We start from the raw sequence: 72,089 nt of genomic DNA, 5'->3' as shown, positions 1-72,089 counted from the left end.
AATACATGATGTATATTTTAAAGATGTCTCAGAAATTATTCTTTCTTTAAGTTTTACCAATGCAGCTAAATATTTAAAATAAAAATGTTTATTTCTTATTATAATAAGACTCTGACTGAATTTTTAATGTTTGACTGCTGATAGATTTCACATCACACAACTCCCCTTGCCCCCTCTACCCCATATGTGCACAAGCTGATAAAACAGCCCAGGTACTTCCTCATTTGGTGCCAGCAGGAAGTTTGAACACTTCAAGCATTGGCCGTGTGCACTGGCACCCTCAACCCAGCCCCATTCTAATCGCAGTAAAAGCTAAGATCGACTCATTTCCCTGCTCCTTAGCCATTTTGGATCTGCTTGGGAGCCTGCACTGCTGTCCCAGAAAGCCTCATTATATGAGTAATAAACCTTTTCAGAACCTCTTGATGTGTGCTATCAATCTTAATACCCAAGCTAAATTTTTGATTGGTACATTTGGGCCTGTGGGGATAACTACAGTATTTATTTATGAGTAAAAGCTTTTATAAATCTATAAATGTTCTTAAACTAATTTAATTAGTCTGTAACTCATTTTGATGTATTTATATTAACTATTCATATACACACACAGTGGTCATTTAGTCTTAAAGTGTAGCTTTTAGTTTAAAAATAAGAATTTTTAATTAAAATGACACGAATATTGTAAAGTTAAAATTACATTATAATATTAAAGAACAATAATAAAAGTAATTTAGAGAAAGAACAATAATAAAAGTAATTTAGAGTGATACAACAGCCATGAAACATATTGATTTATACAGACTTCATCAAACATAAAATTTCAAAATAGTAATTAAGGAAAAACAAATGGTCTGGAATTAAAGTGATATAAATGTATAAGATCAGATAATAAACTGAGAAAATTCTGCAAAGAGCCTCCTTTAAAATGCCTGTTAGCTAAATGGGCTGAGCTAAATGATCTCTGAGATTGCCTTAGTTACACATTCTATGATTCTAGGGGAAAAATTGCTCTGAATTTGGTAACTTGCCTTCATTCATTCCACTTTTCCCTGGAGATATTATATACTGACATTTACATATATATCCAAGATAAGTACTGAGCATACACAGATGAATAAAATATTATTCTTGACCTCAGTGGAAACTATACAATGTTCTTGTTGTACAGGTTGGTGAATTCTTTTGTATAATCCTCGTAGCAGCGGTAGCAGCACACAAATGCATAGTAAAGAGATATTTCAGGGCTTCCCTGGTGGCACAGTGGTTAAGAATCCACCTGCCAATGCAGGGGACACGGGTTCAAGCCCTGGTCTGGAAGATCCCACATGCCGCAGAGCAACTAAGCCCATGCACCACAACTACTAAGCCTGCGGTCTAGAGCCCATGAACCACAACTACTGAAGCCCGCGTGCCACAACTATTGAAGCCTGTGCACCTAGAGCCCATGCTCTGCAACAAGAGAAGCCACTGCAATGAGAAGCCTGCATACTGCAATGAAGAGTAGCCCCCGCTCGCCGCAACTAGAGAAAGCCCGCGTGCAGCAACAAAGACCCAACGCAACCAAAAATAAATAAATTAAATAAATAAATTTTAAAAAGAAATTTCAAAGCACTGGAGGCCAGGTCAGTGGCCCCAGATTCCCATGTATAGCAGTATACTGCCTTTCCTTAACTCTTTTCCCTTTTTCCCACCATTCCATAAGCTAAAGTGGTGCCATCTTGTACTTTAATGTGCATATGAACCACCTAGGAATTTTGTTAAAATGTAGATACTGATTCAGTAAGCCAGGAGTGGGACCTGCAATTCTATATTCCTAATATGCTCCCAGGTTATGTTGATGCTTCTGATTCAATGCAAAAAAGCATTCTTAGAGAGAAAACTCTCCTTTCAAATGCAGTTTTACAAGAAACTATAATACATGAACTGGATACATGACAATAATTGTTTCTCAGGCAATTTAAATTTCTATAGATTGGCAGAAATGTTTCCTTCTATTTCGACCCTCCATTTTTATGTTGATGATTACAAAAATACATCTTTATCCAGAATCTTCTCTGAGAAGCTGACTCAGATCTAATATCCTAAATTTCAAAAGGTTCAAAATGAAGTTTTTGATTCTTCACATCTTCCAATTTGTTCCCAGATCCTGCCAACTCTTTTTTGTTTTTTAATCTCAGTAAATGTTACCATAAATCCTATTTTCCCCAATCCAAAGTTCTTGAAGAATGTTGATTTCTTCCTTTACGTTTTTCATTATTTTCAGTTTATTTCCAATTTTTGTTTATTCTATCTTCATACATCTTGAATCTAAACTCTTCTCTCCATTTTTGTTGCTTCATTTTAATCAAGCCATTGTTCTTTCCTGCCTAGACTGCTGGGTTGACCTTTTATCTAATCTTTCTGCTTCCACTCTTGCCTCCTAAAACTCATTCCCTACACACAGGCAAAAGTGGTCATCTATAAAGACTTCCCCTAGTTCTCAAAATACAATTCAAAATCACTACTTTAACCTACAACTTATTCCATGATCTGCCCTATGTCTATTTGTATATCATCTAATATAAACTCTCCTCCTTGATTTACTACATTAAGTAGTATGAGTTCTCAATTCCTCAGACACTCCAAATATGCAAAATGGCCCATCATTCCATCTTTCCGATGCTCACTGTATAAAATACAACTGAGGAACATCCCACTCCACCAACCAGATGCATCATCTTCTGGGGCAATGGCCATAGAATTTACTTGGGCAGGCATTACTTTGGGAACTGGAAAGCATGTGTGAATGGTGGACCAGTCTCTGTTTACAAATGAGTTAATTGAATAAATACTCTTATTAGGTCTCCACAGGCATCTCATTTACTTGGGACTTTAGTTACAGCACCTTGAGAAGTGTTTTCCAGTTACGTTGGAGCCACATACCATCTGCTTCAAGATTACCTAGGGTACATGTTAAAATGCATTTTTGTGGGGGGGGGGGTGAAGTAGAAAAGTATAGCTTTATTGCTTTTCCATACAAAGAGGGCCACAGCAGGCTAGTGCCCTTAAAATTGTGTGTCCCAACCCGGAGGTAAAATTCATTTTCTTGAGGCCAGACTGCAGAAATTACTATTAAGTAGGTTGGGTTGTAGCCCTGGGAACTGCATTTTAACAAATTTTCCAGGAGTTTAGGTGCACTAAAGTGTTTGGATCCCTACTTAAGAGAAAATCATTTTTCCAGGTATAATCTTGGCTTGAGGTTGTAAATGTATTGCATAGAAGTTTATAGGGCTTTTACCCCCAAAGCCAACAAAAGTTGCACTTACTATACTGTCATCTGGGACAGATCATATAGATGTGTCATCCATGTCTTCTGTCATTTTAAATAGTAGATCCTATAGAAACACTCACAGTCCAGAACTCAGAGTAAATATCTGTTTGTTTGTTATTGTGTCTTTTGATACAATATGTTTTTCCCCTTTGCTAGAAGAATAGAAGAACAGGAAAATCTCTCAGCCTGTCATAGGAAACTAGAGGCTTGGGGAATCATAAGGCTCCTAAATTTAGAAGGAACTGTGAAATCATAATGAGGTGGCACTTGTTGAGTGCTTACTTCTATGCATTAACTTATTCCTCCATCAGCCCCTTGACAGAATCACTCTTATTATGCCCATTTTATACATGAAAAAACTGATACAAAAAAAAGGTTAAGAAAATTTTCCAAACTTGTATAGTTATAACTGGTGGATGCTGAGAATTCAGTTTAATGTTTTAACCTCTACACTTTTTTTTTTTGTAGAAGAGAGTTTATTGATTTCTAGCTTATATTTCATAGTCATGTGATAAAAACTTCAAGGGATATAGTATATATAGGATTTTTCTTTACTTTTGATTCCTTTTTAAATTTATTTTTTATTGAAGTATAGTTGAATTACAGTGTTGTGTTAATTACTGCTCTACAACAAAGTGATTCAGTTATATATATATATATATATATATATATATATATATATACACACACATATATATGTTCTTAACCTCTACACATTTTTTTTGGATCTTCTGTTATCTCAGGGGTCATTTTATGAAACACAGCATACTCTTGAGATTGCCCTGCTGTAGAAAAGGTCAACTTTATCAGCATATTTTCTGTAAACTACTTAACAGGAAATTTTCACCCACAGATCAGATACTTTCTGTAGAATAGGCAACTTGCCGATTTGAAATGATGTTAACGGTTTTTATTTGTTTTCCAAGTCTTGTCGATCTACAAAATAGAGGACTTGATAATGTTAAAAATCTGAATCTGTTAGACTTAAAGCTGGGAGAGATTTTGGTTCTAAACATGGTGGTCTGTATTCACAGAAGCCACACTAAGAAGCACTCATGAGACTTGCCAAAGGCCAAATCTGATATGTGAATTAGTTGGGAATTTGTCTCAAATACGATCATGCTTTGGATCGAGACAAACTATGAGCCAGAAGGCAAAAACTGGATCAGAAATTACATATATCAGAGCCAAGGCCTAAAGCAGAGTGTTTAAAAAATGTCAGTGGTTTGCAGAAAAGAGGAAGTGTGAGAACTGATATGAAACAGGCAGGAAAAAGGGTAAGGTGTGAATAAGTATTAGATATGTTTATAATAGGTCTTTGAAACAATGGATGCTGGAATTTACTCATGTTCTTTGGCTCTCCTACTAAGCTGGAATTGGGAATTAAAGAGAGAGTCTCCTATTAAAAACCGTAGACTTTTAGTCCTCTATTCGTACAAAAATTAAGTTAAAATACTCAATATAAATTAAACTCTAAACATTACAAAACATTTGAATTAGCAATATATAAAGAGTAATTTACTGGACTCTAAGTCTTTAGATCAACTAAATCTAACTGGCATAATTATCTTTTCACAGATATATTTAGATTGCTTATTTGGATCAGAGTTAAAAATGATTAAGCGAAGGAAAGAGCAATTAATTTCATGAGTCCAGATTTTAGGTTTTTTGAAGCTGCACTGAGAATATTTAAGGATTACACTTTTAAACTAGTGTATTGTGACAAACTAGAATTTAAATCAGAGAATAAAATTAACTATCCTAATTGTCTGGCATTATTCTAGATTATCTTACATGAAAAAATATTGAAATGCTTTCCTTAACTTTAAATTCAGTCACACACAGAGGTTTTGATGATGATAACAATGATGATAATTGCAACTGAAGGGATAAATAAAAAATAAAGATGAAACAGGTGAGTACTAGACTTTTATCTTTCTGCAAAAGAAAAGTTTGCCACATTCATTCCAAAACTGAATGCCTTAATGAATAAATCTAATATATACTTTACCCCAGTACTTTAATGAACCTCTTGACCTCAATGGTGAGTGACACTTAGGACTATATCAGATCTCTGTGTTGAATGACTAAAACATTTCTGAAGGAACATTCTGTCATACAATACAATGGCAGCACTTGCTTTTTCTTTTTTTGTTCCTTCGAAAAGAACAATTTAAAAAGTGATCATATATAGAGCTTTAATCAAAAATACTACATAGACTAAGGTAATCATGACATGTCCCATTGTGCTGGATGTTTTCTCTTTGCTCCTCCATTTTCTTCTGCTTTGTTCTGTGCCTTGAGATACTGACTAGAATGAATGAATTGTATTGGCTTGCTTTCTTGCCCTCTGGCTTTTGGTTGCGTTACACCAATGGGACCCATTGTAGTAAATTACAGTAAACTGGAAGGTGGCAGAAGAATGAGGCTGAAGTACTGTCCTCCAGTATCGCTTTCTGCTGGGTTGCTTTGGCTTGGCTATATCATTCTACAAAGATCGGAAATCTTGTTAGGTCGTGCTGTCCAAGCAGCTTTTTTTTATAGCTTCTTAAGACTGCTGTCTTCTCTTATGCCTTCAGGCTTAGGTATAGTAACTCTTCCCAGATTTTTTTTGTTGTTTTCCCTAAATCCTATAAGTAGTATCTTTACTAACATGTCATAAATCATCCATTCTTAATATCACATATATTTTAATGAACTGGATAAATAGGAGCTGAAGAGAAAATTAGTGAACTGCAATATAGATCTGAAGGAGCTACATAGAATACTGTATGGTCTGCAAATATTAAAAGAGAAATACATGAAACAGAGGTTAAATGTCATAGTACATCTAAAGAGAATGTTAACACATATCCAGTTGAGTTCCAGAAGAATAAAATAAAAAGTTGAGAGGCTGTAATTAAATAAATATTAGCTATGGACTTTATATAATTGAATAAAAACACAGAAATCCCAAACAAAACAAGTTACACAAAATACAGACATAAACACATTATCATAAAATTGAAGAACAGCAAGTGCAAGATAAAGATCCTAGAGGAAAAAAAGCCAGAGAGCAAATAGAGATTACCTTCAAAGTCTGACAGTAGCAATAGCAACAATGAAAGGCAGAATAAAATGGTATGATCACTTCAGAGGCCAAATACATACCAACCAATATATTCAAAGAAATTTTCTCTCAAGAACAAGAGATAAGTAAAGACAATTTCAGACAAAATAAGCATACAGCTTACTTCCAATAGATTGTTACTAAAGGAACTTACAAGGATATAATTTCAGGAGAAGGGAATTATTCTGTAGGGAAGATCTGAAATATAATAGGCATTTGTATGATGAAGATAAATCTAAAACAAGTCACTTGGACTGTAAAAACTGATGACAGTAATACCATGTAATTTTAAGGATTAAGAAAAAGAACTATATTACTGATATCATTATTGTGAGGTTTAAATGAGGTAGGGTTTGCAAAAGTTCATGTTATATTTTTACCTACAAAATATTTTAAAAGGGTATTAGTCCCATAATCAGATTCCCTTCATGATAAGTATGTTTGTTTGGTTCCCATATGTTTTATTTTTAGCTTGTCTTATAATTTATCTTCAACTTTATTTTTGGTAATGTATTCATTTTCTTTTTTGGTTTTCTCTGTGAGATATTTTAGTCCTGGATTTGAACCAATAGAGTAGTTTGAGGGCATAAATCTTGATTTCTTATGTTTGGGTGCATTCAAAATGAAACTTATAATCTAATTATGTCATATCATTTTAAAAATTTAAAAATTCATCAAGAAAAGAAAATTTGATTACTTACAGAGCTTTTTAAAAACTGTGACTTGGGGCACAAGCCCAGCCAGAGAATTTTTAGCTTGTTTTTTTTCCCCTAAATTTGTGCTTGAACACCTTTAAATGGGGGTAGGCATTCACTCCTCAGTTCACCATCATGTGCAGAACCTCCTTTGCTTTATCTCAGTCCATTTCATGTCATTTCACACATTTGTTTTACTTGCCTAATACTTAAATGCATTTGGGTTCTTGACTGGTGACTTACAAGATGGCAGCTATCTGAAAAATATGTATTCCAACTTAAGAAATGTTGGAAATTCTATAAATGTGCTTTCCCTTTTCTAAGAAAGTCTAAAGTGTAATATTAATGCCAAAGCTTGTTGAAAGCATAGATTTGCTGATTTTTGATGTGTAATCATGGGGTAATTATTTAATCCCTCCCAGAATCTTCTTAGCAACTGTAAAATAGTATAATAATAATTGCCCTATCCATTTCAACCAGCATACTATATAGATTTCTGTTACCAATGTTTTTTCCCTTAAAAGGAAATATAGGGGTTTCATATGTACATAAGAAGATTAGAAGTCACCACTCACTCCTAACAAGTAACAGGCTGAACAAACTAAAATATCAACAACTTTTCTTAGATCCATCAGAAAAATGAGGTCACAGTGCAAACCAATGCACCAAAATTAAAGAGACAGACAGGCAAATACAGAGAATCACAACTTACCAGAACAGAAACCCACAAGCAGAAATCTCTGTGGGAACCAGTGCCGTGATAGAAAAACCTGAACTGTAACTAATGAATTGCTGGGGGCTCAGTGTAGACAAGTGTGACAGTAAAAATCTCCAGGGGAACCCAGTTGTAGGGAAGCCCCTATGTTTTTGTGAGTTTTACTCTCAGGAGCTCTATCAGATTCTTACAGTGTGTACCCGAGGGAAAAAAATAGCCCTCTGGCAAGAGGAGAGGACAAGGAACCATTTTGAAATATGCCAGATCATTCTGTTCTTCTTAACAAGGCCTGCCCTCTGGAGAAAAGTATTTTACCAGAACCTAACCTGTTGGGAAAAGACTTTGAGGGATACTAAATAAGAGGTATATATGCACCATAAGTGGAATAGTTAAATATCTGAAAGTTTTAGAATAAATATATCTTTAAAATATAAAACATCTCTTCATAGGAACTATCTAAAAAACTAGTTCATATTCACATCCAGACACTCCTGTTTTCCCTTTTCTAAAACTGAGTAATATCACTGAGATCTTAAGAAATATATTTCTTACTTAATAAATTTAATAGCTATTGAAATAATCAGCTTACTCTCAAATAGAATATGTCTTGAATTTAAATGATCTTTTCTTCTCGATTTCCCCACTCCTGTTAATAAAGCAGTTAGTATCCCCGTATTACAGACCGGAAAACTTTTTATCATCCTTAAGCCACTCTGTTTCTGCAAACAAATTTTCACAAATATTTCTCAGAATTTCTAATTCATTTTCATTACCACTGATTAGCCCTGGGGTTATTACCATTAATGGTGTCCTGAACATCTTTGAACATCTTTTGTTTCTGTATATTAATTCTGTTCAGATTCAGGAGGACTTGAAATATTAAAGCTTACTTGTTATCAGTGATCACTAAGGTATAGAGCAACCCAGACTGAGGGCTGTGCTTGGTTGAGATGGAGGTGGGTATGTGAATCCCAGCCCCAGAGGCAAGTCCCTGAGAAGCAGCTGGCTCGTCCAGGCCTAAAGTCCAGTGGAGAACTACTGCCCAACTCAAATTCCCCAAATGGTCACTATGACAATTTTAAATCAGGTAGACAGCAAAGAGTGGGAACAAATCCAAACTCTTAGGAACCAGGCTAGTGGTAGAAATGGTTTTTAAAAATGTGTACATATAGGGCAGAAAACTAAACAAGGCACTGGTAACGTGTAAAAACCATTTTCTTGAGGAAGGTAACTGTCAGTGTTCTTTCTTGATCAAATATACTTTTTGTGATTGTATTTTCAAAGATTCCTATAACAAAATACAGTTCTGTTTGCAACTTGTATGGAACATAGCTAAATAATGTCATCATTGAATAAGGAAAACAAGTCTAAGAATAAGGACCACGAGATTACACAGATTTGCAAAAGGAAATTCTGTTTCAGATTCTCATGGGAAGGTTTCTGTTGTCAGCTGGAGTTCCTTTGGGAAGAACTTAATTATAAGAGTGACAGAGCACAAATATTTGCTTAGATAAATAGATAATGTCTATCAGAAACAAAGGATCTCTCTGTAACGGAAGTTAGAATAATAACTTGGCTATATACATCTCATCTATTAAAATACAAATTCAGCAATTAACCTTGGTTTGATTGTGAACACTCAGATTTTCAGACAACAATGAATGAATGACAGTTGTAAGACCTGCTATATGGTAAGTGCTATGCTATATATTATAGGACTATAATTTGTTTGTAAAATTGATTTCTGTCACATTTTTGGTTTTGTTACATAGTACTAAAAAGCTGATAAAAAAATCAGCTTCAACAAATGTTAAGAAGAAGAATCATTTAGATTTGAGAAAAAATATCTTAAAGCCAAGAGACAGTAGGGTGGAGTAGAAAGAACACTGGGATTATGTATCAAAGAAACTGTAGCTTACATTCTAACTTCTACTTACTAAGAGTGTTTCTCTGAGTTGCATACTTAAAATCCCCTCTGAGACTCAGCATGCATGCCTATAAACGGGGAAGAATACGATCTATAATGCCTATTTAAGGGGTCGTTAAAATAAGCAGAAGTATTTTACTTAATATGTTTTTTAGAATTTCCAAAATATCTTGGGCACTTTGGTTTAAGAAACCATCTAAAAAACCAAATGTAGAAAAGTCTATGTGAACATCTTTCTCTCTTCTCCAGAGATCAAAGTGGGTGCTTTTTCAAAAAATCTTTCATACATCAATTTGAAATCCCTGTCCGGAAAAAAAACAAAAATCTTAACTCTGAACTGAAAATTTATTGATAAGACAAACTGCATGTTCTACCAGCTCTGTGTCTTCTCTCACTAGCATTAGACTTGTACAGCCAACTCACTACTGCACAGCCCCGAGGGTACCTTCAACTTAACATGTCTAAAAATGAAAGCGTCTGTTCCTTCAAACTGCTTCTCATAGTGAAATTAAACAACAAAAACCTGTTAATGACACTACTCTCAACCTAATCATTTAAATCAGAATTTGCCACTCATCTAAGGTTTACTGCCTTTCTCATACTACCTCTCCAGATTTTCTTATTTTTATTGGCTACGTATTTCTCAAAACAAGTTTCCTCTGATCTCATTGCTGCTCTAACTCAGAACCTTTGAAAATATAAGATAGCTTTTTAAGAGGTGTTCCTGCTTCTACTTCTTCAGCTTCTTTTACCTCCTTTATTGCACTATCTCCAAACCGTATTTTATATTACTTTATAGAGTAGAGTATAAATAATAGATAATAATAATAAATAATACATAATAATAAATAAATAATAAAGCATTTCTCTCCTACTTAAAAATTCTTGATAACTCTTTATGCCTACAGGATAATGTCTTTAGTATGGTGTATAAGGCCACTCTGATTTCTCCTTGTCTTTTAAATGAGCCTCAGCTCCCACCGTTTTCACTCATTCTTTGCTCTCAAGTAATGCAGAGGTTTTTCAGTGTCCAGTATCTCTCATCTGCTTCCTCCTTTCCTGACTGTGCTCAAGCTTTTCTCTGTCTATAATACCTTCTCTACTAGTTTCCTATGGCTTCTGTAAGCAATTACTACAAATGTTGTGACATAAAACCACATACATGTATCCTCTCACAGCTACTTAGGTCAGAAGTCCAGAATCAGTTTCACTGGGTTGGAATCAAGGTGTCCACCGGGTCCTGCTCCCTCAGTCACTAAGGGAGAGTCCATTCCTTGCTTCTTCCAGTTTTTGGTGTCTTCCAGCCTTCCTTGGCTTGTGGCTGCATTACTTCAATTTCTGCTTCTGTGGTCCCATTATCTTCTCCAGTCAAATATCCCTCTGCCTCCTTCTTATAAAGATACTTGTGATTGCATTTAGTGCTCACCCTGATAATCTAGGATAATCTCCGCATCTCAAGATTCTTAACTTAATCACAGTTGCAGGTAACTTTTCTTATATAACTTAACATTTACAGGTTCCAGAAATTAATTAGGACCTGATATCTTTGAGGGCTATTATTCAGCCTATTATACTATCCCTTTAGAATTTAGCTAGGTTTCTTTTATCTGTGCACCCATGGCACCCTATGTTTACTTCAATTTATAATTGATATACAAATATTAAATCTTCCTCAAGGCCAGAGGATGATTTTATTTATCTTCCTTTCTTACTCTCTGTGCCCTAGCAAGGTATCTGCCACATAGTAAGCAATTAATGCATATTTCTTGAACTTTTGAAATGAAGTCAACTCTGCTCTTTTATTTTCAAAATGGATGACTTACCCAGATGGAAGGCACAAGAAGGATAGCACATGCTTTTCTCGCTGTCTGGAGCACCTCATAGCCAGTGTGGCTTGCTTTCTGACCCTAGCTAATAAAATAATGCAAATAAAAATACTTCATTTTTCAAATGCTGGTTTATGAATTCATTTTCTTAGGATAAAAATTCCAAGACATAACTGGCCAATGGAATTATATAGAGCACTCTGACGCAGATTACCACATTAAACAATAGTTATGTACCTACGTGCTTATCTATTAATGTGAAATGTGATCTTGTCACCATTAATACTTACATCTGTAAATAAAATGCGATAAAAGTATGCTTTGTTCAGGAGTAGCATCAAATAAAGTGTTAGGGCATGTGACACATATGCCCTAAGATGATCCCCAGTGATTTAAACCCTTGTATAATCCTCTACCCTTCTAACCACTAGAATACAACAAAAGTGATGGAATATCCATCTAATAATTACGTTACAAGATATATATATATATATATATATATATATATATATATATATATATATATATAAGATCCACTGCTACACACACACAAGATCAATCTGTCTATCTATCTATCTATCTATCTATCTATCTATCTTTGTATTGCTAGCATGCCCTAGAGAGATGGCCCTCCACTGCTGGCTTTGCAGAAGTAAGCTGCCACGTTGTTCATGGGCATATGGACAAGACCATGTGGCAAGGAACTGCAGGTAGCCTCCAAAAGCTGAGAGAGGCCACTGGATGACAACCAGAAAAAAACAAGAGGAGCTAGAGTCCTATAGCCACAAGAAGAGTGGAAATGGCTCTTTCACCAGTAGGGCTTCAGAGAAGCTCACAGCCCCAGCTGACACGTGGGTTGCAGCCTGATGAGACCCTGAATCAGAATATTCAGTTGCCTGGACTTCTGACCTATAGAAACTGTGAAATAATAAGTATGTGTTGTTTTGTCGTTAAGTTGGTGGTAATTAGTTTGCAGCAAAAGCAATCTAATGCAGAACATAGCTTTCTTTGTAATATAGCATTGGCAGAAATGTAAGAAAGCCATTTCAGAACCTTTGAGTAGTAGAAATCATAGAAGAAAATGCTTGATATAAAGCAAACGTGAAAAAAATTCAATTACATTTACTCCTAAAAAATTAACCATGACTTTATGAATATAAAGAGAGGGCACTCTAATGGGCTCGGCTCAACTTCTGAGAAAGAGCCAAGGAGATGGGTAAAAGAAAAAAGCCAAATGTAAACATGTATCATAAACCTGTTAGAATAACATCATTAAGGCTAAAGCATAGGTGATCGGAATTTTGCAAAAAATATCGGAGAGGGAAGAGTCTGCTTCACGTAAGAACAAAGGAGCAGGGAAAGGGGAGATTTGTGGTGGGTGGCAGGGTGTTATATTGGAAAGACTGCAGGCTTTGTGCTAACCTGGCTTCAATACTTACTCCTTGTGTCACCCTGAGCAAATTACAACTCAAAGTATACTATTAGAATAAAATTTCTTCTTGGAAGTTTTATTAGTCAGAGTATTCTAGAGGAACAGAGACAATAGGGTCTCATATAGATAGATGATAGATAGATAGATAGATAGATATGCGTGTGTGTGTATACACACACGTATACATATATTAGGTTGGCCGAAAAGTTTGTTCGGGTTTTTCCGTAAGATGTTATGGCAACACAGCAATCTTAATTCTGAAAATTTAATTTTAATTTTGGAATATTTATTTCTAAAGGGTAATGAAAGGAGTCGAGAAAATATGAGCGACATTTTTCTCACATCTGCCTTGCTCAGCTTTTTAAACTCATTATTTCTGCAGAATGTGCACTCAATCAGGCTTCCTGTTGCAGCAGCTGTGTTACAGAAGGAAGACTGTTTTTGAAGACCATGCTTTTGTATCTACTGGCCAACTTCAAGTGATTAAGAAAGAGCTAACTAAAATTTTAGCCTACTTACGACTTTTGAGGAGAACTAAAGTAGCTTCAAAGATTTCTCGTGTCTGTGGAAAGATGACATAAATTTGTAGAGGAGACAAAGAGGGTGACTAGCTGAGTCGTAATTACTGTTAGCTATCATGTTTTAACTATTATAAACGTAGCGGGAAACTAAAACCTTATGAAACAATAAACACCTCAAGAATAATTTAAAAGAGTAAAATAAATACTGAATCATTACCTTCAAAAGATAATTGCAATTATAAGTATACATGCTGAGAAAAATTAGCAAAGCCATTCAATTATTTAGTCTCACATATGCTTTGAAAACCCTTGAAAATTGGTGAAGTATTCATCATTTTTCTTTTACCAAGAAAGCCCATGTAATTTAGTTAATTACTAACATTACATATTGAATAAAACATTTCTTTAGAATTTGATACCCTAGTGAAAGATTATCTTTCAAAGCTTGTTGTAAAAGTGATTTAGAATAATAAAGGCATGAGTGTCATAGGTCAATTCTATTAATGATGTCAACTGAGTTTTTAAATTGGTTGGGGATGATATAAACATCTTTACCTTGTTCAGTTGCAATTTACACACACACACACTTATCATAGAGAAAAAAATCATATTTTATAAATATATTAATACATAAATGTTTATTGTAACATAGAACAATACTAGTTCATAAAGGTGAATTTTATTACGATGAGGATTATGTCCAGTTACAAATTCTACTACAAAAGTTATCAAACTTTATCTTTTTCTGTAAATTGAATTTAATGTATAAAGTATTTTATTACAATACTAGCAAACAAGAAAGCACTCTTCTTCATAGTAACTACTTTTCATATTAATGGAAGTTTTGTATTGTAGCCACTATTGCAATATCTTCATCATTTGGTTATTAGAGTAAATGTCTGGATTTGAACAATTTCTTTGGAAGAGGTTTTGGAGGATTTGTGATTGCAGAGAAATTGCTTCTGATCTCTGGCTGGGAATGTTACCTGTGCTATTCGTGCCATGATGAATTGCAAAAAGTGCTTTGAGAACAGAAAAAACAGGGCTTAGCAATCAAATGTTGTTGTTTTTTCTGTAAAATTTTCCCTTTAGATTCCTTACCTAACCCCAATATAATGTGCAAATGTTCGGACACCTCAATGCAGTTTAAATCTGTTAGCTGTTTGAAAACATGTGCTTTGTGAGATTAGAATAGCATTTTCTTCTTCTCAAAAAAATCCACTACTCTTCCATGATGAATTTCCATATTAGCACATAAAAGTATCCAGAAGTAATTCCATCTTAAAAACACTTGCTTCTGCTAGAACTTTAATTGCCTCAGTAACTTGCATTATAATTAGAGGTGAGATGAGTACCTCCATTCTGATTAAAAATGATCCATTTGTATGTAGATACTTATTGTGCTATTAATAAATCGACATATGCACTCACTTTGGTAAATAATCCCATGGGACTAACATAACTGACACTTGAAGTTCAATTATGAAAAGTCACTGGATTATTTTTTTCTATATGTATTTTTCCTTTGTCTTTGGATTCATTTTTTGCCTAGGAAGACTTTACCCTCCTCGAGATTATTTGGAAGATTCCCATATATATGTCAATTTGACCCTTTTCTAGTTTTTCATGCTAAGGTTTTTAATATTCATAATTCATTTTTCTGCATGTGAGGTACAAATATAACTTATCATTCAGTGACTTTTTCTGATAGTATCAATGCAATTTAATGATAGCACATATTAAAAACTTTATAATAAAATTAATTTCTATGTACTTAATTTCTATACTCAAATAGCTATTCTATTAATGAGCATATCAATCCAGTTCTAATAAAGTAGCATTTAATTATTTCTTGGTATGATTTGGCTCATAAAAGGTATTTTCTTACTATTTTACCTTAAAATTTCTCAATTATTCTTACATATTTTCTTTTCCAAAACAGGCTGTCCACATTCAATTAAACAATCTTTGTTGGGATTTTAATTGTCATTACATTTTGCTTGCAGATTAATTTGGCAGTAATTACAACATTGAGTCTTTCTAGTCATGTTTGTCCACATATTCAAGGCTTGTTTTATAATCTTCAGTAAAGGATTAGAGAATTTATCATATAAATGTTATACATTCCCTTTTAGTTTTATTCTTCTTTGCATCCTTTTTCCCCCTCTTCTTTCTTTGTGAAAAGGACTGTATTTCTATCATATTAGAAGTTATTAATGATACTTACTTCATGAAGTTTCTCAGAGGATTAAATGTTGTATACCTGGAAATCATTTTTAAAAATTGCCTGTTATAATACTGTGTTAAACACGTGTTAGCTGCTAGATTTACTGTTTGGAATTATTGCTTTTGTTATGGTATCTTATCTGGCCACCTTACTGAATGGTTTTAATGCATGCTAATAATGCAGATAATGTAGCTATAGAAAACTATCATTTGTAGATAATAATCATTTTGTCTCCTCTTTTTCATATGTGCTATTTCCTCATTGTGTTGGATAGGACTACCAATTCCATGCTAAAAAGTAACAGACAATATCCTCTTTTTGGAGGAAAATTAGGAGCAATAAATCTATAGACATTTTTTTGATATTTGGATTTCTAAAAATTATAACCTTAATCACGTTAAGAAATCCCCTATTTTTAGATTACAAAAGTTTTTTTTTTTTTAAGTAGCTGTTAAATTTCATGAAATGCTTTTGGGAGCATATGAGACATATAGTTTTTCTCCTTTATCTTGGCAATGTATTAAAATAGGCCACCAAGTGTCCTAATGTTCAACGAATTTGACATTTTTTGAATAAGTTCTTGTAGCTCATGATGCTTGGCTCTTTAAATACGTTTCTGGATTTGATTTGCTCATATTCTTAGGACCTGGGCTCTATATTCATAAATGACATTGGTTATTTCTTTGTTCTCTGTGTGTGTGTGTATACCATTTATGTCTGGTTTAGGTTTATGATAGACACAGAAAATAAGTTGGGAAGTATTTCATCTTTTCAAGATCTGGAACAGGGTAATGGAACAAAGATATTCTTTCTCCTTAGGTATTTGTTTGAATCACTCCACTCTTGTGAATCTGAAGCTTTTGATGGAAATTATGCATCTACTCTAACAGAAACTATAGGGAAATGAGATTAGCTGAGAAGGGCTGGTTAATCTGACCTCAGAGAAACAAAACTAAACAGATAAAACTATAACATTCATGAATACCGATACATAACTAGTTGGGCTTTTTTTTAGTGTCACATGTCCATCTCCTATGACCAGAATCTATGAATACTTTGTTTATTGATATGTTTTTAGCAGTGAAGATTAGTGCCAAGCCCATGGTAGACATTCAATAAATTTTTGTTCATTCAGTAAATGAATAAAGTAATAAATGATTTTGCTTTGGTTGTGAATGGATGTTTCTTTAGGGAGATGTGTGAAAATTCTAGGTAGTATAATAATGTGTCTATTAGAATACTAACGTTTTAGCACCCTTTACATGAGGTCAAAAGAATATATATATTGGCACTCTGTTTCTTAGAAAATTATGTGCATAACTATATTCTCTTTGTTCAGGTTTATAACTTCACTCTATTCTAGCCCCAGGCTTCTTTCTTAACTAGATTTACTTTGGGATACCAATGGACATAGGGAGGAAGAGGCTATGATGAAAGAATGAAGGTGTCTTGATGACAACCCTTCATATGTTGTTTTCAATGTCATGCATGTCATGAAATGAAGTTCTTCCTTCCTACCAGTAGATATACTAAACTTCCTAAAGACATCAATCAGAAGTTTCTTAGGAAGATAAGAATAGGATTTCTCCAAAAAGAAGAAAAACATTTAATTCCATAGTGTACTAAATCAATTGTTAAACTTCCTTAAAAAAAAAACCACTCTGTTACTTTAATACAGTGGCATGGATTAAAGAGAAAACATAGCTTATTTAAAATTTTTTTATAATGTGTAATAAAAGGGTAAACTCTAAGTTATTCAGATGTTACCTTGTTGATCCCACAAACTGATATACTCTCTCTTGCCTTTTTTTCTTTACAGAGTCTGTTTCTTCTTTTAGAACAGACACAACTCCCCAGTCACTTTTTCCTTCCTCTTTTCCTTCCCCAATCACTTTTTCCTTCCTCTCTCTGTAGGTCCCGATCATGTTTCAAACTTTACCTACTTTTTGAAGACCTTTCTACCTACTGATCTGCTTTCTCCAGCTCTTGATCAGAGCCCCATTTTAGCAATGATAATATTCGTTGTAATTCTGTTTCCATTTTTCTCTTGGTAGACTGTAGACTCCATCAGGTCAGATAATTCATTATTTAATTGTTGACCTATCTAATTAAACCAAATATAGCTTTAACAGAGAGTGGCAATTAATCAATATTTGTTAAATAAATGCATTTTTAAGAAGCATGTATTTCTGTGATAGACCCAACCTGGAAATGAAACTTCTTTACCTGGGTCTTAAAATGTAGTCCACAAAAGTTGAATTCTTCTATTTTTTTGTTGTACTCTTTTCTCAACTTTCAAATGTATACATATACAAATGGGGAGAAAGAAAGGGAAGAAAATAATTTGGGGCCTTGGAGTAGCAGGGACAATTGATGAAAAGAAGTATAAAAGAGTGATAATTGTGCATATCAAATTTGCCTTTTTATTTCATAGCAGGAGTGAATTATGTCAGAACACCCCTTCCAAATGTTCTTTTCTTTTTAAAAAAGTACTATGTAAGGAAACATGACATGTTCCTGTTTAGTGCTATTTAAACAACATGAGGCTGATTACTTTATGGTTTTTTTCCAGAAATCTTACTGTTGTCTATTGGTATAACACTTTTTTAAAAAGAAAGAGAAAAGTTACTTTTTAAGGAAGACATTGGAAAAGTGAAACTCTGGGGTTCCCATATTTCTCCTTGAGAGCCTCAAATGACACAAAAACATGGGCTGGATATTCACGTGCATTGCTGTCAACCCTGAGCTAATCCATCCAAGAGAGCCATCCTCTCCCTTCTTTCATTTCTTTTCATGATTGAATTAACTTATTCTCCCTTGTCTTTCACAGGAGAAACCCAAGAAGATGTAGCCTCAGGTATTAATAGAAAAAGCAAAACTGATCCACTCAAAAGAAATTTACAGGAATGTTTACCCATCCCCTAAAAACTTTCTTAATGAAGAGAGATCATCTTTCTAGGTTCTAGGAGAAGGTAGATTCCAGGTACATGAAAGTAGAAGATGAGCTACACTTCTGTTAAACTCTTAACTATTGGCTTAGTAAACCTTTGTGTCTAAATAGTAAGCCCACTGTTTTTTTATGAGACATGTTCAAAACTACTCTAGGAAAATATTTTTAAAGTTATTATTGGATGGTAGGAGTATGGGGTGGAGTTGGCCTTAGGGAAGTGAGAGCAGCAATAATAAAAAGGATTTTGGAAAACACATGCTTGGCTCAAGTCAGTATATCTCCAGAAATCAGGACGGACCAAGAAGGAGCAGAAAAGCAAGATGAATGATGTGAAACTTGCTGTCTTGGGTGGTGAAGGAATGGGCAAATCTGGTAAGTGGTGTTGTTTTCTGTGGCATAGTGTAGAGTACATAAAGAGTGAGAAATATATTGACATGATATGTATTACATTATAACATATTATATGTATATAAACTTGATATAACTATATATTATTTTTAAGTAGGAGTTTTCGCTTTATAAGCAAGTAATGCAATTACCTGTATATAAAATTTATATACAGGTTGTGGAATATAACTGTTTGCAGTATTAATTTGTATCTTGTTCTACTGATGTTTGAAATTCATTGGACTAACAGGAAATCCCTCCCATCACTATCCCACCTACTTCTCACTCCAGCACACCTGCCTCCACACCTACCAGTGGCCAAACAATGCCCTTGAAAAGATTCTGCTGCCCTGAGACTAAGGGTGGAGAGAGATGCGTGGAGACCTATGAATTATTTTTTAAATGCCATTTTTTCACATTATCAAAGTGAGAAAAACTTTGGAGGGGCATGGCTTTTTAAATGCCCAGAAATGAGCAAGAGGTGCCCAGACCAGACCTTGGAAGCTATGTTTTTGTTTTCTTTTGTTTTGTATTTGGTCACATTATGATGGTACTAAGCATGCCACCAATAGAACCACCGTAGGCTAATGAATCTTAACAACGGGCCAGACCCAGCAGCTGCAATAAGATAAACCAACACTAGAGGTCGTTCCTCTGTTTTCTGGAGAAATTCTAAAACAGATGCCAGGGCACCTTGATATAATCTTAGGATCATTTCACTAACTCTACTATAAATTTCTGTTATTTTGATCAGAATTAGCATGACATATGGGAAATGCCACAGTGGGGAATTAATAAGTGGGGAATTTTGCCAGAGGTTTGAATATATTTTTGGCTCAGCAATTAATCTATATAATGCTACTAATATCTTACCTGACTGAAGGTGTGGTGGGGAAAGGTTTTGTGGGTTTTTTTTAATAAGAACAAAGATTTTAAGAAATATGAGAATGGGGAGAAAGGGAAATTATTTTTTTGTTCAATAATACTTATTTAGAGTAAGAAGAAATTATGATTGGAAGTGTTTTCATGAGAAATAAACAACAAAAATCTTTAGCATTCATTTATGATATAGCATTATTAGAGTATTTTAGAAAATAACTTTAAAGTATTTCATTGTTTCCTATGTGTAGCCCACATAGTATTTCAATCCATATGCCATTGTAAATGTTTTAGGGCAAGCACTTGAAAACTGATTATAGAAAGAAGAAATATATAGGAAGAGAAATTCTTATTGTTTCATATCTCAGGTCAACAACCTCAGTCAAAAAAGGTAACACACAAACTAGGAGTCAGGCATGAGAAAATGTTCTAAAACTATAAAACAAAACATAAATAAAAGAACACCCACAAAAAGCAGTAACAGCAACAACAAAATAAAAACATCATCTTAATCTTTATAAGATATATCAATAGATATATAGATATATCAATAGATAAATAAGCAAATGAAGTGTACACATTTCTGGCTGTTACATCTCTATTAAAAATATAAGACCTAGAGACATTCTTAAAGACAACCAAATGAGCAAAAGTTCACCACCAAATGAGGGTTAATTAGCAAAAAAATGGCCCCATTTGTAAATGAGGGCTAGAAGGGGAAAATAATAAAATTTTAAAAAGTTAAGAGCTGGTGACCCCTGCTGGCAGGTTTTGAGTTTTGAGAGTGGGTATTTTAAAATGTCTTGGAAGGAAAGTATATGGTTCACAGTAGTAAGCTCATAAAGTTTAGAATAAACTGTCTGAAGACATTTTAAGATTTAACGAAACACTAACAAATTTCATTAAATGTAGCCTAGAAGGATTTTAAAATTCATCCCTAACCTCCTGAAGTCGGCTTTCCCAAACGTCCGCTACATTTTGCTAACCACAGGTTACAGAGTATTTACCAGAATGGGTCATGATTTTGTGTCAGTATGCAGTTTTGGAGAGAGGTAGGTCTTGTATTAAAGCACTGGAGGGGCAGTTACAGAAACGAAGTCCTTCGTTCATTCAACAAATATTTATTGAATACCTGTCATGTGGCAGGTACTCTTCTAGGTAGAGAGGCTATAGTAATGAAAAAATATCCGAGCCTTCATAAGATTTACATTCTGGAGGGAAGGGTCAGCTAATTAAAAATGCATTTATATATCTATATCTGTACATATATATATCTATATATAGATCTATCTATCTATCTATCTATATAAAATGTCTTATGATGATAAATGTTATGAAGGAAAAGAAAGCATAGGGGAGTGGTGTGTAGTCATTTAAAATAGGGTAGTCAGGGTAGACCTGGCTGAGATGGAGACATTTGAACAGACCTGCAGGTGATAAAAACTGAGCCATGAAGATATTTGGGCAGTTACATTCCAGGTAGAAGAAACAGTTGCCGAAGTTCGGAGGAAAGAACTTTCTGAAAAATGTGAGGAATGGTATGGAGGACTGTGTAGCTTCAGTGGAGGAATGTGGGAGACAATAGCCAAAGAGGTCTACTGAGATCATAGGGGTCATGGGAGACTAGATAACTAGGGAAATTCTCAGGCATTTTAAAAGCTTAGGTTTATCTAAGTGAGATGGAGAGCCATTGGAGAGATTTGATCAGGCAAGTGACATGATCTGGCTACAAATTGGCTTTTGCTCCTGGATTGAGAATAAACTGAGAGCAAGAAGGGAGTTAGGGGAGGGATAAAGCAAAGAGCTGAGTTAGGAGGTTTTCTAATAATACAGGCAAAAGTAATGATGGCTTGGACCAGAGTGTGAGCAAAGGAGGTGATGAGAGGCAGACAAATTCAAAATATTCTTTGAAGATAGTGTAAAAATGAATTTTTAATAGGATAAACATAGGATGTAAGAGAAAGAAAGAATCAGGGATGCCCTTGAGGCTTTTAACCTGCGAGACTAGTTATGGATATGTCATTTAATGAAATGGAAACTTGTGGGATATGCAGTCTTTGCGGGGAGATCAGAGGTTCCACTTTAAGCATGTTAAGGTTGAGATGTCTATCAGGTATCTATTTGGAGGCTCCCAGTGGTGGTAGATGTCTAGAGTCCAGGGAAGAGGTCCAGATTACAGAAATGGGTTTATCAGCAATAATTGTTACATAAAGACTCTGACTGGATGAGATTAGCAAGGGAGTAAGTGTAGATAGAGAAGAAATCCATAAACTAGAATCACAGTTGGAGTGAGAGAAGATATTGTGGGACAGATAAAAAAGCTTAATACAAAGCAATATGGAATAAAGAAAAAACCCAGGAGTGTATGTTGCCTTGAAAGCCATGTGAAAAAAACATTTTGAGGAGGTAGGTGTGATCAACTATACTAATACTACTGACAAGGCAGGTAAGATCAAGAACTTTTCACTGAGTCTAAAACCATAACCCTGATAAAAACAGTTTTAGTCAAGTAATTGGAGTTAAAGCCTGATTGTAATAATTTGAAGGTCATGGAAGGAGAGGATTTGGACACAGGGAGTACAGATATTTACCAAAAGGCCAGCAGAGAAATAGAGCAATAGTTGGGATCCAAAGGGTTGTTAAGTTAGGAGAAATTCAGTTGCTAGTAATGATATAATAAAGAGGAAAATTTTATGATGCAGAAGAAAGAGGTAGAATTGTTGGAGCCATGTCTTTCAGCAGGTCAGAGGAAATAGTAACTAGTTCATAGTGAATGGACTGGCCTTAGATAGAAACACAGATAATTCATCCGTAGTAATAGAATGGAAGATAAGTACATAGGCAGAAAAACATGTAGGTGAATAGATACAGTGGTAAAGTTCATTTGTAAGAAATATACATTAGCAAATATATGGTTTTTTGACCACTAGCAATAAAGAAAAGCTACTGTAGTACTCAACTAAAATATGACTGGTTGACTTTGCAGGACTGTGGTCCAAATATAAGGTCATTTTTTTTTTTTTTTTTTTCGGTACGCGGGCCTCTCACTGCTGTGGCCTCTCCCGTTGCGGAGCACAGGCTCCGGACGCACAGGCCCAGCGGCCATGGCTCACGGGCTCAGCCGCTCCGCGGCATGTGGGATCTTCCCGGACCGGAGCACGAACCTGCGTCCCCTGCATCGGCAGGTGGACTCTCAACCACTGCGCCACCAGGGAAGCCCTATAAGACCATTTTTTAAACTCTGGAGGATTTCCATACTGACAATGAGTATATGCATATTTTTCAGAATCTATCTATAAAAAGCATTTGTATTTGGAAGGGAAACAATTGAATCTAGAAATATACGACTCTTGTTCTCAGGTAAGTAAAACAAAATATGTTTTCAATTATGATTTGAAGAAGATATCCCTCAAATCTTTTTAGCTAAACCTTATCAATACTGGGTTTTTTTTACTGATTTAAATCTAGTACCAAAAATCAATACATATTCCATTTACTAATAAGGATAGAAAATACCATCTCTTTTCAAACATATATGTGGATATTGATTTTAAATGGAATTATTAGGGCTTATCAAATTTTCAGAAAAAGAGTTTTTTTAGAAAAAAGGTATCAAATGAGATGGATATAACTTTATTATAGCTCTTTATTTTTTAAAATTTAATCACTTTTGTTTAAAGAAAGAGGATGATAAAAAAGAAACAGAGACTACATTTTAGAAAATATCAGTATTTGGCTTGCTGAATTCTCTTCCAGGTGAAATGGGTCTCCATTAATTAACTGTCTAATGGATAAAATACAGGGATCAGATCCCACCACTTTCAATGTGCTTGGTTTATTTTCAGCCACAGAAAGCAAAATTTTCCCTCACAAGTGAGCTGCATTGGGCAGATGGGTTTATTATTTTGTATGACATCAGTGACAGGTCTTCGTTTGCTTTTGCAAAAGCACTAATCTACAGAATTCGGGAGCCACAGACTAGTCATTGTAAAAGGTGAGGTATTTTTCTTTCCTCTCTCCTTTCTTTTTAGTAAATCATCATAGAGCTGTAAGCATCATTAGGAATAGTTTAATACAGGCTTCCAATTACAAAATTTAACAGCCCTGAACGATCCACCTTCCATTCCACAGGAGTTACACATGTAGTAAAAGGAATAAGATGAGAATACTTTATATCCTGGCTGACATAAACAGTTACTTGCCCCGAGTAAATGGCTATTTTACAAGACAGCTTCTATTGTTAACATGACATTCACTTGCAAAATAATGGTCCTCTGTACACAGATAGTTCCCTTTCCACCTTTCTTTTTCATTCCCACAAAAAATGTGAAGGATACTAAATAAATCCAGATTTATTACACTTGGCATCCAATTCCTAGTCATTGAGCTGTTCAATCAGTCAAAGCAAAATAGACTGAATAATCAAACTGTTACAGATTCTAAGTATGAGAGTACCTTTTTCTCCATTTCACCTCCTAAAACAAAGAGCTGATCAACGACTCCCGATTGCTAATGTCTTGACACAAGTGACTATGAAGGAAAAACATAACTGTGCCTTAAACTAATTTTGCATTAGTAGTTATAAATTTAAACCTATGAATTTCCCATTTTAGTTTTCCCTTTTTTTATTGTTTTAGCCTTTCCATTTAAAATATTTATTTTTGTTTAACCTGCTGGTATAAGGGATTCTTTGTGCTCGTAACCAGATTTGCCCTTAAAATCTAAAATAGCATTCTAATCTGGGAAGCAAAAAAGCACAATATTATACCTGAAAATTGGTACCTGTGCTTTTTATATCTATTTTAAATGCCTACTATCAAGAAACCATCAGATAATAATTGATAAGTTATATTTCCCTACAGTCATTTGATCTAAATTCTTGTTTATATCTGATTGACCTTGGGTAAACCCTTTAATCTCTAGACCTCCTTTTTCTGACTATAAAACTGATAGAAACACGGTAGGGGAAAAGAATGTGATTTTACTAAGGTACCTCATAGCTCTGATTTCCTATAATATTATTGATTTTGAGGGACCTCCATTGTTTCAAGTGTTAAATGCCTTATATTTAAGCACCATAACTTAGGTAAGGGAAAGTAATTAAAACTACTTTCTATTCTTACAAATCAAAAGAATCACTCACGAATAGGCAAAAAAAGTATATTTAAAAAATCCCTATATTTGACATTTTTCAGGCAAACTTTTTAATATATTGACCAAATAAATTTTGAGTTTTTCCAGTTCTCAATCTCTAGGTAAACTAGAGTCTCTAATTTGTAGATAAAAAGCAAAATTATGGCATTGTTTTATAAAATTACATCTGATATTTGTGATTCACCCTTCAAAATATTTCATTTATTCTTCCCCATTAATTCTTCACAATAATTTTCTGAACTCTATAGAAAAAGATACTCTTAGTGACTTCAAAATCCAACACATACAGTGCTTTTTCCCTTACAGCTCACACTGTCATGTGAATGAAACCAGCCTGAAGACTGTTTTCATTTTCCCATTTCTTCCCTATAGGCGATATCTTGGCAGAGTTCCATGCCATTTAAGACCTAGTAGCCTTACTGTATTCTTCAAATGGAACTCTGCTTTAGGAATGTTACACTGTAACCGAGGAGATTATATTGATATTTGCCAAAGACATTACCTTACCAAAGTGATGTATTTCTTCAATAAACAGAAAAATTGTACAAGGTCATGAGACTGTAAAATTTTCTTTAAAGTATGCTGTAATGAATATTAACAAACAGCAACAAGTATTGAATTAGTAAAGAGGCATTAGTTAGTCCTTCTTTTTCAGTTGATAAGGAAATGAAAGATAATACTTAGTAAGCACATTTTATTGCCTGGCACTGGGCTAGATTTTTATACACATCTTCATTTAACCTCTGTGAGCATTCTGTGTGACGAGGACTATTTTACCTTTTTTTTTTTTTTTTACATATAAGGGAATTGAAAGTGGAAAATGTTACTATCATGTCTTGTTAGTAATCAGAGCCGTAATTCCAGGAATAGGTTTGTACCACTTCAAATGTTATGCTTTAAGAGCCTTGTTGCTTCTGTGTCATTTACTACATTTTATCTAAATTAATTTTTGTAAGTAAATGAGATACACACACACATGACCACAAATAACACACATACACACACAGTATTCTTTTTTTTTGGTCCATAATTCTTTTTGATATAAACCTACTTAATAAAAAAAAAAAGAGTTGTTAAAACAGTCTTGCCAAAGAATTGTGTATCCGTGTTTCAGAGCTGTGGAATCAGCTGTGCTTTTGGTGGGTAACAAGCAAGATCTCTGTCATGTGCGAGAGGTTGGCTGGGAAGAAGGGCAAAAACTGGCATTGGATAACCGGTGCCAATTCTGTGAACTGTCTGCAGCAGAGCAATCTCTGGAGGTGGAAATGATGTTTATCAGAATTATCAAGGGCATCCTGACAAACTTCAAACTCAAAGAAAAGAGAAGACCCAGTGGATCTAAATCCATGGCCAAACTGATCAATAATGTATTTGGAAAGAGAAGGAAATCTGTTTAATTGACATGTGATCCTAAGGGATTTATTATATCAGAGAGTTTCAAACTTTTGTATGGTAATTAAATTTACCCTTTGTATGCAATTAAAAAATTCTCTTAGAGATATGAAATAATTGGCCATGAACCACAACTGTGTTTTCAAATATATAGTTTGACTTCTTAGTTGTTTGTATCTTGTACATTTTGCTTCACACTTAACCTTTTCTTTATTACACAGAATAATATGAGTATAACCTATTGGTGGATTACTATATAATTTTATTAAATTACCATTCTACAGGGCTCAATTTACCTTTATTTTATATATATATCATTTTAATGAAATATATAGTTATACATATAGTTAATATATTATAGGGCTTAACTTATCAATTTGTGAAATTCATGATCTATTTAATTGAAATGGATGGATTTATTTTTGAAAGTGTCTTTATAATAAACCAGTGAATTATTTGATATTACATAAATTTTACTTACAACTAAGGCCTTAAGAAGTTAAATTCCTTACCCGTAAGTGCATAGTTTACAGTTGGTCTGATGATGAAAAGTCTGCCTTTCCTTGTTGTATGCTAAGCTAACAAGGGCAATTATCATAGAGAAATTAACTTGTACAACTAAGATACATTTTAGATTAAAAAATTAGGGTTTTTTTTAAGTTCATTTATAAATCAATACATCATAGGAAAAGAAAAAAGTAAAAACTCTTTGGTAAATATATAACCTTGAAGGCCTTATTGTCCTGAAAGAAATATTGTATTAGATACAAACATTTTGGGCCTTCTCAGATTACATTGGGTACAGTTTCCTTCATAGTCAACTGTCCACCTCCTGGACTGCAGCATCCCTTCTGCTGTCCCTGATGAGCTTGTCACCTGCTGCGTTTCAAGTTGCAACCCTAGGCCTAACTTCAACCAAATCGCTGATAAGTAAGGTTAGATTTTGGAGAAGTTAACCTGGACATACATGCAATGCTGCGTGCACACTTGGTTAACATGTGTAAGCACTAACTAGGGGACCATGTAGAAGATCTTGAGTAGAGGGTGGTAGACTGGAGTCAGGGAGGGTGACACAGACTATTCGTCTGGGCAGGAGAGAATTAAGTCATCGACATGGTTTTGCTCATTGTGAGTCACGATCCAACATTTAGCTTTTTTGATCTGTGGAAATCTAACCTGGATGATGCACTAGAGTAAAAAGAGTGGAAGTAAGGGAACTTTGTGTGGTAGTATACAAAATAGTCCAGATGTTCATGAAGATGGGGGGGGGTTAGAGTTGCTATGGTAGATTGGACCCAAGAACCTACCATCTGACTGTGTTCTCTGGGACGATTCAGAAGAACTTCCTTTACTAAGGAAGTGAGGAAAGCCGTGGTGAGGAGGCAAAGACAACTTAGACAAGCTTCCTAGTGACTGTGCTCCATGGGTCAGAGTTGACAGTCGGGATGCTTCCACTGAACTGCGCTCCTCAATATTAAGACAGATGATAGACTCCTGGGACAGCAGAATCTGGATGCCAGCATTTAACCTGGTGCCTGTTTAACCTCGTAACCTGTTTACCCATTCACTCAGCCCCCAGAGAAATAGTGCCATATCCAGGATAGAGATTCCATTTCTGATGCTGGTTGGTTGGAAACTTAGAAGCTATATTGAGACAAAGTCCATATTGTGGGCTCAAGCATTGCTCCCATCCCTGCCCCCAAGGCCACTGTTATCATGGGTCCATTACATATAAGCACAAAGGTAGTCAAGAAAAAAGGCAGGTTATCTGTAGGGCAGTTCATCTTGTCCATTTGGTTGTAAAGTGACTTCTCATTGGTGGATGCTTTCTGGTTGGCATTAAAGTGATACATAAAGATCTGTAAATATGATGCCCTCTCTGAGAGATCCATTCACATGCTTATTCTCCAGTCCTTCTTGGCACTGTTCTTCCAGTCTTACCTCTTTACAGATACCTCTGGCCAACTGGTGAAACCACTGATCACAGCCTAGGACTCTCTGCCACATTATACCTTTCTTGAGTTATGAGGTACACAGCAAAGTGTACTTCTTGAAGCTTTGGCAAATGGGATAATTTCCTTTTACCGATGAGCTTCATGATTACCTCTGGGTGGAACTGTAATGAGGCCCAGTCTTCTTTTGCCTGGCACTAACATATCAAGCTTAAGTGAGGAGTGCTTCTTATCAACTAGGAATATTCAGATTAGATTGCTTTGTAAATGAGAAATAAACTTTTATTGTGTAGTTATTCTAGTAAATTCAGTTATATACTTTTTTGATCAACTATTTATAGCGATTTTATTAATCTTTTACGATATTAATCTTGACTATGTAAGTATATGTACATATATATCAGCTTAAGCATTTATACTTTAATCTTTTTTTGGTTTTATTTTGTTCTTATTATTTGTCTGAATAATCTTAGAGATTTGGTCTTCATTCTTTAAAATTCTCTTCCTAGTTAAAGAAAGATTCTTCTGGGATGATTTTGTATTAAAAATAACATATTTATCCATGTTATATGGAAGAACTCTACTGTCAAAATGGTATGAAAATTATTTCATAGCTTAATCTATGATTTAATCTTAATCTCAATCATAGCTTAATCTTAATTTCATAGCATATGTATCTGTGATGAGTCAGAGTTCAAAATTTCTCTGGTAAGCATACTACTCATATTTGTATATATTAAATTTCTTTCCTTTATTATACCCTGATTTTTTAGCAAGATGATCTGATATGACACATCTTGTTGTAAGGAGTCTATGGAACAAAGGAATAAGAACGAGCATTCTCACCAAAAAGAAAAAAAAGATAACTATGTGAGGTGATAGATGTGTTAGTTAACTTAATTGTGGTAATCATTTCACACTCTATACAGATAAGAAATCATTATGTTGTACACTTTAAATAAATTGAAAATTTATTTGTCAATTATACCTCATTAAAGCTGAAAAAATTGTTTTACATTAAAAAAAGAATTTATATCTTAAAAATAGTTTCTGTGAGGCAACCTTAGAAATGAACCACTGATTATTTTTCATAGTGATATTTAAAAGTTCTGGGTTAATTTCCCCTTTTATAATGTGACAGTTATAAAACATGTCCACATATTTTTTGATACTTCTCCAATTAAAATGTTGAGTCGGATTCCCCTCCCCTTGATTATGGATCATCCATGTTGACTCTCTTTTAACACATGGGATGAGGTGGAAGTAATGGGAAGGACTTATGAGACCAGGTTGGAAAGAGCTCGAGCACCAATCTCTTCCTGGGACTCTGCATTGTTCAGAATCAGCATGGATCAACCTGGCTGCCCTGAAGACACTAGGCCAGAGATACCACATGGGGTTAGTGACCAAACAACCAACAAACAGACAAACTAATCTTCAGGTGATTTCAGCCTCTAAACTAGGACTACCCTAGCCAATGCCAAGTAGAGCAGGGATGAGTTATCCCCACTTGCAGAATTGTGAGCCCAGTGTACATCCTTGTTTTGTTAGGGTTAGGTTGTTATATGGCAGTAGATAACCAGAACCGATAACTCATTAAAACCCCCAGTAACTCAGCCAATATGAAATGTTTGGCTTTCTTATTGGGCAAAAACAGGGTGAAAAATGGATCTTCCAGATTCAAAAGAATTGACTACAACATAAAGTTCTCCCCGTATCAGTTTTCTTGGGAATATGATTCACATGTAAAGCAACTTGCAAAAACCTAGAAATAATAAATTTCAGTTTTCCAAAATGAGAGAAACCACATCTACTTACAGTAGAGAAACAAATACATCAACATAAGGCCATAGAATGTTGTAGGTTGAAGGTAGCAAGTGTGCCTAAATCTCAAAGATAGTTAAGCTGTAGCACTAGACTGGGAATTGCCTATGCTGCTCTAGTAAAAAAAGATGCTGTCATTCACTTTGGATGAGCTTCAGTGAGATAACACATGATGAGGGGCAACAGCTGAGGAAGGGAATGTCAAAGGGGAGGGGCCTTTAAAATGGTTTTGATTTAATACAAGGCATGCACTATTAATAAAGAAGTTGAATGATACCTATATGTTTTATAGGCTTATAAATTGGCTGTAGTAAAATATTTTACATCTTAGATCACTAGGTATTGTTTCAGCTTATTATGGGAGATATCTATCTAGAGTTGACTGAATTGTATTAATCTGAACCTAGTTTAATGATGCCTTAACATTTTTATGGGGGAATTTAATGTTTGCAATATCCATGTTCCTTCTTTGAAAGTGTGACTTATAGGTTTTTCATTTTCCTTAAATTATGAAATCCTTCAGCTAATAAAGGAAAATGATTATAGTTTGCAAAAAAGGCAAAGTCATTTAACAATCCATATAACTGTCTGTTGTAGGACTTTGCATAATAATTGTAATTTAGCTATTAGGGATTCTAAAGGCAGTTATCAGTCATACTCTACGCTTCTGGGGGAATCAGGCAAAGCCCAAATTATTTAAAGTATTTTAAATTCCCAAGGGGAAAAAAAAAAGACACTATAAACTGGGAATATACTTCTTAGTGACAACATATTATTTCAAAGCAAAGAAGAAGTTCATCATAATATTCAAATGTATAAACCACCAAACATTATTTTTGTTTATTTTGGATAGAGATATAATTTGTTTATTTTTAATAATGGAACTATTAGTTCCTGTAAGGAGGGAATTAGCAGATGAAAAGTATCAGTTGCAATGTGAAATTTGACCAACATTTTAGTGATCCTGGAACAGCTAAGACATAAAGAATTAGGAAAAAACAGAAAATTGAAGAAGAGTAAGATACAGAATTATTTGCCCCATTATGTGGAAGTATGACCATGCGTTACCTCTGTAGTTTTTAGACCATTTTATAAGACTGACTATTTAACAACTCAGTTTTAGTTGTTTAGTCAACTCGGTTTTGAAAATGAGTATTAAACAACTAGATACGTGAAAACATTTCAAAACACATATTAAATTAACCTGATACTTTTTCCAGATATAAATTTACTTTCAAGGTAAGAAACTATTTAGGTTTGCAAAATTTGGGGTTATTTCTACACACAAACATATTTGGGGTTAAAATTTTGGTGTTGAGTTGGGGACAGAAAGTTTAATTCATTCAAACAATAGTTGTAAAAAAATAACCGGTTGGTTGACATTTATCAGAAGATTTTGAAGCCTTAGGTAAAAGAAGTCTATATTTTACTCATATTGTTCTCCACAACAGGAGAGGTTTTGAGCAAAACCTGCTCAAAAATAGTTTAAAAATTATGAAATTTGGTCATTCTCAATTAATATTTATTGTTGTCTTAATAACATCTTCTTGAAGATAAACATATTTGTTGGTAGACTTAAAACTGATACACACATATGGTATAGTGTATATAGATATACTGTATATCTATACTATATATCTATGTCTCTATATCTCTCTAATGATGTCCTTTTATTAAATATATTTAAACAAACTGAATTCATCTATAAGAAAGATATAAAACAACACAGCTTTAATGATTTTATTTCACCTTTACATAGCCACCAGAAAGGGATCATCTATTACAGAACTTTGATATTGGACACATATTGGCATATATTATTTAATCATGGGGGTTTAAATGAGATATTGACTAGGTAAGAGGACTGAATCTGCCATTTCACAATTTTCTGTTAAAATTCAATTTTTTAAGTTGAATAATGACATTTTATAATAACATTGAAGTTTCATATAACAGAAGTCATATAACAGAAATTCAGTGTTTCACTAACTGAATTGAGAATAGAAATCAGAGATAAAATCATAGCTATCTTTGTGCTACCTTCTGGAATAAAAATGCAGTTTGCCTATATTACCCTTTTCTTAAGTCCTCGCTTCACATACGCTCTGCACAACCAGAAAAGAGACCAGCTGTCCCCTCCCTCCATGAGAGTGATTTTCTGAACCATACACCTTATCTCTTATTACTCAGGACCCACTACCAACGTCTGTCTTTCTCTAAACATGCACAGCTTGAGGAATAAGAAGAGCAATAGTGGCAAACTTTCTTAATCTGTATTGTACTCATGGATAAAGGCAAACACAGATGAGGTAGAGATTTGGTTGTTGGAAATGTTGGGGAAGGGTCTCAAAAGAGCTGTGATTTAGAATTATTCATGGATAGCATTTGTTAAAGATAGACAAAAACAAAACAATTTGTGTCATGTTATTCATTACATATCTGTTCTTCCTTGTAATGAGAAGATGGCAAGTTTGGGAACCCTCTCCACCTCCACAAAGCACAGCCAAACTCAGTCAATTCTGATTATGCATAGAAATTATGCTGAGATGGCACAACACCCAGACTTCAAGTATGAGATTTGAGAAAGCTACCCTATCCCTTTCGAAAATAATGGTTGAGAGGGTGATGAAGATAAGGATAAAAATGGAAGCACCATATGTTGGCAAACCAGACCACAAAACATCCTTCCTTTTATAAGGATCAAGAAACATAGAACAGTTAAATGCCCCCCCACCATACGTACACATTAATAATAATGGATTTTTGAAAATATTACTCAAGACAAGAACATAGAAATATTAATCTGAAATGGGAAAGTATATACCCTAAAATAATTTTTTAAATGAAGAATAAATAGAAAGTCTAGAACAGACTTTAAAATATGCATTTTAGGCAATGAAGAGTTGCATTGGCATTACAGAAAATCAGTTAAGTGACACTGATGTAAAACAAGAGGAGATTTTTAAGAATCCTAATAAGGATAAAGGAGTGAATATATTAAAACATATCATAATACAATATAAATAAATATTATAGGCCTGAAGATTAGAATCTAGCTTAAAATAATTATAATAAACTCAGAAATCTATAGTAGAAACAACAGTCCCTGCCTTCGTAATGCAAGGAGATAGGTAAAATTGTAAGTCTCAAATAGGATTCAGCGTGTTTCAGGTAAAGAAAAAAAAAATTACATAGTCTGGTCTCCCAGAAAGAAAAAGCAGGTAAATGGAAAATTTTAATACGGCTTAAGTTTCTTTGCAACTACATAAGTTAGTTAAAAAAAGTGAAAAGTCTAAAGAGTTTTGAGGGGAACTTTTGCAAAATTCTAGTTATAAAGACAAAAATTCTGGTTGAAATATGAAGACAAAATTTCAAATATGCAAGTGCTCTGAAAAATATACTCAATTAGTATTACTGGAAGATTATCAAAGTTTGAATTCCAATAAACAGAGAATAATTAAAATTAAGAGTTTAAGAACTAGAAGGCTATAGTATAAAAAATTGTGATAAGACTGATTATATGCATAGAATGATATATGTGATGTTATTTATCATCAGTGACCCTATACTGACAAGTCTTGACATCTAGGCTATGGTTAATCCGAAAAACAGACTAGTTCAGGAACACTTTGTTAAAACAGAGAAAATTTTAAACAATAACATTGTCTAAAAATGTGGTTAAAATAATTGTGGTATGTGAACTGTATAATCACTTACTGAGTACATGCTAGGTACATAGCACAGTGCTAGATGGTTTAAATATATTTTATATAAATATATAAAGGTGCCCTGCAAAGAAGATATTGTTATCTCATTTTGCCTAACTTAGTTATATCATTTTCACACCTCAACACAGACAAAAAGATTAATCTAGTCAAAGGCTAGCTATTGGCTGAGCTGGGATTCAGAAAGGAATGTAGCTGGGTCTCTATACTGTTTTCTCTACCGCACCACACTCCCTCAATACCACTGAAAAACAGACACACATTTAAAATCATATCTACAAATGTTTTTTAATTTGGGGGGTGATGCCTATGTTTTGATAGTAAATATGAAAGCCAGATACAAAAGTATAGGTAAGTATAATTTCATTCATGTACAAACGTATCTTTGAAAAATAATTGCCATAGAATATGCCAAATGATTATTAGCCCTTGGATAATTTTCTATCTGTGATTCCAAATTTTCTGTAAATAAACATTGATTAATTTTGTAATCAAAGGACAACTAAATATTACTCATATTTACAAATATTGAAAGAGTCTATTGGGCTGATTTGCACAGTAAAATTTTTATATGGATCCTAAAACTCTCCTCAGTTTATTACTAATATCTACAGATTTTTATTTGTCAATCTAAATCTAATCCCAAATCTTATTAATCACATTTATTAATTTTCTATTTTAAAGATGGATTACCTCTCACTAATTTCCTACAAGACCAGGTGTTATAATTTAGAAAACAAAATATATACACTTTTGCATTTTTGATTAAGACAATTTACATACAATAAAATGCACATATTTTATGTGCACAGTTCAGTGAATTTTAACATATGTATTCACCTGTGTAACTGCTGTCAAATCATGATGCAGAACATTTCCATCATTCTGGAAACTGCCCTTGTGCTCCTTTCCAAGCAATCTGGAAATCCGTTTGCCGTATTTTCACAAATATAAATATACCTTTATAGACAATAGAAAGTACATGCAATCTTTAGGCAATGAACAGACCGATATTACATTACTTCAAGCTCCAAAAAAGTGGAGTTCTTGCGATTCATTTTCACTACCATGTACCCCAGGTCTTACCACAGTGTCTGGCATATAATTGGAGCCCATAACATGCTTATTGAAAAAGATGTTTGAGTGCATAATATATAGCAGGCACTGCGCTATTTTTTTTAATGGTTAGTTTTATTATAATATTATTTGGTGATAGAAATACATGCTATTAATAAGAAGAAAGTGCTTAAAATAATATAAAAGTATAAAGAACAAAAATGCTGAGAGTTCTCTTATACCATTCTCAAATGATCACTCCCAGAGTAGTCAATATTATTAGTTTGGTGTATTTCTTTCATTCTTATCTTTGCACTTACAAACATAAAACACGTATATTCTTTTAAAAAACAAATAAAACAATTAATGTTTATCAATAATCTCTTATGGGTCAGGCTTTGTTCTAAGCTTTGGAGATACAGCAGCAAACAAAATATATTAAATGCCGTACCTTCATAAAGCCTATAGTTTAATGGGAAGAGACAATGATAAAGAAAGTATGTAAATGATACAGGATGTTAAATAATGTTGAGTGCACAAGGACTGCAGAGGAAAACTAGGCAGCCAAGAAGGACACACATGTCTCAGGAGTGGGCGAAAGCAGGGTGGCTATTTTAAATGGGAGTTAGGTATGGACTTCTTGAGAAGATCTTTTGAGCAAAACATGAAGGTGGTCGGGAGTAAAGCATTCAAAAAAAAAAAGCAGTTTTTTTTTTTTTAGAGTCCAAAGCCCTGTGGCTTATTGGGGGCCAGGGCCAAGTGGGCTGTGGTGGGCAGGGGAGCTACATGTCACCTTTCTCAGAGATGGCAGCCGTGAGGATGAATGAGGGATGCAGGACCCCCCGCTCTCCTCTGCACACAGACGCTGACCAGGCCGCCCTGGGCCAGGGACTTCACCATCTCAGCTGAGCCCACCACCATTGTTTGGTTTTCAATGACCAGGGTCCACCTTGTGCTTTGGTGGATTGCAGTTCTGCACAGGTCATAGGTGGGCCTACTGGGTGAACTTGGAGCCACGCTCGGTGCAGTTGAACTTCCTCACTCCCTTGTGCTGTCTGACGTGCCCACACAGCTGGGACATCACTTTAAAGGTCTTCCCACAGATCCGGCAGAAGTGGGACCCTCCTGGTGGCACCCTCCTGGTGGCGGCCAGTCATGTAATAGGGCAGAGTGGGCACACAGCCATTAGCGAGTAACCATCATTGCTCAACAATCAGCATGGGGGTCAGATGTCCTGCTCAGGCAACAGTGGTCTTGGTGCATTGAATGTGGCTGGAGGTGGATTCTGGCTTTCTCCCCAGGGCCTGGCCTCCGGGCCGGCAGGTGAGCTTGGGCTGTGTCCCGCAGAGCTCCAGAGCCCTCACCAGGGCCTCCCGCTGGCCTTGAAGTAGCAGCGAACCTCTCCCCCATCCCTATCTCTGCGACCTAAGGGCGGCAGCCGTCTCCATGGGCCGCAGTCCACGGAGGCCTCAGCAACTGGAGTATACGGATGCTGCCATTAAGGTAACAGCTTCCGCCAGCTTCAGTCTCTCTGTTCAAGTTGCAAAACTTGGTCCAGCTTAGATCAGTTGTCTACCCCTAGGGGCTGGCCAGAGGTCAGGGTTAAGTTGCAAGGACTTTGCACATCATTATTTCAGGTCTGCCTCTGTGTTGGGGCTATTCTCAAAGAAGGGCAATTGCTGTGAGCTGGGAATTCACCTGATGGGTATTTGCTACAACCTGTATTCCTATTGATCCTATACAAATGATTCTCTCCACTTTAAATGAAAAGCCTGAGGGCCGGCTGGGTCTTGGCACCTGGCTCCCTCGGTGATGACAGCTGGGCAGGGTCTGGGCACCTGGCTCTGAGGCGCCGTCAGCTGAGATCTGCCTCTTCAGCCTGGGTACTGGTGGGAGGAGCCAGACTGGGTGCTGGATGAGTGCTCCCTGGCAGGGCGGCCAGCCTGCACAGGCCGCTCCCCTCCCACTTAATCAGGGCCTGGACCTCAGAGGGCGAAAGTTGAGCCTTGGGACCTTGCCCTTTCTTTTCAGAACAGAGAGTAACATTTGTTTTGGTGGAGGTTTACAGGAACATCATGACCTGACGGTGACCTGACCTCAAGAACAAAGGCTCTGACACCAAGAAGTGTGCACCAACTAGCCACGCCCCTCCCTCACCTTTCCTATAAAAGGGCTTTGCTGAAAGCTTTCGGGGAGTTCGGGGTTTTTAAGGCATGAGCCACCCTTCTCCTGCATAACCCTGCAATAAACCTTTCTATGTTCCAAACTCCGACGTTCTGGTGGTGTTTGGCCTCACTGTGCATCAGGCACAGGGCCTCGCGTTTGGTAACAGTCCCGTGCTTCACAGCAGGGGCCTTTCTGGGTGCTGAACTCACAGCTGCAGGCCTCTCACTGGTGTGGTGAGGTTGTGCTTCTCCAGGCCAGCTTGGGTGCAGAAGGTGTAGCCACAGCGGTGGCACTGGAAGGGCTTCTGGCCCGCGTGCCTGCTCAGGTGCAGGTTGAGACCTGCCTTCTGGGTAAAGGCGTGGCTGCAGAACTTGCAGACACATGCCCTCTAATTCCTGTGTTTGGCCTTGGTGTGTATCTGCAGGCCATTCTTGCTGCACACAGCAGAACTCCTTGCACGCAAACAGCTCCCTGCAGTGCTTAAAAGCCTGGTGCAGCTGCAGTTCCCTTTGGGACAAAAAGAACTTGGCCCGGGTGGGACAGGTATGGAGCTTGGGAGCTCCATGCAGCTTGGTCCCTTTGCTCTGCATGAACTTCTTCTTCATGAGCTGCTGCGAGCAGGCACAACACTTGAAGGGCATCTCCCCCATGTGGGATGCCAAGTGTACTGGCAACTCCATCCTCCAGCAGAAGGTCTCCAGGCACTTCCCGCACGTGAAGACTTGTTAGGATTGGTTCAGACAACTCTGGGCTTCATGCTTCAAGATATTCTCCTTTGGAAGATTTGGGGCGCTAGAAAGTTTTCCAAATTTGGGGCGCTAGAAAGTTTTCTCCCCAGTGTGTTTCCTGCTGTGCACTTTTTGATATTTGCTGAGGAACTTTTTGGAAGAAAAAAGAGGGTAAGAGTCTTTCTTTCACCTGCTGTTTAAGTGCCTTGAAGTCAAAATACTCAGTATGCCAAAGTGGCATATTTTAGGGTGATCTATTCTGATTTTCTTCAAACGGATATAGCTATCTTCTAGGATTATAGGGTTCTGTGCTTATTTTTGTGGTACAGAATGGAGTGGGGAAACAATACTTAGAATGAAGTATTTCAAGCCTATCCAGAAAAAAAAAAAAAATCCTCTATGTACATGAGAACTGACCAGAAAGTCAGGTTAGGATAGCAGTCAGGGAGGAGACAATGTATACTGTATGGTATAGAATACTTGGCCCCAAAGAAATTCACAAAGTGTATAGGGGATCTGGTTAGAATGAAACAGATAAATTTGTCTAATATATTGTTTCTAGCTCAGAATCTTGTATGTTTACTGTTGTCTGACAAATATCTCACTATGCAAATTCCTAATCCTTTACCTAATTTTAGGATAAAAGGTGTGTGTGCATACATCTGGAATTATGAAGACAGATTGAGTGAATGCACTTTGTAAAAGCAGGCTCCATCTGACTCACATACGGATGAGAAACCATCTTAGCAGTATGTGCTGGTGGATATGTCTCTGGAATTTTTAATCCTCTTATTTTATTATCATGCTGGTTTATGTTTTAAATGTATTAAAATGGTTTGTGTTTTTATTTCTAAACATCTAATGTAAAAGTCATAACACACACTGCTCCTTTAAAACACAATTAGAAAAACATTTCTGGGATTATCATTCAATTTATTACATTCAGTGATATTTTGTTACTTGTACCATAGGACGCTAATAGGCCTCATGAACTGTATCTAGAATACAAGTTGTACTGCTAGCATATTCCAACCTCTAAGTGCCTTTCATGTCAGCATGAGAGATACAATCAGGCATTTGAAAGCTCCGGCCTATTTATAAAGATACCATCAAAACCTGCCTGATGCAGCTGACTTATGAATCAATTATCTGAACTACACCAAGTGATATATCTATTCTGAAATTTAGAGTCATATATTTGAAGTTAAACTACAAACAGATAAACTATTCAACAGCCTATCATGATTCTTATCTCTATGTCTATATCTGTCAAATGCTGGGAGAAAAAAAGGCAAAATCTTACTGATTTTACTGGGAAGAGTTTTAAAAAATAAATCACACAGATACCAGTTCTCTCTCTCTCTTTCTCTCTTGCTCTATCTCCCTCTCTCTCTCTAACACACACACACACACACACACACACACACACACACACACACACACACACACACACACACACCTAGCTATCAAATTACTTATGACCCGAGGGAAAATTTAAATAAAATCAAGAGCATGCAAGGGATGACTCTCATTGTAAAAGGGGAAAAATAACAATAAATAATATTAATTCTCTTAAATGTTATGTCTTAAATGAAATGGCTGAGTATTTCAGTAAATAGAAATGCCACCATTAGGACAAAAGGTACAAAGCCACTGGGTGCAGAGAGACAACAGTTATGTTTCATCCCAGATATTGTTGAAAATAAGCCAAACCTAAGACAGATGCGTGTACTTTTGTTTTGTTTTTAGGTGATACCTCACAAGATGTATTCTATTTCAGGATCTACTCTTCATTTCTAAATATTAATGATCTCAGTTTTACTGCTTTGCCTGGTAGAGTTCAGATTTCAGGAACGTTTTATTCATGCTGACCAAAGTCATGAGAGACACGTGCACTAAGATGACAAAGTATTAATGTAAAATGAGGAAATGTAGTAACTTTCAACTACACAATGTGTTATCTTCTCAATAGGAAAACGTGTATAAGAGACCAAATTAATATCAGAAGTCTGCTTTTCTCCAAAGAATTAAAATAAAAGAAGCTCAACATTTTACTGCTTCCTTGAAAAAGTGACTTTTGAGGTGAGTAAAAAAAAAAAAAAAAATAAGAGGCAGTTAGGCAAAAAATGCTGAAAAAGGCCTTTGGAGTATAATACAATACAAGCCAAAGTTTCTGAAGTTGTGTTCCCTCGTCAGAATCTCTTGGCGTTGGGTGGGGTGGGGACAGCCTAAGGAGGTGCAGGAGGTAAAGTTAATTTAAAATGCAAAGTTCTGAGCCCCACCCTGGGTTTACTAAATGAAAATCTGTGGGTATATGATAAAAATCAGTCTGAATATACTTTTTAGTAATTCTTGGCACACTCAAGCTTGTAAACCTTTTTGTCAAAGAAGAATGCAAGAAAAAATCTGGCATGATAAGCAGGAGACAGATCAGGAATGGGTTAGGCATGGTGATTAGGGGTTTGGGATTTACGCTGAAACTAACGGGTACCCATGGGGCAAGGGAGTAATGTGCACACATTTGTGCTTTAAAAATATGATTCTACCTGCAACATAAAGAAAGGCAATGTGAAGGAAAGAATGGAATCAGGGAAACCAGAGTTAGGAGGTGGTTGCCATGATCTAACCATGAGGTGGTAGTGACTTGCACTAATAACAGTTAACAATAGTAAAAGTCAAAGCTAACATTTGCTGAACAATTATGCACCAGGAGAAGCGCTTTACAAGAATTTCTCACCTATATTTTAAAAGTACCCTATGAGGTACATGGGAACTATTATTATCCTTATACAAACAAAACAGAAAACCTGAACTCAGGGTAATTAAGTACTTTATATAATTAGTAAATGGTAAGACAAGGATTCAGATCCACATCTCTCTGGCTCAGCTACCATATTCTTAACAGCTATGTTATTCTGTCTAACAAATGAAGCAGCAGAATAGGGAGCTACATAGAAGGTAGAGTTGATAGGATTGATGGTTGCTTATAGGACAAAAGAGATAGAGAGGATGGAGATGATGCCTGGGATTTGAGGTGGGTTATGATGCTTTACACTGGCACAAATGAATATAATAGGAGTGGGTTAGAGAGGAAAGAGAATACATTCATTTTTACATATTGGGTTTACGGCGCCTCTGGAACATCCATGTAGCATGTCCAGTAGGAGATGAGTATAACATTTTTGAGTTCAGGATATAAGTGTGTGTGTTACAGTTTGAAGAGTCAGATGTGCATAGGAGAAATTCAGAGTCATAAATGGACATTAATGTCTGGAGACTTGAATATAGGGAGAAGAAAAGCAGGCCTAGTACAGAAACCTTGAGAGGAATAACAGGCAGAGGAGGAAATAACTAAGACTATTAACACATTATTTTTCAAAAGAGGTCACTCAAGAGTGAAAGAGACACTAGTAATAATTGCAGTAATAAGAGGTGATGGGCATAAATGGGTTCTGATCCAGACCAGCCAGGACATATGACCACCCTTCCCTAAGGAGGCTGAGAGATGAGAATTTTAAAAGGCAGGAAGAAAACCGGCTGAGAGTGTTAACCTGGAACCTGGAGGGTCTATAATATTATTGTAATACTTATATGGCATAAACATATTTATTTTCATGAAGCCTACAATTTTAATCATGGTTCCAGTCCTCACAATGAGTACAAACAGGTAGGAAAAATCATTTAAAGATCACTTGTCTAGTCTGGTTTTCCCAAGTATCTTCTGCATCCAAATTTGTATTCCATATAAGGATAAAATTTATAAATGGATTTGAATGGTCATTTCAGTGGAAATTTCATCTTTTTTTCTTCAGTATTTTTCATTTGCTATGAAAACTTACCATAACTTATATTGCTTCTTGAAAGACTCTATAATATCTTCATTTTTAGAGAAACACTGAGAAATCATAATGAAGATTAGGCAGCCCCCTTTATCTCATGCTGCCCAGAAATGATCTCTTAAGTATACATCTCTGGGAAGACGTCTGTATATGACGAATCTAATCTGTGGTTATTTATTTTTGTGAACATTTTTTTTTTCGGAGAGTGACATTTTTATGATAATAATTTCAACTTGTGCCTTAAGCCTTATTTCAGTTTGGTAACCTGATATGAACTTGCTGATATTATTTTCTTAAAATTAATGAGGAGAATATTCTCAGGATCAATTGTGTCTCTTATTAGAAGAGTAATCGCAGTGCCTAGTAATGCCACTCAATTTCCTGTTCTTCCATAAACATTTCCAGCATATTCTAGCCAAATAGGTTCCTTTTTCTTTTTTCATTCCCTGTAGTATTAGTGGCTAATTCTTTCCTTCATACCACTTGGGCTATTTTATAACTGTCTCTTAACACATAAAATATTTTTAGTTCATTATGCTGTTTCTAAGTGGATATATTCAGATTTTTATAAATATATGTGTGGAAAAAATTAATCTTTGATAGATGTATTTTTGTCCATTAATAATACTATGAAGCCATAATGGTGTAGGACATTTACATGCATGGTCTAAGAATATAATAAGTATGCAAAAATCATTTATTGAAGGGAATGAAATTTCAGAATTATTCAAGTAGGGAATTGTATTTTGTATAAAGTAGATGCAGAAAATTTAAACGTTGGCACTGATAACCTAGTCCCTGTGATAGAAAATGCCCTTCTTGTAGAAGGGCTTGATATTAAAATGTCCCACTCTATTCTCTGCATTTATTAATGTTTTTGGGGGGATTTTCAAAATGCACTGGATCATTTTGGATAATTGAGTATCCCTTAGTAAAGAGATAGATAAATTGACTATTATTTACAGAAGCATTGAAGTTGCCATGTAAATATACTTTAGTTATTGAAACATCTCACAATGTAACTGTAAAACATTCTTCTAATTTAAGGTTTATTATATCCTTAGAAATAATGAAAAATATAACAAAAGACACTATAATAGATCTGCCTTTGTACAGGATCTGATCAGAAAGTGTTCTTTCTCACACACTATATGTATTAAAAACAAAATATAAAAGTCAAGAGCTGCAAAAAAAATTCAGTTAATGATGAGTAGGAATGTCATAAAAAATTAAATATTTTATTTGTGGTAAGAAATAAATAAAACCAGTGAACTTCCAGAGCATATTTCTTTAATTTTTAGGTGATAAATGTCATGTCTTCAATACTTAATGTTGTCTCATAAATCAAAAGAAAATAAAAACAACAGAAATGCCATTTAAAATGAGTAAGGGTCACAAAGAAGAAAATACAAATAGCCAATGAATAGATCAAAAATCATTCAAGTTCCTCTTAACCAGAGAACTTAAAATACAAAACTGAAAATATTGTTTGGCCTATCATATTGACAAATGTTAAGATGAAGATAATGTTCAATGCCAAAACAAGTACAGTGAGGTTGGCATTTCCATACCCTGCTGGTAGCATACACATTGATTCAACTTCACATAATCTATTTGTCATTATGTATCAAGAGCCTACATACTAAAAATCTGATTTTCTTCATCTTTGTGTGTGACAATGCATAGATTTAGCATTTTATTAAAAAATAAAATCAAATTAAAATCACAAAATAACATTTTAAATAACTCTATTATTCACTTTTTTCTGGCATAATTGTTACTTTATTACTAAATTTAGAGAGGAGTAGGACAAGAAAATATATGTATGTTCCTTTTTTTTTTTTATTTTGGCCAGTTCCACAAAAGTTATACACCCTATGATTTTATATAAATTTTCAAATTTAGAATAGTCAAAACCATACCAAAATTAGTAGGTTGCTTTGAATTTCTATAATTTTTTTAAAAAGTTTCAATTATTTCAGTTACATTTTTATGTGAAAAGGAGAAATAAATTCTGATTTCCTTGTACCATTATGCATAGTTATATTCCATTTGATTACAAAAAGTAAATGTATGCAAATTGTTTTTGAAGTTTAAATGATATGTTTTGGAGTGGTTATATACAATACTTAAGATATAGTTAAGACCCTAAAGAAAGTTCCTCCCTCCCTCCCTCCCTCCCTTCTTTCCTTCCTTCTTTCTATTTAAAAATTTTTTTAAAACAACAGGCATTGTTTTCCAAACCCAATATTGACTTGGGTCAGAATTATTAGCTGCACTTTAATCATTGTTTCTAATTTTTTTCTTTTAATCGATCACATTTACTTCAAAGCCTAGTCCAAGTTGACTTTTGGTAAGAGTTCTTACCCCCCACCACCACCACCAGTTTATTATTTCATTGGTTATTTTAAGGATTAAATGTACAACTTGGAAGTTTAAAATTTCTCGTGAACTTGGAGGGGAAGGTAGAAATAATACATAGGGAAATTATACCCCCTTTAATACAATTCCTTCAAGACATACAGAGACACATACACCTCAGTCCTGTGAAATAATATTTGTGTCTTTCTGTCATGAAATACTATTTCAGGAATCATTTTAAAAATTATTTTCATTTAATGGGAAAAATAAGAAATTTTAAAGTTTTCACTAATTATCTAATTAATACATATTACTGATTTTATAGATCCTGTGTCTTTAGCATAATATTGTTTGTCATTTCAGTTTTATACATTAAAAAATTCCACAAAGTAAATTATAGTTATATTTTATCTGATTTTAACCATCTATATGACAATATTTTTTTTCACATAATCATCTTAAATTTCATTACCTTATTTTATGAGTGTAACACTTATTTAATCAATGCTCTATAGATACACTTTATGTTTTTTCAATTTTGTTATAATAAATAATGCTGTCATCTGTATTATCATGCCTGTATTTTTCCATAGAATCATTATATAAATAAGATAACAATCTAGAATAGGAAAATGTCAAATGCTATGCATTGTTTTAAGACTTTTGATACATATTGCCAAATTACTTTCTTGGAAAGTCTTCAGACTTACACCATCTCCAGCACTGTATGGTAGCACATTTGCTTATCCATTCTTTCTTTGGTTTCTCAGCATCTCATGCATTTAGTTCCCAGGGGATTTTTCTTATTGTAAAGCACATTTTCTATGTTTGAAAATATTCAATTCTGTTATGGAAGAAAGGAAAGTGAATGGAACAATTTATGTGGTAAGCAGAGGTAAATTAGTAAACTGTGATGCATTTTAGAAAGACAAAGTAGGTCATATATGTGTGAATACAGAAAGGGATGGAAGAGTGCAGAGATACCTACCTAATATTCACGAGGTACCTGGGACATTAGGTATTCCATTACATACGAAATATATATGAGACATTTAGTATTCCTTTAGTCTTTTTTTTTTTTTTTTTTTTTGCGGTACTTGGGCCTCTCACCATTGTGGCCTCTCCCGTTGTGGCCCACAGGCTCCGGACGCGCAGGCTCAGCGGCCATGGCTCACGGGCCCAGCCGCTCCGCGGCATGCGGGATCCTCCCGGACCAGGGCACAAACCCGTGTCGCCTGCATCGGCAGGCGGACTCTCAACCACTGCGCCACCAGGGAAGCCCTCCTTTAGTCTTAATTCAGCCAAAGTTTGATGACTCCCATCATGGCCCCACGAATCCTGCACTCAAGAAACACTCAAACCTCACTTTTTATCCTTGCGTCCAAACCATCAGTGGGGAAGGCTTATATAGCAGAGAGACATATGAATATAAAATCCCCCGGAATCAGGAAGTGTCCTTTCAATTTAATTGCATGATATCCTAAGCCCATTAACTCACCCATCTCTTTCACTTTGCTTTGTGCTGTGTGCTTTAAATTGACTAAAGGAATTCAATTTTCCATGATATTTTCCTTTTCCTGATCTCTGTGAAACTTGTCTGGTAGGGTGCTTGGAAGCTACCTTTGTGTGAAGGTAATTTCCCACATGACACTTTCTTACTTTTGCAGCTATACATTTAAATTTTTTAAAAATACATTTTAAGGAGGGTAGGGGGGAGAAAAGAAAAGAGAGAGGGAGGGAAAATGGGAGAGAGAGAGAAGAAGGTAAGTATTTCCAAGAAGCAGGGTACTAGATTCTAATTTTATCACTAATATATGATATTGTGGACAAGTCACTCACTGTTTTTATTGTGGTTAAATCATGCATAACATATGATCTATCTTTTAACAAACTTTTAAGTGTATAGTGCAGTGTTGTTAACTCTACACACAATGTTGTACAGCTGATCTCTAGAAAGTTTTCATCTTGGAAAAGCCACTCACTTTTATAAGTGTTTTTCCTATATCTTGGGGGAGTTCTGAGTTTTTAGGAGTGAACTGATGAGAGTACGTTTTTTTTTTTTGCGGTACGTGGACCTCTCACTGTTGTGGCCTCTCCCGTTGCGGAGCACAGGCTCCGGACGCACAGGCTCAGCAGCCATGGCTCACGGGCCCAGCCGCTACACGGCATGTGGGATCCTCCCAGACCGGGGCACAAGCCCGTGTCCCCTAGCATCGGCAGGCGGAATCTCAACCACTGCGCCACCAGGGAAACCCGAGAGTATATTTTGAATGGAATAACGTTATACACGAGAATAAAAGATTTTGGTATTTTGGTTATCTTATTCTTGGCTTCCTGTTGGTGCACCAAAGTCAACTGTTTAAAAGCACATTTTTAAACACTGATAAGAACTTTCTTCCTTATCCTGTAGTATAACTGCTACCACAGTGAAACAGATGTTTGTATTATGTGTAGTCAGAGAAGACAGTGTTTTCAGTTTCACTTTGAATAAATCCATACATGAGGAAGAATGAATCATTCTAGATTCTTTCTTTACTACTGTGGGTTACCAGGAAGAATGCAGAGTGTGTTAGCTGCTGCTACTAGAATCATCCCATTATATACATGTCCTATATGAAGATTAAGAAGTATCAGTACATAGGAGAAAGCATTCACCACTTTGACAAGTGAGGATGACTAGCTATAGGCACAGGGGTGGCTGTCTAGGCTAAGGAAGAATAATTCTCTAGGTATATAGAGTGAAACTCTTCTCCTTCCATAGGCACCAAATAGTGTTCCTTTAGCTTTTTGAACTGAAAGAGGGACCTCACACTTACATGGTAAAATTAAAGTTCCAAGACTCTTAGATCAAGTGGAATACTTTTGTAAAACTATTCATTGAACACAACCATAAAAGAGATGAACAACTAGTGTAGTTGCCACGAAATAAGCTCTATCAAGCGATAATTTAACTGCAGTCTTGAAATAACTGTGGTTTTATTATTAATGAAGTGTATATTTCTCTAAGAATTGAGAGCTTGGAATTAAAGAATAGAACAGATGCCCCAGAATTCATTTAATCTATACATTCACTGAGTTTTAATTAAAATCTTATATGCTACTTGTTAAAGTACTCTTGTGGTAGCTATTGTATGTGTTTTCTAGTTTATGGTTTCACACAAACTAGGACCTAACAGATTCACTACTTCCTCAGAAGAATACCTTGATATAAGGGTCATTAGCTGTACAAGGAGGAAGACAGTGAATTACATAAGCACCTGCAAATTCTAGATAAAGAACAGATGACATGCTTGTGTGCATTTCTCTCATACATGAATAAGGAACCCTCGGCAGGCTCTTAAATTTCTATTGACTGAGGTCATAGTCGGGGATACACATGGATATACCTGCTCCTGCAAGAGGAAATGGTGTCACCTATAGTATAGAAGAGAAAGGACTGGGAAAATAAGCATCAATGCTCATGACACTTATTCTTGAGGAGTTCACTATCAGTGGGAACACCTACAATTAATTCTAACATAACATCCATTCCACTGCTCTAGTTATTGAGCTGTCCCGAAGCCAATTTCAGCATCAACGTATATTCAAAAGAGTCACCAATTTGAAGTCTGCAAAGCACCAAAAAGTAATTTATATCTTCACTAAAATTTCTCAAATAAGTGGCAAAAGAAATTATATCACATGTCACAGAGCGAACCCCCTAAAATTCCACTTACCTTTGCTAGTCTCCCCAAAGTCCTAAATATTACAGATGTCCTCCTACAATTTTTGTAATTCCATGTAAAACAAAAGTCTTTTCTCTCTCAAAACACTAGTCCCAATTTGGTAATATTTTCTCCTCTTTCTTTTGTATTATTTTATAGCCTAATTTAATTCCCCCTGACTTGGCAACTCTCCTTCCGTTATCACAAATAACTCAATGGTTTCAGCTAGAAATCTCCTTATAAAGCAGAGTAAGGGGAAAAGTTTGCTGTTTATCTGGATCACACTAGTGGTATAAAAGTGCCTTGGGACTATAGAGGAGTTTTCTTGTCTTCTCTTTAATTTTATTTTTTTCTTTCTTTTCCTTTGCTTTCCTTTCTTTTCTTTTTTCTTTAATTTCCTATTCTTTTTTTTTTCTTTCCTTTTTAGTTTTTCTTTGTTAGGTCTATTTCCCTTATTTTTTTCTCTTGTACAGATTAGAAAATATTTCACAAAGGGAAATACAAATTGGCCATTTCTCCAGACGCTTCCTTGCCATTCAAGTCAATAATCTTTACCGTGGCCTGAAATGCTTTCTCTATTATCTTCCTGTGTCAACCTATTGGACCTCATCTAGTTACAGAATACAAAGCCATTGAGAATGACTGCAGTTAATTCTTGGTGTTAATTTGGATGATGGTAAATATTGTAATCATGTGAACACCACCAAATATACTCAAAGCGCATCCTTTCTCTCTGTCTCTGTCTCTTTCTGTTTGTTTCTCTCTCTCTTCCTCTCTTTCTCTCTACACCTCCTTCTCTTAGGTCATTCCTAATGGAATCTTCTAAGCAATAAAATGGACTATATATAAAATGGAAGGAGAAGATGTGAAAAATTAAGCAAGTGGTCATTGGATTTGGGGGAATCTATAGCACCGCCTCACCAGAAGTTCATGAAGATAATGAAGTTGTTTTTAGGCACTCATTCTCTTCTTCTCCTTTAAAACTTTCCACAATCTATTGGTCTGTAACTTTTACATTTAATATCTACTGGGTGGGAAAATTTGGACATACCTGCTTTTCAAATTAAAGCTTCATACTCAGTAGCCTCGAGATTTGTGGCAAGGTGCTAAACTTTGTTTGATGCAGTTGTTTCATCTTGAACATAAAAATAGCAATGTCTATCTTATAAAATTGGAGGTGTTAAATCAGCTAGCATACTAGTATACTGTACAACAGTATACTAGTATACTGTACAACAAGCAACTAGTATACTGTACAACAAGCAGTATACTATATATACTGTACATATATATACTGTATATATGTATGTATATACTGTATACTGTACAACAGTATACTAGTATACTGTACAACAAGCAACTAGTATACTGTACAACAAGCAAAATCCAGTCAATAAGTGTTTCTTACCTCTTCATCTACTTTTCTTTATTAAAATATATTTTCTTGAAAGGGTCTAATATCAGGAAATTACAGTAAAGGGAGTCTTGTGAGTGAATTGCTTGTTCTGAGGGCCTTCAAATTTTAATAGTATCAAATTTATTCTGTATTAAAGTGGATTCTAAAATGTTTAAGCTGGTGGAATTGAGATACAGTTTCTTTCAGTAAGTCTTATCTGTAGGAGGTGATAATACATTTGACTCTTGAACAATGGCGAGGGTTAGAGGTGACAACCCCTTGTGAAATAATAAATCCATGTATAATTTTACAGTTGGCCCTCTGTTTCCAAGGTTCCACATCCATGGATTAAATCAATCATGCATCATGTAGTACTGTAGTATGTATTTATTGAAAAAAATCTGTGTATAAGTGGACCTGAGCAGTTCAAACCTGTGTTGTTCAAGTGTCACTCTATTTGAGTATTTGGCTCTATTAGTCACAAAACTTCTATCACTATATTATTGTCAATAAAATCATTTAAATATATAATCATGGAAAAAAATGAAGCATTAGGATTTCCAAATCTTTACCTGGATATAGATTATCAATGTGTGAAGATCACAGTTTTACCATAAACACAATAATTTTATATCCTGTGCTAGATATCGTAAGAACCATTAATCTCTATGTCTATTAAAACTTCATAACTAGTTAAGTGCAGTTGTTAAATAATTTCCTTTTATAGTAAAAGCTTTACAATTAACAAGCTAGGCACTGATTCAAGTCATTATCAATTTCCCTGTGATTATTACAGCTTCCATAATAATCTGCATTCTATTATCATAGATTAGGCAGCACTTTAAAGACCAGCATCATTAGCTTTAGTTTCACGAAAAGATGAGAAGAAACCAGACTTAATTTCAAGGAGTCTCATAGTTGCAGAGTACCACCAAAGCTATCAGACAAAAGATATAAACAAATAATAATGTATATAATTTTGAATGTGACCCTTTCCTGGTTCTAAAACTATCTTTGGGAGCTTAGTGCATTGATGTATTTTTACAATTGTCTACTTTTCTTTTATATTTCAAAGTTAAACAGAATAGCACCTAGAAACTCAGGCAGTTACACAGCAGACTTAATTAGTTATGATTTATGTTTATTATCCAAAGGATGTACATATAAGAAACATAAAAATACTCCCAGAAGGAAAGTCCAAGATGTAACAGTAATGCATCAGATATATTGTAAATGTAGTTGAATCTAGACAAACAATGACAGTGTAAAACAGTAAGAATATTATGTCAATTGAATAGATCAATGTTCAAAACAGGACTAGAATGCTAGAAAAGAGCATGAATTTTCAGAAGAAGATTAAAGAAAATAATTAACTTTATATATTGTTAAGTTACAAATGTATTTATGATTGTTGCCTTGGGAATTTTCAGCTCTGATTAAGATATGGTACTTAACAGCAGATGAACATTCCCATCTAGTATGGATAAACATAAATAAAATACATACAATAAATAAAATAAAATACATCAAATATAGCTAAAATACAGAACAAAAAAAAACTTGAAGGAAATGGAGGGTTGCTGGGGTCAAAAGAACTCAAGAAAATTCTGGGAGAAAAAACTTGGAGATGAAAGATGGCTTCTGAAACACTTAACAACCTGTGGGCATTTGCTAAGCCCAGGCATTTGAAAAAGCTGGAAGTCCATTACAAAATCCAAGAGAAGTTACTGAGAAAGGGCAGAGAAAATCAAAGACTTTGGATGTAAATTTAGAGACTCAAGTACATTGCTAATTTTCCTTCAGTACACTTGCCAAATGCTGGGGCTCCATGGAGTCCAAGGGTAAGAATAGCAGAAAAAAATGAAGAACATAAGAGAGTTTTCAGCATTCTCATGAGAATAGAGATTAGAGTTTTTTACCTAGTAGGGAAAGCACCCCACAGAGTACATCATATTCTTAGTTAAAAACAAAAACAAAACAAAAACCTAGAAAGCAGTATAAATCAGAGGTAGATTAAACCTTACTAGAACTTCACCCCCTTTAATTTATCATAATCTGGTTGGATTAAGATGATCAGTCACTGCTCTATCTGTACAGTGAAACGAAAGATAGGCTTTTCCCAGATATAGAAAATAACATTTGAAATATGATATGAAGCTCTACAATATTTTAGGGTAATAATATCTGAAATTCAATCAGAAGTTAAAAAGCATGGCAAAAGACAGTATCATAGGACAAAAACCAAGAGGAAAACAGAAAATATAAATGGACATCTATGTAATGCAGACAGATGTAGATTCTTTTATTATATATATATTTATCTTTAGGCAAAATGACTCATTAACAGAGTCTAACATTAGATTAGATACAGCAGATGATAGGATTACAGAACTAAATATTATGACAATGGAAGATATTTGAACATTTGCATAGAGGAAAATTATAAACATTGGGGAAAAAGTGTCAGAGTAAATGTCAGACTCAGAAAGAAGGTTTAACATTAATATTGATGAAGTCTAGGAATAGAGGACATGGAATGTGGGGAAAAATTAACATAAGAACCATTAATATTAGAAAATAGTGGAATACTTCGTACTAGAAAATATTGGAAAAATTAGTTAAAACACACTCAAGAAGTACTGACAAACTCAATAAATATGAATACAGTAAAAATTACATCTAAGTACATACTGTTAAGACCATTGAAAATCGAAGATTAAAAAAATAAAAGCAGACGGAGAAACAGTCACTTGTCCTTCAAATCAGCAACCATGAAACTGACAGCTGACTTTTTCATGGGTGTGATGGAAGCCAGAGGAAAGTTGAATTAAATCTTCAACATGCTGATAGGAACCACCCTCAACCTAGAAATCTATATAGTGAAAATATTTTTCAGAAGTAAAGGTAAATATTTGCAAATGGTATATCTGATAAAGGGTTAGTATCCAAAATATACAAAGAACTCATACAACTCAGCATTGAAAAAACAACCTGATTACTAAAAATGGGCAAAGGACTCAAATAGACAGTTTTCCAAAGAAGACATACAAGGGGTAGCAGGCACATGAAAAAATGCTCAGTGCTACTAATAATTAGGAAGATGCAAATCAAAACCATAATAATTGAGATATCACTTCATTCTTGTCAGAAAGGCTATTATCAAAAAGACAAAACAATAACAAGTGTTGGCAAGAATGTGGAGAAAAGGGAACTCTCATTCACTATTGCTGAAAATGTAGATTGGTGCAGCCACTATGGAAAAACAGTATGGAAATTCCTCCAAAACTTAAAAATAGAACTACTATACAATTTAGCAATTCCACTCCTGGATTTTCTCCAAAGAAAAGGAAAACACTCATTAGAAAAGATACATGCACTCCAATGTTCACAACAGCATTATTTATAATAGTTAAGATATAGAGATATGGAAGCAACCTAAGTGCCCATCAATAGATGAATGGATAAAGAAGATTATATATATATATATATATATATATATCATAAAAAATGAAATATTGCCATTTGCCAAAACATAGATGGACCTAGAGGGTATTATGCTAAGTGTAGTAAGTCAGACAGAGAAAGACAAATACTGAATGATTTCACTTATATGTAAATCTAAAAACCAAAAGAAATGAAACATAATTAAATAGGAACAGAGTCATAGATAAAGAAACTAAGCAGATGGTTGCCACAGGGGGAGGGGGGATGAAGGGAGGAGAGAAATAGGGAAAGGAGATTAAGAGGTACAAACTTTCAGTTACAAAATAATTTGCGCCACGTGTATGAAATGTACAATGTGGGAAATATAGTCATAGCTAATTAATTAATATGTGGAAAAAATCGGAACTTGCTTTTACAGAGTGATTGTTATTTTAGGAATTTTTCTATGTGGTTGGATATTTTACACATGTAACGATAATCATAGGTATTATAGTAACATAATAGTGAACCACTTGGAATCAACAATGAGGCACTGGGTAGTTAATTTACAAATTTTCTGCTTTATCCTTCTCCACGCTTGTCAAAGAACATATTTTCGTCTCCATCTTACATGTGAAGAACTGATACTCAGGGACATATTCAAATGGTTTGACTAGTGAGTGGCAAATTGAACTCAAACTATTCTAACTCCAAGACCTCACTTTTTTAAAAGGGTGATGGATCATGAGCCCATAACTAATAATACTGCAGAAAATAGCATAGCCTAAGCTATAGTATCCCTCTATGAACAACATGATCACTTTTTGCAGGTGCAGCTGAAAGCAAAATTAATTTACTTTCCAGAGACTATATAGGTGGTGAGAGTCCTATCTAAAATTTTTGAGATTCCGATTCAACCATCTGACTAAACTTGATTTCAATCCACTACAACTTTCTCCTCATCAAGCAGAAATAAATTGATTCTGACCAACTGGGTCTTTCCAGGTCCCACTTCTCTTCACCCTCTGTTGTTTTTACTCAGTATCACCTTTACTTGCTGATAATCTGATCCTGATTTCAGGCCCTTCTTCTGAGCACGAGGGCCCATCTTGTTCTATAATCCCCTCTCCATTTGAGTTCTAGGTAGGGTCATTTGGTTGCAAGGAACAGAGACTCATTCCAGCTGCTTTAATAAACATGTGATTTGTAATTAGGAATCACATGGACTGAACCTGGAAGAATTATTCTTTCAGTAAATGAAACACCTCTGGAGACCAGCTTCATTTCTATTTCTTTCCCAAGAAGTGGTATTGAAGATAGCTTCACTTCAGTCCTCACTAGAGTGACCTACAAGTTTGTGTTCTTGGAAAATATTTTCATTCATCTTCTGTAAAATACAGATGATAATAACACCTACTCTATAGGCTTGTGATAATTAAATGATTTTAGTACATCTAAAGCAGTTAAATTTTGACTAGGTCACCGTAAACCCTAGGTATGTGTGAACTTTGCTACTGCTTTGCATAGATTTCACAGTCACTTTTTTTCTTCATTTTTTGGTTGATGTGAAATTCACATAAAAGTTACCATTACAAATTCACATTCACCATTTTAGTAAATTTGTATGCAGTACCTTCAACATGTTATGCAACCACCACCTCTACCTAGTTCTAAACCATTTTTTATCACCCCCAAAAGAAAACTCCATACCTACCGAGCAATCTATCTCCATTCTCCGCTCACTCCAGAGCCATTTTTTAAAAACTGTGGTAAATAAAAAAAAAAAAAAAAAAAAAAAAAAAAAACTGTGGTAAAAACGAGTAACATGAAATTTACCATCTTAACCATTTTTAAGTGTACAGTTCAAGTTAACCAGGTTCACACTGTTGTACAACAAACCTTTAGGAGTTTTTCATCTTATAAAACTGAAACTCTGCACCCATTCACCAACAATTGCCCACCCTTACCCCAGTCTTTGGCAGCCACCGTTCCACTTATAAGTTTGACTGCTTTAGATACCTTGCACAGGTGGAATCCTACACTATTTGTCCTATTGTGACCAGCTTATTTCCCTTGGCATAATACCCTCTGGGTTCATCAGTATTGGAGCATCTGGCAGGATTTTCTTCTTCTTTTTAAATTAAAGCTGAATAATATTCTATTGTGTATTTATGCCACATTTTCTTTATCCATTCATCTGACAATGGACATTCAGATTTCTACCACTTCTTGACTACTGTGAATAATGCTACAATGTGCTCACAGCCACTTTTGAGTTTTTACTTTGTCTGCAAGTTCTCATTATTCTTCTCCTCTTACTACACACTTACATATTGTTTCTTTCCAATTCTTAATATCTTTCTCTCCCTCACAGGTTTTGCTTATAATACCATTCTTAAGTTAATCATTATTAGTCTGATTTCATTACATGATATCACAAAGCATCAAATTTTGGTGGCAGATTTATTACTTTTGTGTATCTGTTATGATGGTTTCAGTAGCAAGATATAGACAAATGCAACTCAAACTGGGATTTGTTCACATGAACAAATATCCAGGAGCAGAAGCTCATGAATGAGGCTTTTCTGTGGATCTCAGCTTTGCCCTCCATTTTCAACTGGCTTCTTTATCATGGTAACAAGACGACTTCTGTCAATTCAGGGCCTAAAGGCTTCCTCCTTCACAGAAAAAGAGAGGACTTCTTTCCTTTATCAACAACAAATCTCGAGTTTTCCTTTGACTGGTTTGAAGTAGAACAAGTATTTATGGCTAAAGTGACCATCCCCACACCTACACTGCAGCTAAGGGGTTTTGGCATACATCGAATGATTTAGCCTAGTCAGGGGACGGCCTCTGGAAATTCAGAGCCTCATTAAGAAGACATAAAGGGGAAATGAATGTTGGAGAAGCAACCAAAAACAACCTACTTGCTCGGAATATTTTTCCTCCAACGATAGCTTCCAATGTCCTGTTGCTGTCGTCTTGTTAAGTCGGTACAATCATGCTTTCTGAGTTTTCTAGTGGTTCTATCACATCACACTTTTATTTACGGTCACAGTTCTTCAGGAACTGCATATTCAGAATGCTCTGACATTACGCAGGATAAAAACACTTTGAGGGTAACTGCAAAATATCATACTCCTATCTTAATATCAGTTATTGTGACCAAGCACTGAGGCAATTAATAGACTCAGAAACATTGTCTTGGCCTGGGGCATTTCTGATACATCCCGAGAGCATCTTTGTAAAAGTGAGGATTTTCTTTCTCTCCTGGTTCCCAAACTCAGGTACATAACTCACCCTTATTTATCTAGGAAGGGAACACATGAGATTTGCATACAATTCAGAAAAGTGAATGATACTCTGGTGTGAAAATTAAACTAGTACATCTCTGGATTATATTCACATCTGTGTTCACTCACACTTGTACTAAATAATAAATACTAAACTTATTGTTATTATTCTCATTTTACAGATCAAGATACTGAGGCTCTGAGTTAGTACTCTTGTTATAAGAAAAAAAAACTCACTTAATTTGTGTTGCAAGAAGTGAAGCAGCGATTAGAACTTCAGTCTTTCGATTTCCGAATCCTCCTGTTGTCTCTTTTAAAGGAATTTCACTCTTGGCAGTCTTCTTTATCATGTTCCAGAAGTGTAATGTTATTTATAGTAATCTATTGTCTTACTTGAGCCTGTAGGTACCGTTTGGAAAGGTATTTCTTTACTTTGGATGTTGAAAACTTCTAGAATGTGCTGGCAGTGGACACACTGTCATTGTCAACTATTTTGTCAGGCTCTTTATTTATTTATTTAACATCTTTATTAGTATAATTGCTTTACAATGGTGTGTTAGTTTCTGCTTTATAACAAAGTGAATCAGCTATACACATACATATATCCCCATATCTCTTCCCTCTTGTGTCTCCCTCCCTCCCACCCTCCTTATCCCACCCCTCTAGGTGGTCACAAAGCACTGAGTTGATCTCCCTGTGCTATGTGGCTGCTTCCCACCAGCTATCGGTTTTACATTTGGTAGTGTATATATGTCCATGCCACTCTCTCACTTTGTCCCAGCTTCCCCTTCTCCTTCCCTGCGTCCTCAAGTCCATTCTCTAGTAGGTCTGCATCTTTATTCCCGTACTGACCCTAGGTTCTTCAGAACCTTTGTTTTTTTTTCAGGCTGTCTTTAATATGTTAGTAGAACACATCAGAAACTAGTTTTTAAATAAAACAAAATAATTGAAAAAATATTACTGTAGAGAACATGTCTTAACTAGCTACTTGCATCCTTCAGTGGGTTAAATTATACGGTAAGCATCAATCACTAGAAAACAATTAATTGCAGAATTTTTTTTTTTTTGAAAATCCTAAGGAATCTACAAAGATCTCATAGAATTAATAGTTGAGTTCAGCAAGGTCACAGGATACAAGACAAATATACAAAAATCAACTGTTTTTATACATAGTAGCAATGAACACATGGACATTGAAATTTAATATTATAAGACCATTTATAATGGCTCAAAAATAAAATAAAATACTTAGGAGTAACTCTAACACATGTTCAGGACTTGTATGCTGAAAACTACAAAATGCTGATGAAAGAAATAAAAGAAGACTTAAACCGATGGAGAGACATGCTGTTCATGGATTGAAAGTCTCAGCACAGTGAAGAATGATTTCTCCCCAAATTGATTTACAAGTTTGTGTTAGTTTCCTAAAGCTGCTATAACAAATTACCACAAACTGAGTGGTTTAAAACAAAAGAATTGTTTTCTCTCACAGTTCTGAAAGTGAGACATCAAAAATAAAGAAGTTGGTCGGGTTGGGTTTCTCCTGGAGTCTCTGAGGAAGATCTGTTACATGCCTCTCTCTCTTAGCTTCTAGTGGTTGCCAGCATTCCTTGGCTTGGAGCAACATATCTTCAATCTCTTCCTCCACCTTCTTCTTCCCCGTGTGTCTCTGTGTCTCTATGTGTTCTCTTTTTTTTTTATTTTTTTAAATTTTTTTTTATGAATCAGTTATATATATACATATGTTCCCATATCTCTTCCCGCTTGCGTCTCCCTCCCTCCCACCCTCCCTATCCCACCCCTCCAGGCGGTCACAAAGCACCAAGCTGATATCCCTGTGCTATGCGGCTGCCTCCCACTAGCTATCTACCTTACATTTGGTAGTGTATATATGTCCATGCCTCTCTCTCGCTTTGTCACCGTTTACCCTTCCCCCTCCCCATAGCCTCAAGTCCATTCTCTAGTAAGTCTGTGTCTTTATTCCTTTTTCATTCCTAGGTTTTTCATGACATTTTTTTTTCTTAAATTCCATATATATGTGTTAGCATACGGTATTTGACTCTCTCTTTCTGACTTACTTCACTCTGTATGACAGACTCTAGGTCTATCCACCTCATTACAAATAGCTCAATTTCGTTTCTTTTTATGGCTGAGTAATATTCCATTGTATATATGTGCCACATCTTCTTTATCCATTCATCCGATGATAGACACTTAGGTTGTTTCCATCTCCGGGCTATTGTAAATAGAGCTGCAATGAACATTTTGGTACATGACTCTTTTTGAATTATGGTTTTCTCAGGGTATATGCCCAGTAGTGGGATTGCTGGGTCATATGGTAGTTCTATTTGTAGTTTTTTAAGGAACCTCCATACTGTTCTCCACAGTAGCTGTATCAATTTACATTCCCACCAACAGTGTAAGAGGGTTCCCTCTTCTCCACACCCTCTCCAGCATTTATTGTTTCTAGATTTTTTGATGATGGCCATTCTGACTGGTGTGAGATGATATCTCATTGTAGTTTTGATTTGCATTTCTCTAATGATTAGTGATGTTGAGCATTCTTTCATGTGTTTGTTGGCCATCTGTATGTCTTCTTTGGAGAAAGGTCTATTTAGGTCTTCTGCCCATTTTGGATTTGGTTGTTTGTTTTTTTGTTATTGAGCTGCATGAGCTGCTTATAAATTTTGGAGATTAATCCTTTGTCAGTTGCTTCATTTGCAAATATTTTCTCCCATTCTGAAGGTTGTCTTTTCGTCTTGTTTATGGTTTCCTTTGCTGTGCAAAAGATTTTAAGTTTCATTAGGTCCCATTTGTTTACTTTTGTTTTTATTTCCATTTCTCTAGGAGGTGGGTCAAAAAAGACCTTGCTGTGATTTATGTCATAGAGTGTCCTGCCTATGTTTTCCTCTAAGAGTTTGATAGTTTCTGGCCTTACATTTAGGTCTTTAATCCATTTTGAGCTTATTTTTGTGTATGGTGTTAGGGAGTGATCTAATCTCATACTTTTACATGTAGCTGTCCAGTTTTCCCAGCACCACTTATTGAAGAGGCTGTCCTTTCTCCACTGTACATTCCTGCCTCCTTTGTCAAAGATAAGGTGACCATATGTGCGTGGGTTTATCTCTGGGCTTTCTATCCTGTTCCATTGATCTATATTTCTGTTTTTGTGCCAGTACCATACTGTCTTGATTACTGTAGCTTTGTAGTATAGTCTGAAGTCAGGGAGCCTGATTCCTCCAGCTCCGTTTTTCGTTCTCAAGATTGCTTTGGCTATTCAGGGTCTTTTGTGTTTCCATACAAATTGTGAAATTTTTTGTTCTAGTTCTGTGAAAAATGCCAGTGGTAGTTTGATAGGGATTGCATTGAATCTGTAGATTGCTTTGGGTAGTAGGGTCATTTTCACAATGTTGATTCTTCCAATCCAAGAACATGGTATATCTCTCCATCTATTTGTATCATCTTTAATTTCTTTCATCAGTGTCCTATAATCCTCTGCATACAGGTCTTTTGTCTCCTTAGGTAGCTTTATTCCTAGATATTTTATTCTTTTTGTTGCAATGGTAAATGGGAGTGTTTTCTTGATTTCACTTTCAGATTTTTCATCATTAGTGTATAGGAATGCCAGAGATTTCTGTGCATTAATTTTGTATCCTGCTACTTTACCAAATTCATTGATTAGCTCTAGTAGTTTTCTGGTAGCATCTTTAGGGTTCTCTATGTATAGTATCATGTCATCTGCAAAGAGTGACAGCTTTACTTCTTCTTTTCCGATTTGGATTCCTTTTATTTCCTTTTCTTCTCTGATTGCTGTTGCTAAAACTTCCAAAACTATGTTGAATAAGAGTGGTGAGAGTGGGCAACCTTGTCTTGTTCCTGATCTTAGTGGAAATGCTTTCAGTTTTTCACCATTGAGGATGATGTTGGCTGTGGGTTTGTCATATATGGCCTTTATTATGTTGAGGAAAGTTCCCTCTATGCCTACTTTCTGCAGGGTTTTTATCATAAATGGGTGTTGAATTTTGTCAAAAGCTTTCTCTGCATCTATTGAGATGATCATATGGTTTTTCTCCTTCAATTTGTTAATATGGTGTATCACGTTGATTGATTTGTGTATATTGAATTGCATTCCTGGAATAAACCCCACTTGATCATGGTGTATGATTCCTTTACTGTGCTGTTGGATTCTGTTTGCTAGTATTTTGTTGAGGATTTTTGCATCTATGTTCATCAGTGATATTGGCCTGTAGTTTTCTTTCTTTGTGACATCCTTTTCTGGTTTTGGTATCAGGGTGATGGTGGCCTCGTAGAATGAGTTGGGGAGTGTTCCTCCCTCTGCTATATTTTGGAAGAGTTTGAGAAGGATAGGTGATAGCTCTTCTCTAAATGTTTGATAGAATTCGCCTGTGAAGCCATCTGGTCCTGGGCTTTTGCTTGTTGGAAGATTTTTAATCACAGTTTCAATTTCAGTGCTTGTGATTGGTCTGTTCATATTTTCTATTTCTTCCTGATTCAGTCTTGGCAGGTTGTGCCTTTCTAAGAATTTGTCCATTTCTTCCAAGTTGTCCATTTTATTGGCATAGAGTTGCTTGTAGTAATCTCTCATGATCTTTTGTATTTCTGCAGTGTCAGTTGTTACTTCTCCTTTTTCATTTCTAATTCTATTGAGTCTTCTCCCTTTTTTTCTTGATGAGTCTGGCTAATGGTTTATCAATTTTGTTTATCCTTTCAAAGAACCAGCTTTTAGTTTTATTGATCTTTGCTATCGTTTCCTTCATTTCTTTTTCATTTATTTCTGATCTGATTTTTATGATTTCTTTCCTTCTGCTAACTTTGGGGTTTTTTTGTTCTTCTTTCTCTAATTGCTTTAGGTGCAAGGTTAGGTTGTTTATTCGAGAGGTTTCCTGTTTCTTAAGGTAGGATTGTATTGCTATAAACTTCCCTCTTAGAACTGCTTTTGCTGCCATAGATTTTGAGTCGTCGTGTCTCCATTGTCATTTGTTTCTAGGTATTTTTTGATTTCCTCTTTGATTTCTTCAGTGATCACTTCGTTATTAAGTAGTGTATTGTTTAGCCTCCATGTGTTTGTATTTTTTACAGATCTTTTTCTGTAATTGATATCTAGTCTCATAGCGTTGTGGTCGGAAAAGATACTTGATACAATTTCAATTTTCTTAAATTTACCAAGGCTTGATTTGTGACCCAAGATATGATCTATCCTGGAGAATGTTCCATGGGCACTTGAGAAAAATGTGTATTCTGTTGTTTTTGGATGGAATGTCCTAGAAATATCAATTACTCCATCTCGTTTAATGTATCATTTAAAGCTTGTGTTTCCTTATTTATTTTCATTTTGGATGATCTGTCCATTGGTGAAAGTGGGGTGTTAAAGTCCCCTACTATGAATGTGTTACTGTCGATTTCCCCTTTTATGGCTGTCAGTATTTGCCTTATGTATTGAGGTGCTCCTATGTTGGGTGCATAAATATTTACAATTGTTATATCTTCTTCTTGGATCGATCCCTTGATCATTATGTAGTGTCCTTCTTTGTCTCTTCGAATAGTCTTTGTTTTAAAGTCTATTTTGTCTGATATGAGAATTGCTACTCCAGCTTTCTTTTGGTTTCCATTTGCATGAAATACCTTTTTCCATCCCCTTACTTTCAGTCTGTATGTGTCTCTAGGTCTGAAGTGGGTCTCTTGTAGACAGCAAATATATGCGTCTTGTTTTTGTATCCATTCAGCCAATCTGTGTCTTTTGGTGGGAGCATTTAGTCCATTTACATTTAAGGTAATTATCGATACGTGTGTTCCCATTCCCATTTTCTTAATTGTTTTGGGTTCGTTATTGTAGGTCTTTTCCTTCTTTTGTGTTTCTTGCCTAGAGAAGTTCCTTTAGCAGTTGTTGTAGAGCTGGTTTGGTGGTGCTGAACTCTCTCAGCTTTTGCTTGTCTGTAAAGGTTTTAATTTCTCCATCAAATCTGAATGAGATCCTTGCTGGGTAGAGTAATCTTGGTTGCAGGTTTTTCTCCTTCATCACTTTCAGTATGTCCTGCCACTCCCTTCTGGCTTGCAGAGTTTCTGCTGAAAGATCAGCTGTTAACCTTATGGGGATTCCCTTGTGTGTTATTTGTTGTTTTTCCCTTGCTGCTTTTAATATGCTTTCTTTGTATTTAATTTTTGACAGTTTGATTAATATGTGTCTTGGCGTATTTCTCCTTGGATTTATCCTGTATGGGACTCTCTGTGCTTCCTGGACTTGATTAACTATTTCCTTTCCCATATTAGGGAAGTTTTCAACTATAATCTCTTCAAATATTTTCTCAGTCTCTTTCTTTTTCTCTTCTTCTTCTGGAACCCCTATAATTCGAATGTTGGTCCGTTTAATGTTGTCCCAGAGGTCTCTGAGACTGTCCTCAGTTCTTTTCATTCTTTTTTCTTTATTCTGCTCTGCAGTAGTTATTTCCACTATTTTATCTTCCAGGTCACTTATCCGTTCTTCTGCCTCAGTTATTCTGCTATTGATCCCATCTAGAGTATTTTTCATTTCATTTATTGTGTTGTTCATCATTGTTTGTTTCATCTTTAGTTCTTCTAGGTCCTTGTTAACTGATTCTTGCATTTTGTCTATTCTATTTCCAAGATTTTGGATCATCTTTACTATCATTATTCTGAATTCTTTTTCAGGTAGACTGCCTATTTCCTCTTCATTTGTTAGGTCTGGTGGGTTTTTATCTTGCTCCTTCATCTGCTGTGTGTTTTTCTGTCTTTTCATTTTGCTTATCTTACTGTGTTTGGGGTCTCCTTTTTGCAGGCTAAAGGTTCGTAGTTCCTGTTGTTTTTTGTGTCTGTCCCCAGTGGCTAAGGTTGGTTCAGTGGATTATGTAGGCTTCCTGGTGGAGGGTACTAGTGCCTGTGTTCTGGTGGATGAGGCTGGATCTTGTCTTTCTGGTGGGCAGGTCCACGTCTGGTGGTGTGTTTTGGGGTGTCTGTAGACTTATTATGATTTTGGGCAGCCTCTCTGCTAATGGGTGGGGTTGTGTTCCTGTCTTGCTAGTTGTTTGGCATAGGATGTCCAGCACTGTAGCTTGCTGGTCGTTGAGTGAAGCTGGGTGCTGGCATTGAGATGGAGATCTCTGGGAGATTTTCGCTGTTTGATATTATGTGGAGCTGGGAGGTCTCGTTTGGACCAGTGTTCTGAAATCGGCTCTCCCACCTCAGAGGCACAGCACTAACTCCTGGCTGGAGCACCAAGAGCCTTTCATCCACACGGCTCCTTAATTTGGGATGATTCGTTGTCTATTCATGTATTCCACAGATGCAGGGTACATCAAGTTGATTGTGGAGCTTTAATCCGCTGCTTCTGACTCTGCTGGGAGAGATTTCCCTTTCTCTTCTTTGTTCTCACAGCTCCCAGGGGCTCAGCTTTGGATTTGGCCCCGCCTGTGCGTGTAAGTCGCCGGAGGGCGTCTGTTCTTTGCTCAGACAGGACGGGGTTAAAGGAGCCGCTGATTCGGGGGCTCTGGCTCACTCAGGCCGGGGGGGTAGGGAGGGTCTCGGAGGGCGGGGCGAGCCTGCGGCGGCAGACACCGATGTGACGTTGCACCAGCCTGAGGCGCGCCGTGCGTTTTCCCGGGGTGGGGGGGGGGGAGCTGTCCCTGGATCCCGAGACCCTGGCAGTGGCGGGCTGCATAGGCTTTCGTGAGGGGAGGTGTGGCGAGTGATCTGTGCTCGCACACAGGCTTCTTCGTGGCGGCAGCAGCAGCCTTAGCGTCTCATGCCCGTCTCTGGAGTCCGCGCTTTTAGCCGCGGCTCGCGCCTGTCTCTGGAGCTCCTTTAAGCAGTGCTCCTAATCCCGTCTCCTCGCGCACCAGGAAACAAAGAGGGAAGAAAAAGTCTCCTGCCTCTTTGGCAGATCCAGACTTTTCCCCGGACTCCCTCCCGGCTAGCCGCGGTGCACTAACGCCCTGCAGGCTGTGTTCACGCTGCCAACCTCAGTCCTCTCCCGGTGCTCCGACAGAAGCCGGAGCCTCAGCTCCCAGCCCCACCCGCCCCGGCGGGCGAGCAGACAAGCCTCTCGGCTGGTGAGTGCCGGTCGGCCCAATCCTCTGCTCTGGAATCACTCCGCTTTACCTTCCGCACCCCTGTTGCTGTGCTCTCCTCCGCGGCTCCCAAGCTCCCCCACTCCGCCACCCGCCGTCTCCGCCACCCGCCGTCTCCGCCACCCGCCGTCTCCGCCTCCGAAGCTCCCCCACTCCGCCACCCGAAGTCTCCGCCCGCGAAGGGGCTTCCTAGTGTGTGGACACTTTTCCTCCTTCACAGCTCTCTCCCGCTGGTGCAGGACCCGTCCCTATCCTTTTGTCTCTGTTTATTTTTTTCTTTTGCCCTAACCAGGTACGTGGGGGGTTCCTTGCCTTTTGGGAGGTCTGAGGTCTTCTGCCAGCGTTCAGTAGGTGCTCCGTAGGAGTTGTTCCACGCGTAGATGTATTTCTGGTGTATCTGTGGGGAGGCAGGTGATCTCCGCGTCCTACTCTTCCGCCATCTTCCCGGAAGTGCCCCAGAATTTTACTATTAAGAGTTTGACGTTAATTTTCCTAACTAGCATTTGAAGCTGGAAAAAATGAACTCCAGTTTTCCTAGTTGCAGTTTCCAACTCTGACATTTTAATTCAATGCCTTCATTCATGAGGGAACAGAATACAGACATGGTATTCTCTGAACGTGAATTGCTCTCCTTGGGCACAGTTTTAATATCACACTCCATACGAAAGGCTAATTTTCCTGTTGGGAAGTTAGACATTTTGGAAATATTTTCTATGGGATAGAAATAGTTTTTATACGGTTTTGTTTGTGGCAATTTTGTATAAGATGATTTTGTTGGTGCATGAATATGTGTGTGTGAGCCTCTATTTTTGTGTCTATGCCAGGATTTTATTGTTTCATAAGTATTGTATTTCTGATAATCTCAAACCTTAGTCTGCTATTTGGTATACCTAGGAAGCCAAGTCTATCAGACATATTCTGCACTTATGTGAAAGTCGTCTTCTTATTTGCTGAGTGGTTCTCTAGCACTCTTGTAGATTCAGTGGCTTCATTCCATTAAAGCACTTGTTTTCCAATTTAAGACAGCAACAGGGAATTAGAAAACTATTTAAATTGGAATGTGCCGGTCTCTTCCAACCTGGATCTAGCCTTACACGGGTGCACACCAGTAAATACAGGGGAAAAAAAATATGCCCACTGGGCAAGATTTAACTTTAACTAGGGAGAATATTAATAAGATGTTCTGAAACATGCACTTACATCTAAATCCTATACAACAGCTATTCTGTATATGCGTGTATATGCATGATTCTTTGCCTACTTGAACTGTAGTTTCCACATGGCACTCAAATCACTCAGAATTTTTCTATTTAATAACTTAACTCGAAATGTAGCTGAGAATCAGAAATACAATGAAGAAATCTTTCAAATATATATAAAAAAGTCACAAACTCATGAACAGATTTTGCCTTCCCCTTTAAGCCCACTACTTAGATGATCTCATTGTTGCTGTGTAGCTGCCAGTACTTTGAAGGACAGAGTTGTAAGGGAGCAACACCCCAAATGGTATCTCTTTGGCATGAGAATTAATTTAGGTTGACTTTTTTTTTTTTTTTTTGCGGTACGCGAGCCTCTCACTGTTATGGCCTCTCCCGTTGCGCAGCACAGGCTCCAGACGCGCAGGCTCAGCGGCCATGGCTCACGGGCCCAGCCGCTCCGCGGCATGTGGGATCTTCCCGGACCGGGGCACGAACCCGTGTCCTCTGCATCAGCAGGCGGACTCTCAACCACTGCGCCACCAGGGAAGCCCTAGGTTGACTTTTTTTTAAGCCCCAAAAGACTTAGGAAGAAACTTTGACTTTCCCCATAATTGCCAAAAAGAATGTAGACAGATGACCTGTTCCATGAAAGGGAGCTCTCACCATAAATAACTATAGCATGAACTAGGTGTGTTGACAGGGAGGAAACTTGCAAAGTCTGCTTGTTAAAATTCATCTCTTTGGGGCTTATGCCTCTAAAATAGTGTCATGATCTGTAGGATTGAAAGCTATCAGACCTTACTAAAACATTCTAGATTATTTGTTTAAAAGTTTAAAAAAATGCCAAAATTTTGCTTCTTCTCTGGTCCCATTAAAATGTGAACAATGATTCATTTTTTGAAGTAGTCGCTGTATAAGAATTTGAAGAACTTGGAAAACAAGCTATTTTCCGCAGTCTTAAGCTTAACAGGGATATAACACATTTCAATATTTCTAATTAAACTGACATAATAGGTGATGATAACATCTGTTTTTTTGTAATAAAACCTATTGATGTGGCTGACCTGAATGTTTCTTATCTGTAAAAGAAAACAAATGAAGATAAGTAGAGTTATAAAGGAGGAAAAAAGTCACCACAAAATAGCTAATTCTATAACTGTAATATTAATTATCTCCTAGAAATAATATTCAAGAAACCTTTATTTAATAAACATTATTAAATATGAATTTTTCAGGGTATTTAGGAGATACTTGAACATAGATATAAAAGGTGCCACAAAAGTTCCTTTTTCTCTCAAAAATATATTCAGGTAAAAATTTATTCTCTTTAAGAGAATTTAACTTTTAATTCACGAGTCAATAAAAATTTTAAGCCATTCATACCTATTAGAAATTTAAAATTTTTTGCTTTTTTGGTGTTTGTACAATAAAAATAAAAAACCTCTGTGAATGACTAGACAACACTCTCAATGTTACGTACAGTAAGAACAAAGAAGTTACCTTGTGTCTAACCCTTAAAACGTGACCAATAAAGTTAACACTAAAAGAAATAGGGCTATAGTAAAAAAAAAAAAACATGGTTTGCAATGTTTGACATTACAGCAGAGATTTTTGCAATACAGAAACAAAAGTTTCTTAGAAAGCAGTCTTATTTCTAAGCAGAGGATGGAATCCCTAATCATCGTCAACTTATGCAGTTTGACTCTAAGATGGCGGCCATGTCAACAGATGTGTCGACACAAAAAACGCACTGAGAGCTGGTCCTTTCAAACAGCCCAGAAGTAAATTACCCATGAACAATATAATGCTACTTAACTTGTAATTGTGACAACCAGAACCAAAAATTACATCCAGGCTGGGCAAGCAGCACGTGCGCTTCCTTCTCTGTAATTATGCTGTTTATATTTTCTCATCTTTATCTGCTTTTCTGGCTAAAAGAATTACTCCATTTAGTATTTGTATTCTTTTTATTTCTAGAAGGTCTGCATTTTGTTTGTTTTCCACAGTGTTTAATTTGGTCATAATATTGTCTTATCTTTTGACTTTTGGGGCGGATTGTTGAAAGCAAAACAGTGGCGTGAGTAATTTACGCAAATAATGCATGTGGGAGGTCTGCCACTAGGGGGAGGGCAAATACAGATTTGTGTGACCTGGGGGAAAAGGAAGGGGACTAACATGTATTGAGAATCTACTCTCCCTGGACCTTGAGGCTTGGCATTTATATATATATTACATACAATTATGTAATTCTTACAATAGCTTTGAAGATAGGACTTCTGTATTTAAGGGTAAATAGCCTTTCTGACACTCACAAATGCTGCAATTGGCCCCAGGGAATAGAATTAGAAAGCACCGGATCCTGAATTTCAAGCCAGGCTTACATCCTTGCTCCCCAGTAGAGGGTGCTGATAGTTCCTGATAGTAGAAGGAGGGGTTGAGAAAAATTATGACAACACTGGAAAGAGTTTTCATTATCCCCACCACTTTCTGATACTCCCTTTCCGACACTTCCTTTCCCATTGACACACAGACACAGACACACAAAGATCACAGATTCTCAGTGTGAGATACACCAGAAATCGCCAGAGGTGGGATCAGGGCACCAAGCTGCATGGCTGACTGACCAGAGGTCTACTGTGGCTCTCTCACCTCCTGCTGGAAATGGAGTAATAATCACTGAAAGTCAGAGTGGAGAAGTGCAGTGGTGGAAATGAAGACACACTTTCCTTTCTGCAATTGTGAGAAATGCAGGCATATTTCCTTATAATTGAGGCTCCATTACACTGCACGTTTTTTGTTTGATATATTATTGTTTATAATCTTGCTTTAACAATGTCTATACAGTAGGCTGTTCAAATTGGTATCTTTTCCTAGTTCTTTGGGTGGAAGTCAGTGTTAACTGAGGTCGTATATCAAATAGTGTTATCACCTACTAACAAGGCTTATATATAAAGGTCAATTTTACAGAGCAATGTCCTAAAAATTTCTGTATTAGCATACCAAAGAGTTTTTCTTTTAGTCGTAATGAATGAAAGATATAAGGGTGTATCTGACACCTTGTATTTGACATATGATGAATGTCTCAGTTACTAACTTATTTTTCCCTATATTTTACCATGCTATACAAGAACTTTTCTAGCTACTGATTATAACCAGAATTATTTTTATTATACATAAATTACCAAAAAAAGGAACTAATTCAAGTGCCTTTCTTTAGCGTTCAAAAGCAGCCTGACACTTAGATAAGCTACCTGGACATTCAAAGAATGAACAAAAAATTCTGATCTCTTGTTTTTATATACTAAAAACAAAACATCTGCTTTCAGTAAATGCATATGTGACATTACTTTTATAGAGCATTATTGAGGCAAATGTTTAAAAAATATATTTATAATACAATACTCTTTTTAACTTGTGTAAAGAAAAAATTTAATTAAATACAGAAAAAAATAATGTTCTGCTTTTCTTGTCTTTCTAGACGTCTGGAACATGAATATCAAATTCTATTACAAAAAATGCTAATGAAGCGAAAAATCCCTCTGTAAGTAGAACACACACACATTTTTTCAAAAAGGTAAGCCCTAGCAGATTTCAAGCTCTTATTTCAAACAATATTTAATGCAAAATAATTTCAGTAGAGCAAGATATTTTGAGCAATCTCTGTTATTCACTGTATGTGATTCAATAGACATGGCTTTAGTTCTATAATAGCCCTGATGCTTAAATACAGGGTAACCTTTTTTTAAAAAAATGAATAGCCTTTAAATCAAGTTTATTTTGGAGTTTTATTGCTCTTCTTGTGATAATCACATCCTAATGGTCATGAAGCCAGGATTGAATGCTGTGGCACATAAAGTAAATTATCTTATCAGCACCTCTTCCACTTCCTTGCGGCCTTTCCTGTGATGTGCAGATGTGAAATGCTAAAGACTGCATTTTCAGGAGTACTTTGTAGCAAGAATTCTGGATGTAATTTGGTTTCTACTGATCGTGTGTACTCATGTAAGACTTGAATTCAGAGCTGCCCTAAGTGGAGAGAAGGGCCTAGCATCAATCTGGCTGGGGGAGCAGAGCCTGCAGCCAGCCATTCTGGTAGAGCCTCTTTATTCCTGGATCACAGCAGGCCGTGTGTTCCCCAGTGTCCTCCTTTCGTTTCCTGATGTTGGCAGTCTAGTGGTCAATTCTGTGACATGATTTTGGAATTATTTAAGGAGGCCCAAACATTGATTTTTGTTAGCATTGAATTCCTTTTAAGTGCCTTTTCTGCAGAAATAGCTACAGCAGTTTCTGGTAGCTGTGAACTAGACCCTGACTGATGTTGGTATTTTCACAAAATGATTCAGTGATAAAATGAGAACAAAGCGAAGAATTTCTGAAGATGTTTGAAAAAATTACCTGTTAGAATAGAGTATCAGAGAGAGAGAGAGAGAGGGAGAAGGATGAAGAGATTGAGAGCGAATCCCGATACGTCGTTTCTGGGGACAAGCGTGGGACAAGCGTAGAACAAGGGAATTTGAAATGATTTAGGAGACAATTCTTAGACAACTCAAAGACGAGACCAGTTCTACCTCAGTGGCCTCATTTCAGTTACCAGAAAAGCAAACTGTTTTCCGACTTATCATTATGTTTTAAAAGATGACAAAAGCCTTTGTGACTTTCTTCTCTACAGAAGAGTATGAGTATTGCTCTAAACAGTCTTTCGTGGTTTTGTAAAGAAACATTTGCAAGAGTATAACTCAAAATTAATGTTCTTCATCTCAGCATCATAGATTTGTGAATTCCCTCACGTGGTCTCTGACACTCTGAAGCTAAATGCAGAATGTTGTGTATGTAGATATGGAAAATTTTCCAGTGAATGATCTTCCAATGTAAATGATCTCCAGATTCTCAAAAGGTCCCATGATTCAAAGGCCAAGAAACAAAAGGATCCTATAGACCGTACAGGAAAATCACTCTTTCTACATTGTAGTTACACTTCCTATGTGCATAAGAGAATTCCTATGTTCATGTGGTATTGTATTTAATTTTTATCATAATTTTGTGTAAAGCACTCAGGATAATTCTTTGGCTTTTGATGATATCCCAATGATGAAATATTTAGCCCTATTCTATGTCCAGTTTAATGTAGGAAACTAAAGGCTTACATTTAGTTATTAATCATCAGCTTCATATTTGAAATAAAGAATAAAAAGTCATTGGTTTACCCAAATAAACATCTGTCTCAAAATGTTGGAAATTTTATATATTACTTTCTATGATTTGCCATAAGTAACTTGGTTATTTTTTAAAATTTCAGATCAGTACAGTTATCACATGATGGCATGACATGGATGAATCTCATAATGTTGAGTGAAAGCAGAGTACATAGTATATGATTCCATTTATGTAAGATTCAAAAGGAGACAAGAAAATCTATGGTGTTCCTTTTGGAAAGGAGAGGGGTAGTTATATTTGGCAGGGATTCAAGGGCATTTCCCTGGCATATCTTTACCTGGCTGTATTCTCTTTATGATGATTAATTTTATTGCACATTAATGATTTATCTACTCTTTCCTTTTTTTGTGTTATCCTTCAATAAAACATATTTTAGAAATTCCTAAAAAGTTCACCAAACACTATATTTGTATTAACTACTTGGTCAAGCTCTATGGATTTCCCTTTCTTTCACCACATTTTCCTTACTACCTTAAACCCCTCTAATATTCTGCCAGGCATCACCATTTATCTTTAGTTACTTTGGTGGCCACATCCAGTATTCGAAGGGAAGAGGTCCCTTAAGATATTTGCTCTGGGCATTAACTTAAGGAAGCCTGTGTGCTTGCTTGTGGCCAGGTGGGAAGTGGGAGGTAACAGTATTCTCATTTGATCTTCCATTTATTTGATCTCTTATTTATTTGTCATTTGATTTTTCATTTGTTTGGTATAATCCTCTTCATTTCCAAGACTCAAAAAATTCTATGAAATAAATTTCATACTCATCTCTTCAGTATTTTATTTGTTACATATCCTAGATTCAGGAAGAGACCTAGTTAGTGAATTTTAGTCTCACATGTTCTACTATTTTATCCACTGAATATGCAAAATTAGAACGCTAGAGGCTACTTTGTTCTGAGAAAACTGCTACTTATAAATGGTATCTATTCTTACAATGAGCTCAAGGTTTAAAAAGCTAAATTTGTCATTTAGGTAAAAAATAGAACCTATAGGAATACACATCCTTTTTGCAATTATTAATGATTTTTTACAAATCTTTTAAATTTTATAATACATATAAACAATAATTGATTCTAAGAAGAATTAAAAGAAATACATATATCTAGGTATAAAAAGACCCTTTTAAAATACATTTTTGGAAATAATCTTAAAATCTCAACTACAGTTTTATATACCCTAAGTTTTTTCTAAGATGATAGCAATGTAATTTAACATGTATTTGAATATAGAGAATTTTACCTCTAGGAACAGTCAACACCTTATATCAAAATCCTATCAAGTCATTTCTCTCCATTTATCTTCTATCCATCATAACCATACTAGTTACTATTTTTACATGATTAACTGGTGAGTGAGATAAGCTAATTTGCTTTTCCTATCACTACCAATCAGAATAATCAGTAACCTCAAGTAAACTCCAAGGTTCATCATTCTTTTTTATGAAAATGTAATTTGGAGTTCAAGTTAATGTGGGAAGCACTGCAACCTATAACCACCTCTTGAATACTTACAACTCACGTTGGAATACTAAAACTTCCAAGAAGTTTTTCAAAAATAACACTTGACTAACTTTCTTTAAGCAT

The 72,089-nt window shown here is 35.8% G+C and overlaps 1 protein-coding gene and 1 pseudogene across 1 annotated transcript; one reads left to right on the top strand and one right to left on the bottom strand.

The window, feature by feature from the left end:
- The first annotated feature begins 18,257 nt into the window (after window positions 1–18,257).
- Window positions 18,258–26,863, top strand: RERGL (RERG like). The gene is made up of 4 exons (XM_067698638.1): window positions 18,258–19,129; window positions 23,247–23,338; window positions 23,824–23,972; window positions 26,247–26,863. Exons 1-4 carry the CDS (start codon window positions 19,033–19,035, stop codon window positions 26,527–26,529), a joined length of 621 nt encoding a protein of 206 aa, XP_067554739.1. The 5' UTR covers window positions 18,258–19,032; the 3' UTR covers window positions 26,530–26,863.
- Window positions 26,864–35,863: 9,000 nt separating this feature from the next.
- Window positions 35,864–53,806, bottom strand: LOC137202712 (telomere zinc finger-associated protein-like; annotated as a pseudogene).
- Between the last annotated feature and the right edge of the window lie 18,283 nt (window positions 53,807–72,089).

The sequence above is a fragment of the Pseudorca crassidens genome, chromosome 11 (assembly GCF_039906515.1).
Source record: "Pseudorca crassidens isolate mPseCra1 chromosome 11, mPseCra1.hap1, whole genome shotgun sequence".
NCBI lineage: Eukaryota > Metazoa > Chordata > Mammalia > Artiodactyla > Delphinidae > Pseudorca > Pseudorca crassidens.
This window is presented reverse-complemented; position numbering and strand designations above follow the sequence as displayed.

What these genes read in the sequence shown, in the direction of transcription:
- RERGL (XM_067698638.1), top strand. Translation starts at nt 19,033, where the DNA reads ATGAATGATGTGAAACTTGCTGTCTTGGGTGGTGAAGGAATGGGCAAA. An exon ending in TATACGACTCTTGTTCTCAG is followed by an intron (nt 23,339 to 23,823) that starts GTAAGTAAAACA and finishes GTTTATTTTCAG; the next exon opens with CCACAGAAAGCAAAATTTTC. An exon ending in CAGACTAGTCATTGTAAAAG is followed by an intron (nt 23,973 to 26,246) that starts GTGAGGTATTTT and finishes TCCGTGTTTCAG; the next exon opens with AGCTGTGGAATCAGCTGTGC.